The sequence below is a fragment of the Phocoena phocoena genome, chromosome 1, assembly GCF_963924675.1.
Source record: "Phocoena phocoena chromosome 1, mPhoPho1.1, whole genome shotgun sequence".
NCBI lineage: Eukaryota > Metazoa > Chordata > Mammalia > Artiodactyla > Phocoenidae > Phocoena > Phocoena phocoena.
Window position 1 is genome coordinate 34,237,022 of NC_089219.1, and position 72,089 is coordinate 34,309,110.

The window sequence follows — 72,089 nt, forward strand, 5'->3', positions numbered from 1 at the left end:
TTAAAATTCTGTGGTTCGTTCATTAATATACTTCTCAATTCAGCATCTATTGAGTGCCTACTCTGTACCAAGCACTGGAGATACAGGTAAATCAGACCTAGGTAGACACCATCCCTACCTCCGAGAAGCTCTCCATCTGGTTGGGGCAGACAGACAAGCAAACCAAGAACATCTACAAAACATGAGGATCTTGGGACACAGGGGAGCATTTTATGAACTGAATGCCCCTCTGTTGACAGCTCAACTTTCTCTTCTCCAAAATAAATGATTCCTTTGTCTTCTTTTCAAAGTTCCTATTTCCTGATGATCAAAAGCAACCATATAAGAAACATCTGACAAGTTTTAACCCTAATACATCTACCTTCCTTCTGGTTTCAGATGCAAAGCACATTCTCCACGGCACCTCACACCAGACGCAAATCCTGCCTGCTAACACTCCTCTACCCAAAGACAATTTTAATGAGGAGCTCGGTTCAGGCGTCAGCTATAGAACATTAATATTCATGGTTAGTATTTGTAAAAACCTTTATTTCAATCTTTTGTTTCTGTTGAAGGGGGAAGTCTTAAAGTGGCCAGAAATTCCCAATTCCTGTAAATTCTCTCTAGGCCTCTATTTTCAGAGTATTTTCTTTTTGGCTCCCATTATTTCATCAGGGTTGGCAAGGAAAGTTAGTTCTGCTCCTGTCCAAATGTTAAATGGATACTCATGTGTCTCTTTGCCACACTGGTATAATTAATTTTATTGCAAATAGGATTTTTCTTTTTTCCCCTTTGCATGCAAATGTGGTACCCTTTCAGTGTTTGCATAATAGCAGTAATTCTTTCATTTGTACAAAAGGACATGCATTATTTTGGCAGATAGATGGAGCTTTGATGGAGAGATTATTACATTTCCAAAAGCAAAGAGAATAAATCAGAATTTAGCCAGACGCTGACTAAACACCCCCTTCCCCCTAGAGCACTGATCATCTGCCAAGTGTCTAACACACTTACACTTTCCTCCCAGAGAATAAAACTTACGTCCAGGAAGTAGGTCTCCACTCTCTGCCCTGCTCACCTGGGTTTCTCTGCCCTCTGGCTTCTGTTTGGGTTTGGCCAATGGGAGGCAGCAGCGTGAGAATGGAGGGTGGGAACAGAGAGAAGCTGGGGTATTTACTCCCCTTCTTCCCTCCTTGTTTGCCGGGGCTCAGACAGTGGCTGTGCTCTACCTAAGGCCATAGTCCAGCTCTCACTGGACTCTGGTAATCTCCTTCCTTCTTCTTGCTGCTCCATGCTAGACCTGGGAACCTCACTACCGCATGTTGGCTACCCCTGCCCACATCTATCCATATGGCCCTTTATGTTCAACCCCTTTGAGTGAGCCATCTCCTTCCTTTTAGGACACTGAGAAAACTACCACATTTCTAAGATGTCACTTAGCCCACTAGGAAACATACATACACACACACACACACACACACACACACACACACACACACACACACAAATCCATAGCACTGGGAAGTAATAAGAAAGCCCCAAACCACTGAGGTATGGAGGCATCTGTACATCTTCACAGAGTTTTTAGGAATTCCACCAAGCAGAAGAGGCATTTTCCCTAGGTGTGTCTAGCCTCACTGAAGTTATGTAAATGGTCAATATCTGCTGTTTTGCCCGCCTGCCATTTGGTCCCCTTCTTCTGGTCACAGTTCCCTGGTTTTCCTTGAGGAGCCATCTCTTCCCTTCTCTTGGTACGCATGACTGGGGGAGCTGTTGTCACCCTTGGCTCAGAGGAAATACAAGATCCCAGCTTGGCCACTCAGAGTCTCACCTCCCTCAGGTGACAGTATTGGTTCAGGGATGGGCATGTGATCTAAGCCAGGCCAATGAAAACCACTTGGATGAAATTCTGGGAATTTGGCTGGGGCAGCTAGGGAAAAGGTGCTTTCCAGCCTCTGCGGTTGCTGAGGACAGAAACTGAAGTTTTGGTGGCCATCTGCCATGAGGGTCAGAGCCCACCTGAGAAGTGAACAATTGCAGAGCAAGCGAGCTGGAAAGTGAAAAGAGAAAAGCTGGACTCTGATTACATCATTTGAGCCCTGGATCAAGCTTTGCTTTGCCTTTGCAGTTACATGAGCAGAAAGTTCTCTTTTTTTTATTTACTTAGGCTGGGTTTCTTTCACTTGCAGCTAAAAGAATCCTAACTAGTACATTGAAGATAGAAGCTCTTTTTAAACTAGGAACTATTGTGGACTGAGTAAAGGGGAGATGGAGAAGAAAAAAGGATTTCTGGAGCAGCTATTGTGTGCTCTAGATTAAAGCACATATCAATGTAGGTTAATTTATTTAATTCTCAAAATAATTGTTCAGGGCTTCCCTGGTGGCGCAGTGGTTGAGAGTCTGCCTGCCGATGCAGGGGACACGGGTTCGTGCTCCGGTCCGGGAAGATCCCACATGCCGCGGAGCGGCTAGGCCCGTGAGTCATGGCCGCTGAGCCTGCGCGTCCGGAGCCTGTGCTCCGCAACGGGAGAGGCCACAACAGTGAGAGGCCCGCATACTGCAAATAATAATAATAATAATAATTGTTCAGCTAAGTTGAGGAACTTACCAAGCACTACACAATTAGCATATGGCAGGGTTAAGTTCAAACCAAGGACAGTCTGCCTGCAAAGTTATATTTGCTCCACTCTGATGTGCTGCCATCATCACCATGACCTTCCTCATCTTCCTCCTCATTATCATCTCCTTCTTCAGGAAGCTCCCAGAGGATCTGGACCACAGAGTAGGAAGCTGAGTTTCCTGGCCACCAGAAAACATAGACCCTGACATATATATATGAGGGTACAAATAACTGAACATGAAGGAGACAGTAATCAGTACCAGTAAAGAGGAGCAGACATCATGTTGAGAAGGATTATTTCCATCTGAGACAGTGGAAGACCAACATTTAAAAGGTGGTAGAAGGGAATCCAAAGATGAGGAAAGAGTCTGAGCAAAGACGTCAAGGTTAGGAATGCCAGACCATAAAAACAAACTTATGTCGTTCTCTAGTTTTCCAAGGTTCTCTCTTTGGACCCCTTCTTTATTTTCTCTTATTTGATTTTTATTTTTTATTTTGGTAAGAACATTTTTTTTTCTTTTTTTTTTGCCGTTCGTGGGCCTCTAACTGCTGTGGCCTCTCCCGCTGCGGAGCACAGGCTCCGGACGCGCAAGCTCAGCGGCCATGGCTCACAGGCCCAGCTGCTCCCTGGCACGTGGGATCCTCCTGGACGGGGGCACGAACCCGTGTCCCCTGCATCGGCAGGCGGACTCTCAACCACTGCGCCACAAGGGAAGCCCTATTTTGGTAAGAACATTTAACATGAGATCTTAAGAAATTAAATTGTTAATCCTCTTAACAAGTTTTCCAGTGCAAATAGAGTATTGTTTTTCTGTTTGGTTTGGTTTTTAAAGATTTTTTTTGATGTGGACCAATTTTAAAGTCTTTATTGAATTTGTTACAATATTGTTTCTGTTTTGTGTTTTGATTTTTTGGCCACAAGGCATGTGGGATCTCAGCTCCCTGACCAGGGATAGAACCCGCACCCCCTGCACTGAAAGGCGAAGTCTTAACCCCTGGACCGCCAGGGAAGTCCCCAGTGTTATCGACTATAGGTACGATGTACAGCAGATCTCTAGAACTTATTCATCTTGCTTAACTGAAACTTTGTGTCCATTGATTAATAACTCTTCATTTCCCCTTCCCCCCCAGCTCCTGGCAACCACCATTTCACTCCTTGATATGGATATGACTATTGTAGATACCTCATATAGTGGAATCATGTGGTATTTGTCATTTTGTGACTGGTTTATTTCGCTTAGAATAATGTCTTCAAGGCTTATCCATGTTGTTACGTGTTGCAGAATTCCATCTTTTTTAAGGCCAATGGTATTCCATTGTATATATACAACATTTTCTTTATCCATTCATCTGTCAATGGACATTTAGGTTGTTTCCTAAACGTCCTTGGCTATTGTGAATAGAGCTGCAATGAACATGGGAGTGCTAATATCTCTTCAAGATCCTGATTTTACTTCTTTTGGATAAATACCCGGAAGCAGGATTATTGGATCATATTATAGCTTTATTTTTAATTTTTTGAGGAATCCCCATACTGTCTCCATAACAGCTGCACCATTTTGTCTTCCCACCAACAGTGCACAAGTGTGCCAATTTCTCCACATCCTCACCAACACTTGTTGTCTTTTGGTTTTTTATTAATAGCCATCCTGACATATGTGAGGTGGTGTCTCATTGTGGTTTTGATTTGCATTTCCCTGACAATTAGCGATGCTGAGCATTTTTTCCATAAAGGAAACAATCAACAGAGTGAAAAAGCTACTTATAGAATGCGAGAAAATACTTGAAAACCATACATTTGATAAGGGGTTAATCTCCAAAATATATAAGTAACTCCTACAATTCAGCAGCAAAATAACCGGTAACCCGATTTTTTAAATGGACTCAGGACTTGATAGACATTTCTCCAAAAAAGGCATACAAAAGGTCAACATTAAAAAAAAAACAAAAAGAACTCAACATCTCGATTTTTTTCTTGATGTTCTTCCTTTCAATAACAAGACCAGAAGGTTGATAACTCCAGTCTCCCACTTCCCGCAGTGTGTGGTACATTCCCTCCAACCTTCAGCACGAGGAGGGGAGAGCTGTTGAGTCTTCCAATATAAATATACGTTCTCTTCAATGGAGTTCACCTTGGAGGCACAAGGAATAATGAACTGGTAACCATGCTGCCTGGTTTTAAAGGTGAACCTACAAGCCTCTGAACATGTCTTGAAAATCCCAGCATGTTGAGGCTCCTATCAAGTTCCCAAAGAAAGAGTTGTCGTGTGTTCAAACACTGACGCTCATTCCAAATATTGTATGAATTCAGCCCTGGAGACACAGCCTTTTTTCTCTTTAGCAGAAACCCTGCTCTTGACCTCTCCTTTCCCCTACTGTTGTCTCACTCCTCTGTGAACAAGTGACAAGCTCTCACACATGCATCAATGCCTCATTTTATCACACTACCTGCCTACATCAATTAACGAAGGGTGTACTGATGCTAAACCAGGCAGACAGACCAACCCCCCTCAGTCAGTGTGTCTGCCAAGTAAAACACATGAAAATATGGTGCTCTATTTTTAAAAGCAAGTTAAGTAAGGTGCTTTAAAGTTGAGTCTCCTGGGATTGTATTAATTCCCCAGGTTCTTGGTTTTGTGAGCCCAAGAGACAAAGCAGGTTAGCTTTAATTGTTTAACTAGGCCACTTAAGCCACTGAGCCCTTGTCTAATAGGACAATATTTATAGGCATTGCATCATGCATAGTTGAACTCTTGTCAGACTGAGATCGTCCTTCAGTTTGTTGGGATCTTTTTTTTAACTCAGGAGGGAAGAAATGAAGAAGGTCTTTTCATGAATAGAAACTACTGATAAAAACAGAAGAGTAGAAAAAAATGTTGAGATGCTAACTTTTTAGAGGCATAAAAGGTAGATTCTCTCCTGGCAAGGTTTTGCTTCATAGCCATGGAACATTTGAAGGTAATATTTTGACCATTGGAGACTGGGACATATTTGATTAAACTTACTAATCTGGAAAACTCAATTTAGTCCAATTTTCTTCATAAAATACATTACTATTGTTTGATATAACTCTACCGTTCACGTGGAGATCGATGTGGTTTTCACTGCTTGGACTACACATAATCCATTGTAAAAGAGAGTTTATTTTGCTGTTATTTTTTCAGGTGAACTTTCCGGTTATGTCCTAACTTCATGATTTGGTTGTTTTATTTAACAGAATTTATTGACGCATATACTCATGATTTAATCATAATGATAACAATGGTTAACATCTATTGGGCACTTACTATGTGCCAAGCACTGTGTGTAAACACATCAGGTATATTATGTCAGTTGATCCTCAAACAATCCTATTAGTTTCTATTATTACCACACATTGAAGATGAGGAAAATGAGGGTTAAAATGTTGTATAACCTGCCCAAAACATACAACTAGTAATCACTGGCCAGGACTGAGTGATTCCCAGGGATTCCCAAGGCTCTTAGCCCCTACATTAGGCTGACTTCCATCAACAAGTGAGATCATGCACTTTCTCCATGTAGTTCTACAGAAATCATGATTTTCTAGATGGTTTGGTGGGGGGAGGTGCCGTGGTATATGAAGAGCACAGAAATCCCCATCAAAAACAACAGACTTTTAAGTTGCTTTATTTTCATTAAAGCAATGAAAGTGTTCATAAATTTCGGGAACTATTTTTATAATAAATATAAGTAAAATTATTTAATAAAAATGTCATTTTAAGCATGGAGTTATATAGTTATAAGATGTAGCTTTCAGAAACTAAAATTAAATGGATTTCAAACAAAATGAAAAGCTTTACAATGTAGATTGGACTTCCAGCCAAGATGAAGCATCAAAGATGAATGCTTTGATCCACCCCCTTTGCCCCAAACACATTGCAGTGATTGATAAAGTATAAGAAGAGAGGGTGAAACAAGATAAACATCTCCATTGACCAGAGCTGGCAATGAATTACAAAGTGTTGAGTGGGTTTGAAGGCACAGGTCTGCTTTGTTCCAAATCTGCAAACACATGGTGGCAGTTCAAATTGTGGTTCCTACCATGAAATGGGAAGTAAAAGTGCTTCATGCACAATACTGGATCAGAACCAGGCTCACCACTTGAAGCCAGAGGCTGGGATGGGGATCCTCCCTCTACAGAAAGAAGTCTATTAAGAAAAAGCAATTATCAACTCACTTCCTGAGACTACAGTTTCACAGAGGATTCTTGGCTTAGGAAAGCAGGCTGTAGATATAACTTCCTGGGCAGGAAGTGAGCCAGCCACCTGCTGCCCCATGATTGAATCTGTATAGCCCCGATGTCACCCCAGAGAAAATTCCACCTGGTGCTGTACTGAGGACATAGAGGAGGGTCAGATGGAAGGAACTGCAAATCCCCAATACTGCTAGACAAACAGGATGAGAGAAACACACACACACACACACACACTCACATTCAAAATGTGGCTGCCATAACAAGTACAGAAGTCGAATACTAAAGAAGACAGCCTATAAAACCATCAAAATCGTTGATTGAAGTAGGAAATGCCTAGAGTTAAAATTAATTTTATGAAACAGTCTTACAAAGACTTCAAAACAAGTATGTCTGGAATGTTCAAAGGCATAAGCCAAGGTATCATGTCCATTAACAATGAGTAAGAAATTCTGAAACAGAAAAGAGACATATATGAAACAAAACCGGGTGAGTATTAAGAAAACCCAAATATATATTAGAACTAAAAAAAAATGTGGTTACCAAAATAAAAACTCAAAAGACAAGATAAACTCCAGATTAGATCCAAAGAGTAGTGAACTAAGAATTAGTCGTGAGATGGACACACAGAACTTAGAGTTGAGTGACAGATTATTTTTAATATAGTGGTTAACAGACATGGAAGAGGCTCCAACCTATACCTGGTAGATGTTCCAAAAGAAGAGGATGGAGGAAATGATGGAGGAGAAATATTTCGATTCGAGATTAGGGCTGAGAATTTTCATAATTGCAAAAAACATGTGTCCTCTGATGGAAAGCACACTCTGTGGACAGAACTTGACACATTCAGTGAAAGTGAAAATCACCAGCGATAAGAAGAAACTCCTGAAACCTACTAGAGAGAAAAAGTAAAATATACCCAGAAGGAATCATAAGGCTGACAGCAACTTATTTTCAGCAACAATTGTGGCCAAAAGACAATGTAGTAACATATCCTTAACATGCAAAAGGAAAATAGCTGTCAGTCTACAAATTTATATTCAGTTAAATTATTATTTAAGAGTGAGGGCAAAAAAAAAAAAAAAAAAAGACATTTTCAAAAGCACAAAGCCTGAATGGGTCCTCCCACATGCATATCCACATTTACACACTTAGTGAAGTATATATATTCAATAAAAAGAAATGTAAAATTACTAAGGAATAGAAGAAACAATGAAATAATGGTGAGAAAAATAATTAAATGTATTTTTAGGCTTAATTAAATATTAACTGTGAATACACTCTGTTTAGAAGGATAGAAATGCCAAAGAACCGTATGTTTTTTAGAATATTTTAAATTCAAACAAGTTATGTTAAAATTTTAGGAAAATCACTAAAAGAATAGATTAACAGCCAACAAAGAATATAATAAAAGAAGCATTTAAAAAATAATTTGCAAACCTAATAAAAAGCCAAAAGGGGGCTTCCCTGGTGGCGCAGTGGTTGGGAGTCCGCCTGCCGATGCAGGGGACACGGGTTCGTGCCCCGGTCCGGGAGGATCCCACATGCCGTGGAGCGACTGAGCCCGTGAGCCATGGCCGCTGAGCCTGCGCGTCAGGAGCCTGTGCTCCGCAACGGGAGAGGCCACAACAGTGAGAGGCTTGCGTACCGCAAAAAAAAAAAAAAAAAAAAAAAAAAGCCAAAAGGACTGGGATATTAACAAGGACAATGTTAATAAAAAGAAAATATAAAATAAGTTAAAGTATATCAGTAATCAAAATAAATGCAACTGTATTAAATGCATTTATTACAAAACAAAGATTAACATATTGGATTGAATGGACTGAAAGTAAAGAGTTGGAAAAAGATATATCCAAATAAAACTAGTGAGGTGATGTTTAATGCAAAAAGTTAATAGAAATTAAGAGAGGAATTACATAACAATAACAGAAACAATCTACCAGGAAGATATTAAAAATCACGAATTTATATACATCTAAAAGCAAAGCTTCAAAATATATAAAGCAAAATCGAATTACAGGGAAAAGGATAAATTCATAATCAGACTCCAAAAATTTCAAACACTTCTATCAGACAGAATCAGATAAATCAAGCAGGCAAAAAATTAGTAAGGCTATAGTAACTTTGAAGAACCAAATTTTAAATCATGATATAATACAGAATTTCCAAATTTTTTAATGTAGCACTTTTAAGAAATATATTTTATATCAAAACCTAGTATACAAATGCACATGTGTGCACACAGAGAGAGAGAGAAATTTACAAACAATATTCACCTTTAATACAAGTGATGCATTCTGTTACAATTTGTTTCATTCCATTCTATTTCTTTTTTTAAAATGTGAATTGCCCCCAACTAAATTGATTTCACAACCCCAGAATGGATTGTGACCTATAGTTTATGAAACACTGATCTTATAAATATATACAGCTGTGTATCCAACAAGTAACAATTATACATTCTTTTCAACCTGAAGTAAACAGCATATACAATGGTGAAACCACAGAAGCATAAAAGTACAGAGGAGGAAAAAGGAATCAGAGGAATATGAGTTTGAAAGTTTGAGTATAACAAACTACAGCTGATTTATTATCTGCACAGAAGACAAACTTTTAGTAGTAATATGGTCAACAAGATTCTAAACACAAGAATGACAAACATGAATTATTTTTCTAAATACCAGTAATGATCAATTAGAAAATGTGATAGAAAAAAGTTATTCATAGTAACAATAAAAACATTAAAAATCTAGAAGTAAATTCAGCAAAGTTGCATAGCCTTTATGAAGAATATTATAAAACATTTAAAAAGATATAAAGGAAGACCAGAATAAATGGAGAGGCATAACATGTTGAAGGATGATGAAGACTTGATATGAGGAAAGTGGCAGTCCTCTCCAAAATACTCTGATATTGAATAAAATTCCAGTCAAAATCCCAATAGATAAAGGTGATCCTGAAATTCATTTGGAAGAGCAAAGAGACCTGAATAGCTGACATAATTTTGAAAAAGAAGAAGGTAGGGGGACCTGCCTACTAGAAAAGCTAGGTTTAACTGAACCCACGATAACTAAGGCAATGTGAAGTTGCCTTAGAATGAACAAATATATCAATGGAGCAGGACAGAGAGTGCAGAAACAAGCTACCATATGTATGAAAACTTGATATATGACAAAAGCAGCATTACAGTCATTGCAGCAAGTGTGGGTTATTTAATAATTTATGCTGTGACATATTCAAAAGGAAAACTTACAATGCAATCCTTAATGTATTCTTCAAAATAAATTCCTGATAGACAATGTTAATTTTAAAATTAAAATGTTAAAATCTCAAAGAAAATATAGAATATCTGTAAGGTTGTGGAGAAAGGCTTTTTTTTAAAACAAATAAGATTTCTTAAATGAGAAGCAAGAAGTACCAACCATATGAAAGACTGATATTTTTGTCACTAAAATTAAGTTGATATGTCCAACAAAACTTATCATCAACAAAGTTAAAGATGCAAACTGAGAGCAAATATTTATGATGCATATAATTAACAAAGGATTGGTGTCCAAAATTCAGATAGCATGCCTACAGTTTGATAACAAAATGACAAACACTATAATGAAAAAGTGAGGAAGGGGGCTTCCCTGGTGGTGCAGTGGTTGAGAGTCTGCCTGCCGATGTAGGGGACACGGGTTCATGCCCCGGTCCGGGAAGATCCCATGTGCCACAGAGCGGCTGGGCCTGTGAGCCATGGCCGCTGAGCCTGCGCGTCCGGAGCCTGTGCTCCGCAATGGGAGAGGCCACAGCAGTGAGAGGCCCGCGTACCGCAAAAAAAAAAAAAAAAAAAAAATGAGGAAGGGATCTAAACAGACAATTCATAGAATAGCAAACTTGAATAAATCAATAAAAACATATTTGAGCACACTGGAAATCAGAAAGTTAAAGTTATATAACATTTCACCCCATCAGATTGTCAAAATTAAAAATTTTGATAACACCAAGTACTGGGGACTACTTATAGCTACAAGAACTCCGACACATTGTTTAAGGAAGTACAACTTGGTACAACAACCTTGGAGAACAATTTGACCTTATCTTATAAAGATGAGCTACTCTCCAACCCAGCAATTCCACTCCTAGGTATGTACTGCAGACAAACTCTCATACATGTACGTAAACAGAGAAGAATGCTCACTGCAGCGCTGTAACGAAAGCATAAAATGGCAACAACCTAAATGTCCATAAATAGAAGAAAGGGTAAGTAAATTGTGGCGTCTTCCTTCAGTGGACTATTCTATAATGGGTAAGTAGATAAACTAATGTTACATACATCCATGTGGATAAATCTTAATACATGATGCTGAATGCAGAAGTAAGTTGCATGGTGAGATACTCGGGATGATAATATTGGCAACAATAAAATACGATGAAAGATGATGCTAATTTATGGCTACATATAAATGTAGTAATAGTATAACAATATGCATGGGAATGATGAAACCAAACTATTGTTTATCTCTGGGCAAGGAAAAGGGGAAATGGGATAAGAAAGAGGTTGTCAGGGGCTTCAACTCAATCTTTAATGCTTTTATCATATGCCAAAAAGGGAAATATTAGGTTTTGACAGAGCTGGGTTCAAGGTACGCAGGTGTTTGCTGTTACTCCCATACTTTTCTGCGTTTCATCAGATCTCATCATCACAATTAACTCTGTCCACTTCCTCTTTTTATCTGTAGATTGTGATGTTGTTTGTTTAAATCATTTCTGAATTAACAAATTGAAAAACATAAAACAAAATCTACCTCGTATTATCTGTTCTCAAATATTCTTTGTCTGCAAAAAAATGCTGTTGCTATGAAAACCTGTATTGTCACCTCATTTATGTCACTTCAATTCAGATAATTCCCACTGGTTCATAAGGGTAAATTTCTAATCTCATCAGAAATCTATTTTCTTAATTGGTTCTCTCTTTTTAAAAAGTATAGAAGTAATATAACACAATTATAGAAATTTGGGGAAATAGAATTTTTTAATCAACTCAAAATCCTCCTCTCCCCAAAACCCCATATAGGACAATTAGGATTTAACAACAATTAGGATTTAAGTATATCTCTCACTAGCCTTTTATGCCTGTGCATATTTTAATGCAGTTGCAACCAATTTGCACACATAACTTTGTAGCCTGTGTTATCCTCTTAAATCAATATTGCTACATAGTCTTCCTACTCTTCCTAACCTTCCTTTATATTATGTACACAATAGTCCCTCAAATCTTTCTACCATTAACCTTTCTCTTAGTTTTGGACATTTAGATTTCTTTCAATTTCATATTTATGTAAACAAAAGCCCATGACAAAATTTGTTTGTAAAAATATATTTTATGTATGTGTTTTGGATTATGTTAGAACTGGGATTTCCAGGTTACAGAGCATGAGCTTTTCCATAAATTGCTTCCCAAAAGCGACCTTGCTGTTTCCATTACTCCATGACAATGTTTGAAGGCCCTGAGAAGCTGATGGAGCCCTGGACTCAAGTTGGAATTCTGTGGCACCAGATCCTGCTAATTATTTTTTTCCTAAATTGTTAGCCTTAATCTTTGTGTCTATAGCCGGTGGTCAAGCTGACAGGTGCCTCTTTTGACCTATTTATACAATTTTCTAAAAGGTGATCTGGGACAATGGCATCTCAAATGCCATCTATATAATTAGAAATAACTCTTACTTCATGGTCATACCCTTGAAATTGCACATCTTTTTTTTATAGATTTAAAAAAATTTTTTTATTTATTTATTTTTGGCTGCGTTGGGTCTTCGTTGCTGCGTGCGGGCTTTCTCTAGTTGCGGCAAGCGGGGGCTACTCTTCGTTGCGGTGGGAGGGCGTCTCATTGCAGTGGCTTCTCATTGTTGCAGAGCATGGGCTCTAGGCCCATGGGCTTCAGTAGTTGTGGCACACAGGCTCAGTAGTTGTGGTGCACGGGCTTAGTTGCTCCACAGCATGTGGTATCTTCCCAGACCAGGGCTCGAACCCGTGTTCCCTGCATTGGCAGGTGGATTCTTAACCACCGCACCACCAGGGAAGTCCCGAATTTGCCCATCTTAAATTAAAACTATGTTCAAAATTTGCGGGGCAAGAGGGAGAGTTATTTTTTAACCTAAATTATTGTAGATAAACTTCTCGAAGGTTGAGTTTTTAATAACACTGTGCTACGGGTCCCGTATCTTTCCTTGAGTATAGGAGGAACATATTGAGAAATACCAAAATATGAGAAATTAAATATAAGATAATGAAAACCCAATCTGTTTTCAGCCTGATTAAATAAAATTTTATTAAAAAAATCACAGGACATTTTGTTTTTTCTACCAAAGTAGGTTAATTGGGGCATATTTTGGAAGTAATTAAGTGGTAGTAACTCTTGCAGGGACATATGTACAAGGATGTTCTTTGCAGCACTAGAGAGGCAAAAAAAAATAAAATCTCAAAACAGAGTGAAAGGCTATCATTAGGGACTGGTTAAATAAGTGTCACATGCATTCTATGGAATGCAAGCAGCAAATAAAAAATAGGCTGCTTCCCTGCCCACTTTGTTGGAGAGATTTCCACAAGGTACTGCTAAGTGGGAAGCAAGATGTAGAGATTATATAATAAAAACAACAGACAAAAATAGAATGTGTGTATATAATTATAAATAAACAGATCATTACCATGGGTTATCTGTGGGTAGGAGAAGGTTGGAAGGGAGAAGGAAGAAGAAGCAAGAAAAGAGAAAAACTCCATTCTTACAGACAACTTGGGCCAGTGTTTAAGTAAAACGCTATGAATGGGCAGTAAAGGAAGAAAGAAGTTATGCCACCAAACACAGTGGGAGAAGCTCAGTCCAAAACGTCCCCAGAATGACCCCCCAAGTTGCATCACTTAAAGGTCACCAGTATTGGAGACTGGTATCCGATTCCATGTTCTATACTTCATATTTAGTTGTATATAAGATAGTATAGTAGACAGCATTGAGTTCTCCTTTAAAATAAATAAATGAAAACAAAACTTTAGAGGATGAAAGTAGACACTCTAAACAAAGCAGTTGACAAAGGGTTAATCTCCAAAATATACAAGCAGCTCATGCAGCTTAAGATCAGAAAAACAAACAACCTGATCGAAAAATGGGCAGAAGACCTAAAGAGACATTTCTCCAAAGAAGATACACAGATTGCCAACAAACACATGAAAGGATGCTCAACATCACCAATCATTTGAGAAATGCAAATCAAAACTACAATGAGGTATCACCTCACACCAGTCAGAATGCCCATCATCAAAAAATCTACGAATAATATATGCTGGAGAGGGTGTGGAGAAAAGAGAACCCTCTTGCACTGTTGGTGGGAATGTAAATTGATACAGCCACCATGGAGAACAGTATGGAGGTTCCTTAAAAAACTAAAAATAAAACTACCATATGACCCAGCAATCCCACTACTGGGCATATACCTTGAGAAAACCATAATTCAAAAAGAGTCATGTACCACAATGTTCATTGCAGCTCTATTTACAATAGCCCAGAGATGGAAACAACCTAAGTGTCCATCATCGGATGAATGGATAAAGAAGATGTGGCACATATATACAATGGAATATTACTCAGCCATAAAAAGAAATGAAATTGAGTTATTTGTAGTGAGGTGGATGGACGTAGAGTCTGTCATACAGAGTGAAGTAAGTCAGAAAGAGAAAAACAAATACCGTATGCTAACACACATATATGGAATCTAAAAAACAAAAAGGTTCTGATGAATCTAGGGGCAGGACAGGAATAAAGATGCAGACGTAGATAATGGACTTGAGAACGTGGGGGTGGGGGGAAGGGTAAGGTAGGATGAAGTGAGAGAGTAGCATTGACATATATACACTACCAAATGTAAAATAGATAGCTAGTGGGAAGCAGCTGCATAGCACAGGGAGATCAGCTCGGTGCTTTGTGTCCACCTAGAGGGGTGGGATAGGAGGGGTGGGATAGGGAGGGTGGGAGGGAGACGCAAGAGGGAGGAGATATGGGGATATATGTATATGTATAGCTGATTCACTTTGTTATACAGCAGAAACTAACACACCATTGTAAAGCAATTATACTCCAATAAAGATGTTAAATTAAAAAAATATAATAAAATGTTATCTCATTGTAATGTTAAAAAAAAAAGAAAGTAAGGCTTCCCTGGTGGCGCAGTGGTTGGGAGTCCGCCTGCTGATGCAGGGGACACGGGTTCGTGCCCCAGTTCGAGAAGATCCCATATGCCGCTGAACGGCTAGGCCCGTGAGCCATGGCCGCTGAGCCTGCGCGTCCGGAGCCTGGGCTCCGCAACGGGAGAGGCCACAACGGTGAGAGGCCCGCGTACCGCAAAAAAAAAAAAAAAAAAAGAAAGAAAGAAAGTAGACACAGTGTATTGCTCAGAGTTCTCTACAGAAACAGAACCAATAGTATCTATATATCTCTAACTGATATTTATTTATATTTTTATATATTTATATAGAGAGAGAGACAGAGAGAGAGAGAGAAATTTTAAGGAATAGGTTCATGCAGTTATGGAGACTGGCTAGTGGCGAGTCCCAAATTGGCAGGTTAGGCCAACAGGCTGGAGGCCCAAGGACAAATTGGTGATTCAGTTTTGAGTTTGAAAGCTGTCTGCAGACCGAATTCCCTCTTCCTTGCGGGGGGAGTCTTTTTCTCTGAAGGCCTTCAACTGATTGGATGTGGCCCATCCACATTATGGAGGGTCATCTGCTTCACTCAGAATCTACTGATTTAAATGTTCATCTTATCTAAAAAAAAAACAAAAACAAAACAAACAAAAAACCCTTTCTGGCGACACGCAGCCTGGTATTTGCCCAGATATCTGGTTACTGTGGCCTAGCCAAGTTGGCACATAAAATTAACCATTGTACGGAGCAAACAATATCACTTCAAAAATAGCAAGCCCATCTCACTTACCATTTTGAAATGAGCCGGATGAGACGACCACATTTTCTCTTAAGTTATATTAGAAAATACAATCAGAACACTCCACAGCATTCAAGGTTGTTGAAACTCTGGCCTTGATCCCAATTTCCCTCACTGACTTGGCTGAGTAAATGTTAGTGGTCACATATATAAGAACTCGATGGTGTATATATCAGCAAATTTCCTGAGTGTGTTATATGGATTTACCTATATTAAAAGCTCTCTGGGACTTCCCCAGTGGCACAGTGGTTCAGAATCCGCCTGCCAATTCAGGGGACACGGGTTCAAGCACTGGTCCGGGAAGATCTCACATGCCACAGAGCAACTAAGCCCGTGCACCACAACTACTGAAGCCCACGCACCTAGAGCCCAGGCTCAGTGATAAGCCACGGCAACGAGAAGCTGGCGCACCGCAAGGAAGAGTAGCTCCCACTGGCCGCAACTACAGAAAACGCGTGTACAGCAATGAAGACCCAACGCAGCCAAAAGTTTTATTTTATAAAAATAAAAAAATGTTTTAAAAGCTCTCTGCATGTGCCTTTCTGTGGGATTAGTCACCTTTCTCTGACTTACTCTTCCAGCCATTCTCATCTCTCCTCGTAGGTTCAGAAATCCCTGTGCCCGTCAAGGCTCAGCTTAGATATCCTTGCTTCCTAGAAACTCCCCCATAACCTCTACCCTCTCCCATCTCTCCGAGTCCTGCGTTCACCCCAAGTCTGGTGGGGTACTCCTCTTTGGTGTTCCCGTTGTCCCCCTTCCATTCTCCCCCCACATACACACTTCCATCCTAGCACCTGCCACGCTGTATTTTAATTTCCTGTTTATGCATCTGTTTTACCCCCAATAGACTGTGAGTTCCTTGATGGCAGGGTTGATATCTTATCTGTTATTGTATTCCCAGTGCCTCAGCAGTATTTATTAGAAGAATTAATAATTAAATTCTGCATTCATTATAAAGTTTTTCAAAGAATCTTGCCCAGCTTCTCCAGTCCGACATAGCTGAAGGCAATTTCACCTTGCACTTTGAAGGATTAGGATCACTTCCTTTAAAGAGGGTCCAGGCATCTTAAAGGCATAGCTACTACGGATGCTATTTACATATTGTGAATGTTTAGAAAGCAGCATAAGGACTGGGCAGTCTTCTGAGGGAAGAGCCTGCTGTGCTCTTTTGATGAAAGTGAAGATTGATGTCCCCAAGGTAGCCCTTAATGAGGCCTTCAATGCTCTCATAAAATTTCCACCTAAAATAAACACTTTGGGAGTGTTTGGCCCAGCTCCTAATCCCCCATCCCTTTTGTCTTGGAACTGCCTCTGATCCCCCAGGGCAGGCTGCTGGCAGCTATGTTTGTACCATGTGACAGTATAAGATTGGACCAGGGGCGAGCACCTGTCCCTGGGGCAATCCGATTCTCTCTGACCAGCCCAGAGAAACCAGCAAATTAGTCTCAGCCTGTAGCTGAAAGTCAGAGCCATATTCTCTCCTGTGAATGGAAGAAATAGAGAAAGTTCATCTCTGGTGATAAAGACTAAAATGGAGATGAGGGGTGGAGTGAAAAAAGCCCGGACTTTTCAGCGCCTGGTTTCAGTTCTCCCTCAGGTGGCTCTGTGCCTACTCAGGAGGTCCTTCAGACCCTCCTATATTTTTAAAATAAAGTTCCCCTTTCCCAGTTATGCTTACTCAACTGGATTTCTATTGCTCACAACCAAAATGGCACTATTGAATTTTCCAGCCCAGGAAAGGCAAGAGCAGAAAGGTGTCCTGACTTACCTGGGCAAAGGAGCTAGTTACACAACCATCCTCACGCTTTCTCGCATAAGAAATGTACCAGGGAAGGGAGAAGAGGAAATGAATGGAGGAGCACCCTAGATATCCTAGCTTCACTTCATGAACCTGACGTATGTCCCTGTAACTCCATCATGCTTCCATTTTTCCCACCTGTGAGACAAAGACAATGTTTGCTGAACCTTCCCCACATCAGCGATATGAGGCTTAAGTAATAAATGTTTGCTATGTGTGTTGAATTTCTCAGATTAAAAAAAATGACAAATGAGACTCAGTCTGACTTGGAAATTTACCATTCAGGGAAATATATTTTCCAGTGACACCTTCCTTGAGCGCTTGGAATGCTCAGCTACATATTTTACCTAAATATGAACTAAGGATCTGGGCCTATCTGTGTCACCCCTTGACCTACAATTTCCCCACTTGTGAAATCAAGATTTGACACTTGCAGTAACCTCTGAATCACCCACAATCATATCAGAGAGGGGAAAAAACGAATTAGTACAATGTACATATTTTCCAGAGCTTTTGTTTCAGACAGAACCATTGACATCCTCTCGAGTAAATACTAGTTCCAGTCACCCTTCTTCTTCCAGGGAAAGCAGGAAGGGAATAAAAGCCTCTGCTTTAAGAGCATAGAGCCATTTGGGATATAAGGAGCCCACAAGCAAGATATGCCAACAAGAATTCATAGAGTAATGGCCGTCCTGGAGTTTCATCACCTAGGGGTCTAAGAATTCAGGAGAAAACCTGAAAAGACTTGCAATGAGAAAGACAATCAGAAGAAACATAGTTACCATGGAGCTGATGCAACTTAAACTTCATACAGATGGCCAACAAACACATGAAAAAATGCTCAGTATCACTAATTATTAGAGAAATGCAAATCAGAACTACAATGAGGTATCACCTCACACTGGTCAGAATGGCCATCATCAAAAAGTCTACAAACAATAAATGCTGGAGAGGGTGTGGAGAAAAGGGAACAGTCCTATACTGTTGGCGGGAATGTAAATTGGTACAACCAGTATGGAGAACGGTATGGAGCTTCCTTAAAAAACTAAAAATAGAACTATCATATGACCCAGCAATCCCACTTCTGGGCATATATCTGGAGAAAACCAGAATTCGAAAGGATGCATGCACCCCCCATGTTCATTGCAGCACTGTTTACAATAACCAGGACATGGAAGCAAGCTGAATGTCCACTGACAGACAAATGGATAAAGAAGATGTGGTACATATATACAATAGAATATTACTCAGCCATAAAAAGGAACGAAATAGTGCCATTTGCAGAGACGTGGATTGACCTAGAGATTGTCATATAGAGTGAAGTAAGTCAGAAAGAGAAAAACAAATATCGTATAATATTGCTTATATGTGGAATCTAGAAAAATGGTACAGATGAACTTATTTGCAAAGCAGAAATAGAGTCACAGGTGTAGAGAACAAACTTATGGATACCAAGTGGGGAAGGAGGAGTGGGATGAATTGGGAGATTGGGACTAACATATATACACTACTATGTATAAAATAGATAACTAATGAGAACCTACTGTAGAGCACAGGGAGCTCTACTCAGTGTTCTGTGGTGACCTACATGGGAAGGAAATCCATAAAAGGGTAGATATATGTATACTTATAACTGATTCACTTTGCTACACAGCAGAAACTAACACAACTTTGTAAAGCAACTATACTGCAATAAAAGTTAAAAAAAAAAAACTTCAGGGTGCCTCATGTGGGTAAATCCCCATGAGAGCTGGGAGGTGTTGAAGTGGTGGAGGGTTCCAGAAGGGGAGGGGAAGCCAGGTGATAATCAGAAACAATTTAAAGGCATTTCTGGTCAATTACCTAAAGAACTCTTAGAAGAAAGGGACCTAGAGTTCCCGGGCCCAGCAATTTTTTGATTTTTTTTTCCTTCTAAGAAAATACTTAGTATTTTTTAAAGTACTTTTAGTACTTAATTTTGTATTTGTAAGTCCTTTTTCTTAAAGAGGGCACACTAAATGGTATAAATGCAGGCCCCACAAATTCTGGATGTGCATTGATGATTAGAACTCTCCATAAACAAATTGTAAAGTCCTTCTTCCACCCCTTCCGCCTGCTCCCTTCCCATCTATTATCCTGATTTCTAACTGTCCAGACCTTGCCAAGGTCAAGCTCCCTCCCCGCAACCCATCTCTACAGTCACACCCCACAGTTCTTCCCATTTCCCCTCATCAAAACCAACCTGTCCTTTCTAGTTCTCCTAGGACCATGCTGACCCACTCCCAAGTTTCCAAGGTTACAATTAGTTTTGTAATAGACTACAGTGCTTTCTAACTAGGTGACACAGCCTGAAAAATGGGTTGAAATAATGAGTTATACTGAAGATACAGAGTCTTAACCCAAATGAACACACTTCAGTCGAATTAAATTATTTTTTAATTTGTGTTTATTTCATATTACATAAGTGGCAATTTAATTGAGAAAGTTTAGTAAATACAGAGCAGTCCAAAGAAGATTATAAAAAGGTCACCCTGTGAGAAAATAAAAAACAAAACACTAATCTCATTACCCCTTGCTAATCCCCATTAGCATGTTCTTTTGGACAGTTTTTTTTTTTCTAAGCATATATAGATGTATAATGTATGATTTCTGCAAAAATGGAATCAGAGTGCAATAATATTTTGAAACCTGATTTTTGGGGTTAACAATCTACTGTGAACATTTTCCCCTCTCGTTAAATATTTGTTTACAGAATCATTGTAAATGGCTCCTCAACACTCCATTACATCAAGGATCAGCTAAGTTTTGGGATAATCTAGATGAAATGGATAAGTTCCTGCTAAAAAGACACAAACTACCAAAACTGTCTCAAGAAGAAACAGAAGATCTGAATAAACCTATAACAAGTAAAGACATTAAATTAGTAATGAAAAATTTTTTAAAAAGACAACTTCCCACAAAGAAAAGCACAGGCCTAGTTGACATTACTGGCTAAATCCACCAAATGTTTAAAGAGAAATTAATCCCAATCCTCCTCAAACTATTCCCAAAAAAGTGAAGAGGAGGGAACACTTCCTAACTCATTCTGTGAAACCAGCATTACCCAAATACCAAAGCCAGATAAAGACATTACAAAAAGAGAAAATTACAGACCAATATAACTTATATGACTATAGATGCAAAATCCTCAACAAACATTGGCATCCATTTCAACAGCATATTAGAAGTATTATTCACCATGACTAAGTAGGATTTATCCCAGGAATACAAGGGTGGTTCAATGTAAGAAAATCAATCAATGTGATACATCACCTTAATAGAACAAAGGGGGGGAGCACACAATCACCTCAATTGACACAGAAAAGGCACTTGACAAAATCAATACCCTTTCATAATGATAAAAATTCTCAGGACACTAGAGACAGAGGGAAAATTCCACAACATGATAAAAGTTAGTTATAAAAAGTCCACAGCCAAAATCATACTCAATGGTGAAATACTGAAAGCTTTCCACCCAAGGTCAGGAACAAGACAAGGATGCCCACTTTCACTGCTGTTGTTCAACATTGTACTAGGAATTAGATAAGGCAAAGAAATGAAAGATATTCAAATTGGAAAGTTAGAGGTAAAACTATCTCTACTAATAGATGACGTGAGCCTATGAATAGAAAAATCTCAAAGAATTCACAAGAAAATTTCTAGACCTAATGAATAAATTCAGCAAAGTTGCAGAGTACAACATCAACACACAAAAGTTGGTTGTGTTTCTATATACCAACAATGAACAGTCAAATAGGAAACTGAGAAAGCAATTCCATTTACAATAGCATCTAAAGAATTAAATTAAATTATATCTAAAAGCATCTTAGGAATAAATAACAAGGAGGTGAAATACTTGCATGCTGGAAACCATAGAAAATTGCTGAAAGAAAGTACAGAAGACCTAAATAATTGAAAGACATCCCATATTTATGGTTAGGAAGACTTAACATTGTTAAGATGCCAATAATATCCAAAGCTATCTGCAGATTCAACCCTATTCCTATCAAAATTCTAACAGCCTTTTTCACAGAAATGGAAAAACCAATGCTCAAATTCACATGGAATTGCAAAGGGCTCCAAATTGCCAACACAATCTTGAAAAGAAGAATAAAGTTGAAAGGCTCACAGTTCCTGACTTCAAAGCTTACTACAAAACGACAGTAGTTAAAACAGTATGGTACTAGCATAAGGACACACATAAATATATACCAATGGAATTGAATAGAGAGCCCAGAAATAAAATCTCATGTATATTGTCAATAGATTTTTGACAAGGGTGCTAAGACCAGTCAATGGGGAAAGGACAATCTTTTCAACAAATAGTACTAGGTAAATTGGACACTCACATACAAAAGAATGAACGTGGACACTTACCTTACACCTTGTAAAAAATTAACTAAAATAGATCAAAGACTTAAATGTAAAAGCTAAAACAATAAAACTGTTAGAAGAAAACATTGGAGAAAATCTTCATGACATTTGACTTGGCAAGGATTTTATGGATTAAAGCCAAAAGCACAAGCAACAAAAGTAAAAATAGATAAATTGGACTTTATCAAATTAAGAACTTTTGTGCATCAAAGGATACTAAAAAGAAAGCAAAAAGATAACCTGTAGAATGAGAGAAAATATTTGCAAATCATATATCTGATAAGACATTAATAGCCAGAATATATAAAGAACTCCTAAAACTAACAACAAAAACAAACAACCCAATTCAAAAATGAGAAAAGGATTTGAATAGGCATTTCACCTCAGAAGATATACAAATGGTCAATAAGCATATGAACTAATGCTCAACATCATTAGTCATTAGGTAATTGCAAATGAAAACCACAATGATATACTACTTCACACTTACTAGGATGGCTATAACAAAAAAAAGAACCAAAGAAAAGAAAAGAAGGAAGGAAGGAAGGAGGGAAGGGACAGGGAAAGAAGGAAAGGGAGAAAGAAGAGAGAAAGAAAGAAAGAAAGAAAGAAAGAAAGAAAGAAAGAAAGAAAGAAAGAAAGAAAGAAAGAAAGAAAGAAAGAAAAAAGAAAGAAAGAAAGGGGGGAGGGAGGAAGGAAGGAGGGAAGGAGAAAGGAAAGAAGAAAGGAAGGAAAGCATTGGTGAGAATGTGGAGAAATTTGAACCTTCATGCATTGCTAGTGGGAATGTAAAGTAGAGCAACCACCATGGAAAACAATCCAGCAGTTCAAAAAGTTAAATGTAGAGATACCACAGACCTGGCAATTCTACTCCTAGGTATATATCCAAAAGAATTGAAACAGAGACTTAACCAGTTATTCATACACCAATGTTTATAGCAACATCATTCACAATAGCCAAAATGTGGAAACAGCCCATGTCCATCTACAGATTAATGGATAAAAAAAATGTGGTATATATTGATACATACCTTGAAAACATCCTGCTTAGTGACATAAGCCAGATGAATAAGGACAAACATGGTATGATTCTGCTTACATGAAGTGCCTAGAATAGGCAAATTCATAGAGACAGAAAGTGTAATAGAGGTTATCAGGGACTGATGGAAAGGAGAAGGGGGATTCATTGTCTAATGAGTACAAAGTTTTTGTTGGGGATGATGAAAAAGTTTTGGGTATAGTTAGTGGTGATGGTTAGACACAACAATGCAAATGCATGCCACTGAATTAAATATTTACAAAAGGTTAAAGTAATAAATATTATAATATATATATTCTACCAAAAAAAATTTTAATTAGTAACTTTCATTCCTCACAAAACACCATTAAGAGAATGAAAAGGTAAACCGCAGAGTGGGAGAAGATACTTACAGAACATAGAACTGATAAAGAGCTCACATCTGTAGTATCTTAAGAACTCTTACAAACCAATAAGGAAAAAGACAGACAACATAATAAAAAGATGGGCAAGAGACTAGAATAGGCACTTCACAAGACCTAAGCAAATGGCCCCTAATAAACATTTGAAAAGATATTCAACTGCTTTAGTCATCTGAGAAATGCAAATTAAAATCTCAAAGAGATTCTTCTACACCCTCAACAGTGTAGCTAAAATTAAAAGGACTATTACCAAGTATTGGCAGAGATGTGAAAAAACTGAAATCCTCATATACTGGCTGGAGAGAGTGTAAATTAGCATAATCACTTTAGAAAACTATTTAGCAGTATCTAGTAAAGTTGGACATATGCATATGCTAGGACCCAGTAATTCCATTCCTAGGTATACACAATAGAAGCATGTATATATGTGCCTATAGCATTATTATTCATAGCCCCAAACTGGAAAAACAAAATGTCTAGTGATAGAATGAAAAAAATCAACTGTGGTAAAGTCCTACAGCTGTGAAAATGAGCAAATGATACACAACAGCATAGATGAGTCTCACAGACATAATGCTGAACAAAAGAAGCTAGACACCCAAAAAAATACAGATTGCATGATTCCACTTATTTGAATTTCAAAACCAAGCAAAGCATCATCAAAAAGAACACAAAAAATGTTGGTCAGGATGTGGAGAAAAGGGAGCTCTTGCACACTGCTGGTGGGAATGTAAATTGGTGCAGCCACTGTGGAAAACAGTATGGAGGTTTCTCAAAAAACTGAATATAGAATGACCATATGACCCAGCAATTCCACTCCTGGGTATATATCCAAAAAAAACAAAAACACTAATTCGAAAAGATACATGCACCGCAATGTTCATAGCAGCATTATTTATAAGGTATGGAAGAACCTAAATGTCCATCAACAGATGAATGGTTAAAGAAGAAGAATGGATATATATATATATATATATATATATATATATACATATACACAATGACATACTACTCAGCCAAAAAAGAATGAAATTTTGCCATTTGCAGCAACATGGATGGACTTGGAGGGCATTATGCTAAGTGAAATAAGTCAGAGAAGGGCAAATACTGTATGATAATCACTTATATGTGGAACCTAAAAAAATACAACAAACTAGTGAATATAACAAAAAAGAAGCAAACTCACAGATACAAAGAACAAACTAGTGGTTACCAGTGGGGTGGGGGGGAAGAGGCAATATAAGGATAGGGAAGTGGGAGGTACAACCTATTGGGTGTAAGATAGGCTCAAGGCTGTATTGTACATGGGGAATAGAGCCAATATTTTGTAATAACTGTAAATGGAGTATAACCTTTAAAAATTGTATTAAAAATTTTTTTAAACAAGCAAATCTACCTCTGGTGTTAGAATAAGCGGAATAGTAGTTACCTTTGAGGTGAGGGATTAGGGTCTGCCAGGAGACTGGGGGCTGGGGGTGTTCATTATGTTCTGTTTCTTCCCTGCATGGTAGCCACGCAGGAGCATTCCCTTTGGGATGAGTCACTGACCTGTGCCCTTAGGACTTGCGCAGGCATGTAGTATGTTACTCTTCAATGAAAAAGCCTGAAAAACAAAAGTAGATGTATTTGACTACAATAGCATCTTCATCCTAAATCCATCCCAGCGGCGTGGTCCTGGTGTCCACTGACCTGCTTTCTCAGGTCTAGAGAAACCCACTGACCAGCTCCTCAAAACCTACACAGATCCAAATGCACGCTGTGGTCTTTGGCTCATAGCCCCAAGTATACCATTGTCCAGCGTGCCCCAGCGCCTACGTGCAATGGCAGATAAGGCGCTTGATATGTGAGCCTGCCATGTCTTTCCTTTCCTTGGCCCCAGCCCTCCAAATGTATGGCCTCTTGCCTCTCCACACCTGCCTCCTCCAGTCCTAAAATCACACATGATTTTCTCCCAAACCATCTGAACTTTTTGGCCCATGTGCCTGAAAAAGCTTCCCACCTCATTCATAAAGAGAGATTATTGCAGATCCCACACCCCATTTCCTAAGCAGATTCATCGTGTATTTGAATCCCACCTTTGTGATTTACTAGCTGGGGTAGTGGCCTTGAGTGAATCACTTAACCTTTCAGAGGTTGAGGATTAAAAATAATACTTGATTTTCAGGTTTGTTCCAAGGATAAGAGATAGTATGTGTAAATACCAAGCACAGAGATGTGCACTTTGCTCTATAATTTCATTTTTGCTAAAAAGCAATGGCAGAAAAAAAAGAAAAACACATCCTTTCTAGAACTCCCTATTGGCAAGGTGGGGAAGCCATGCCAGAGCTGAGAGACACAAAAATAAGAGGCAGGAAGGAAACACAGGCACCATCTGACCAGTCTTCCAACAAAGTAGGGCCCCTCTGCCAGTTCACTTCAGGGACCACCTGCTTCCATCCTTCCCAGCACAAGAAACTCACCCCTTCACACTGCAGCCTCTCAGCTTTATTAATATTGGGCTGGCCAAAACGTTTGTTCGTTAAAACCGAACGAACGTTTTGGCCAACCCAATATTTATCAGTTCATCCAACAAAAATTTTTTTTCAGCAAATAGTGTTTTTATTTCCCCAACGGTTTCCTTTTTTTAAAAACATATTTATTGGAGTATAATTGCTTTACTTTGTGTTATTTCATTCAACATATCTTCTAATTCACTTAATTCTCATTTTAACATGTCAAATTCTTTTTTTTTTAGCATCTTTATTGGAGTATAATTGCTCAATGTTGTGTTAGTTTCTGCTGTATAATAAAGTGAATCAGCTATACATATACATATATCCCCATATCTCCTCCCTCTTGCGTCTCCCTCCCACCCTCCCTATCCCACCCCTCTAGGTGGACACAAAGCACTGAGCTGATCTCCCTGTGCTATGTGGCTGCTTCCCACTAGCTATCTATTTTACATTTGGTAGTGTATATATATCAATGTTACTCTCTCACTTCGTTCCAGCTTACCCTTCCCCCTCCCCGTGTCCTCAAGTCCGTTCTCTACGTCTGTGTCTTTATTCCTACCCTGCCCCTAGTTTCATCAGAACCTTTTTTTTTAGATTCCATATATATGTGTTAGCATACGGTATTTGTTTTTCTCTTTCTGACTTGTATGACAAGTATGACAGACCCTAGGTCCCATCCACCTCACTACAAATAACTCAATTTCATTTCTTTTCATGGCTGAGTAATATTCCATTGTATATATGTGCCACATCTTCTTTATCCATTCAACTGTCGATGGACACTTTTGAATACGTGACATACACCAGACCCTGCACCTGGTGTTGAAGATGCAGTGATGAGTAAGACAGGGACCAACCCTGCGCTCTAGGCACTTAGGCCCCAGGTAGGTCAAGAGCTCTTACTTTTAGGAAGTTCTTTATGTAACAGTGTGTTGAACAAGCAGGACTTTTGTCCAAAGTAACTGGATTTTTGTTTCCACTGTCCCTTCAGGTTCTGGCCACTCTTGGTGGCCACTCTTGGATAATACAAGGTCCCATCCCCCATCAGTCACTAGGGCTCTGCAGTTAACAACTCTCCCACATCCACTCAGCCTTACCGCTCCTCACTCATCCCTCTGACCAGTTGTAGTGGAAAGCCCCAGCTTCTTTCCTCTTTATCCCTCCCCCACTTGCTAACTGCTAATACTTACTTCTCCCCGCCAGGGTCTGAGGCAGGTGGGAAGGGAGGCAGGTAGGAAGAAAGAGGAAGGTTCTTATTTGAAGAACACTGTGCATGCTGCCTCTGGGCTGTCTGGGACTGGCAGGTGTTTAAAGTCGACCCTTTCTTTCGTGGGTGTTTCTGTGATTCCTCTGGGGATGGAGGGACCCTCACCTGACATTCCATTCGTCCAGCATCCTTGGTGTGTTTGTTCCTTCCGTGGAACTTACCCTGACTCCACCTGCTGCTGCTTGTGCGCGTGGCCCAAAGCCGGTCTCTGCAAAACACTCAGACTTCCTTCACCGTGATGGCAGGGAGTGCGGGGCTCACCTCCTGCATCCGCCTCTTGTCACTCATCCATCTCACCTGAGCAGCCCAGTCCTTCCCTTCCCTAGATTTCCCACTGCCCCTCCTTGTAGTGCAGGGGCATAAACAAAGTTTCTGAATTCCCCTTCTCTCTTGATTTAAGAAAAATGAAGAATTGCTCCCAAGAGCAGCATACTAAGGCTGAGTGTGTGGCGAGGGTAATCCACCACAGCTGCGTCAATAGGCGGTGTAGTGATCGTAGAGAATTTAAAAATCATAATAGAACCAATCAAATGCTGGCCTAATTTTTTATTACCAACAAGCTCTGACAATGCTAACAATATCTGTGATCAACACTTCTCTCTGCTGGGGCTGACCATTCCTGATACACCTCTCGATACACTGCTACCCCTGCCTCTTCCCTTGGTGTTGGGGGACAACTTGGAGCACACGTACAGCTCTCTCTAAAAACCCTCTCCACTGACGGTTACGCAGTCCGGCCTTTGAGAGTCATCAAACCAGTTTTATTATATCGCCTTTGAAAACGAACATCTTGGACTGGCCCTTCACTATGAAACGTATCTTGGTGCGTCACTTTAAACTTCCAATTTAATAGGCCATTGCCCTCACATCAAGCTGGGATACACCCTCCTGTAACTCCTACCCACCCCCTGGAGATGATAATGCCTCTCGGGGGCAAGAACATTCTGAGGATTCAATGAGTTAAGAGGCAAAGCACCTGGTTCAGGGTTTGCCCCACAGCAGGAACGCCCACTCCTCTGCCCCCTGCCTCTAGGGACTTGGCGGAATGATGGAGAAGGGTACCTTTCTCACCTGTGCTTGGGTCTCCCTCAAACAGTCTCACCTGTCCACCCATCTGCCTGCCCCACCCATGGAAGGCCTTTGCATTCTTTCCCACCTATATAAACATCACCTATTCTTTTGTTTTTAGTTTTTTGAATTTTAAAAAAAAAGAGTGTTTTTGTCGAACACATGGAAAATACTGACAAATGTAAAGAAATAAAATTAAAGCACATATCTCACACAGAGAGCTAAACACCGTCAATAACATTTTAGGGTGTGACGTTCTTATATATTTTTGTGCATTTATCTACATAGAGATTATATAGATTATGTGCACACACACACACCTTCTCCTTAGAATCAAATTGTGCATCGAATCTTATATTCCGGTTCTTTTCATGCAATCTCTTTGCTCCTTCTTAAAGCCTCCCTCTACTGCTTTAATACTAGTTGCCCTGCCCTCCCCCCAACTTCCATAGTATTATGAAGTATCCCAAACTCTTAGCAGTTAGTCACATTTCCTGTAATGACATTGAACCATTTAATGCTTCCTCTTTTTCAGGTCAGTTTTCCTCCAAAATCTGCATCTTTTATTACAAAATTGATGCACGCTCATAAAAAAGTCAAACATTACAGATATGTATAAAGCTAAAAGTAGAGACTTCTCAGCCCACCTTCTGCCACTTCTGTGCCCTGGAATTACTCAGTTTCAGTGCAGCCTTTCACATTTCCTATGTATATACAAATATATATGGGAATATATGGAAGCATATACATATATGTTTTTCACAGAAAAATGGAACCTTTCTATGTATACTCTTCTCAAATTTGCTTTTTTTAAAAATACAGCTTGGACATATTCTATATCAATACATATTGATCTACTTTATTATTTTTAATGACTACATAATATTCCATTATATAGATACACCATCATTTTTAAAGTTGCTCCCTCCTGATAGGGAGTCCCGCTCACTGGCCATCACTGACAATGTTTCTGTGAAGATCCTCATAGGTAATTATCAAAGTATGTTGTACAATGCTTCTGTGGGATGAGTTTCTAGCAGTGTGATTGCTGGGCCATACAGGATGCATGTCTTTAGGAATGCTGGGGGCTTCCCTGGTGGTGCAGTGGTTGAGAGTCCGCCTGCTGATGCAGGGGACATGGGTTCGTGCCCCGGTCCGGGAAGATCCCACATGCCGTGGAGCGGCTGGGCCCGTGAGCCATGGCCACTTAGCCTGTGCGTTCGGAGCCTGTGCTCCGCGACGGGAGGGGGGAGGGGCCACAACAGTAAGAGGCCCGTGTACTGCAAAAAAAAAAAAAAAAAAAAAGAATGCTGGATGCTGTCAATTGCCCTCTAAAATGCTTGGGCCAGTTTATACTTCTGCCAGCACTATACGAGGGGCCCATTGCCCCACATACTCACCAATATTGGATGAAATCACTTTAATTTTAGCTACTCTAATTGGTGGTTTTTGTCTAATTTTTGTTGTTGTGAAATTCAGTACAGGGACAGAGACTGCCAGTTCTTCTCCTGAATCCAATCCCCTGAATCCAATCTTCCATCCCAGTACAATTTCTAGCTGGGCATTTGTTCACCCAACTAAAGGGATATTCCTTGGAGTCTCTTGAAGCTGGGTGTGTGGCTGAGATCTGGCCATACATGTGGCCAGATGTAGGCATAAGAGAAGTGTACGATTTCCAAATTACGCTCTTAAAGGAAAGGGACATTCCCTCCCCTTCCGCTTTTGCTAGACTGCTGGACGCGAGATACTGTGCCTGCTGACTATGGATGCAAAGGCAGAAAATGGAGCAGCCATCTTGGACCATAAGATGGAATCTGAATGTTGAGGAGGCAGAGAAACAAGATACCTGATACCTCACATCCCCGACACTCCAGAATCACTGTATACTAGCTCTGGACCATCCACCTATATTTTTACATGAAAAAGGAAAAAAATCTTCCTTTTTTAAGCCACTGTATTTCGAGGTCTCTTTATTACAGCCCCCAAACTTGACTTAAAAAGTAGGAATTGGGAAGACTTTTAAAAATGCACTTACATTGACTTTGTCCCCAGAAGTCCTGTCAGCCTCTTTTCCCAACTGGGTTTGAGTTCCTTGTGAACAGGACCTTATCCCACTGGATATTTAATGATTGATTACAAGTGTTCTGCCAGTTTTCTGGTCACTCACAGTAAGGGGAACCTACCTTTCCACACTTGCTTTACTCCTAGAGATGACCTATTGCCCAGATACTATGCAACGCTGCATCAGGACCAAGGGAGAAATAGAAAACTGTATCTAAAATGTGTGGCACAGCAATCACTGTGCTTTATGCAGTTTAAAAATTCTCATAGAATTTGTGTGATTTCTCAGAGTTACATATTTTTTTAAGTTAGAGATTCAATAGACAGTGAGCACCAATATAATAAAACTCTTAACTGCCTTGTGGACATGCATATGGCCCCTAAACGAAGCAGCCTGGAGTGCCGGGGACATGGACAACAATAACAGCCACGTATGGTGATGTGCTGTCATCCCTGAGATGATTCTGCTAAACTGCGCTAAATTCTCAGCTGCCAGACAGACAAACCAGCTGTGACAGAAGAATCTATGGAATCTGGGAAAAGTACCTTGGAATCTTCTTCTTTTTTTTTTTTAATTTTATTGAAGTGCAGTTGATGTGCAATGTTGTGTTAATTTCTGTACAGCAAAGTGATTCAGTTATACATACATACATTCTTTTTTTAATATTCTTTTCCATTATGGTTTATCATAGGATATTGAATATAGTTCCCTGGGCTATACACACGGCACAAGTAGGACCTTGTTTTTTATCTGGAATCTTCTGAAGCCCAAATAATTCTAAAAGTCACAGCGCATGATGGTAAATGCCAGGAAGGGTTTAAACTGGAATAAGGGTTCAGGGTGAGTTGGGAAAAAAAAAAAAAAGTGTTCTACTAAAGCCTAGGAAAATTAGGGCTAAGTGAGAGCAGTTACAAAGCTGGTGCAAATTGTTGGCGGGTTGATTTCACCTCGCTCCCGTATTTTCAGATGATCTGTGGGCTGCCCTTGTAATGTGGTGAGTTTGCTGGAAGTTTTAAGGAGGAACTGGATGATCATTTTCTAGGAGACCATCAAGTAGCTCACCTCACACTTATGAATGATCAGACCACGTGACTTCCACAGCCCCTGTAATTATAAAATTTCACCTCCCTATGCCTTACCCCAGGGACCCTTACTTTTTTATCGAAGCATAGTTGATTTACAATGTTGTGTTAGTTTCTGGTGTACAGCAAAGTGATTCAGATATGTATATGTATGTTTGTGTGTGTACGTATTCTTTTTCAGTTTTTTCTCTATCATAGATTATTACAAGATAGTGAATATAGTTCTCTGTGCTATACATTAGGACCCTGTTGTTTATTTTATATACAGTAGTTTTATCTGTTAATCCCAAACTCCTAATTTATCCCTCCCCCCACTCCCCTTTGATAACCATAAGTTTGTTTTCCATGTCTTTGAGGTTTCTGTTTTGTGAATATGTTCATTTGTATCATGTTTTCAGATTCCACATAAGTTATATCATATGGTATTTGTCTTTCTCCATCTGATTTACTTCACTTAGTATGATAATCTCTACGTCCATTCCATACATGTTGCTGCAAATGATATTATATCAATCTTTTTTATGGCTAAGTAATATTCCATTGTGTATATATACCACATCTTCTTTATCCTTTCATCTGTATATGGACATTTAGGTTGCTTCCATATCTCAGCTACTGTAAACAGTGCTGCTATGAACATAAGGGTGCACGCATCTTTTTGAATTAGAGTTTTCTCTGGATATATGCCCAAGAGAGGGATTGCTGGATCACATGGTAGCTCTATTCTATTTTTAGTTTTTTGAGGAACCTCCGTACTGTTTTCCATAGTGGCTGTACCAGTTTCTATTCCCACCAGCAGCGTAGGAGGGTTCAGGGACCCTTACTTTCGACTAAAGCCTTATGAAGGTCATAAGAGAGGCCTTTGTATGTCATTTGTATTCTTTTCTAAAATGTCTCTAAACCTCCCACGGCCTCCATGAGCTATCACCCATCATCCACAGGTGCTTCGCTATAAGACATAAAGTCTTTTAAAGTTCATGTGTATTTAGAAGGATGGATGATTAAAAATATCAGTGATGCCTCTTACATCTCTCTTCCCTAAGCAACTTAGAAACTTGTCCCCTAAATTTATCAAGGTAAATACTTTGCCAGCATCTTCACCCCCAAAAGACAGAGTTGTACAATACATTGTGTTGCTTTGGGCTAATAACAGCTTTAACTGGGGTCACTGCATTCCCCACACAATCTAACATAAAGGCAGATTCAGGAAGAAATCCACGATGTGGCAGAGACCATGTGTGGCAGGTATGATCTTTGTAGAATGAGCACCTCTCTTCAAGGTTTAACTGTGGTTAAGTGTTTCGCTTGGAACCTCCCTCACCCCACCTCCACGCCCCAGAAGGAGCAAACATAACTACACTTGAACTTAGACTTTGAATGCACTGAAATACCAGTAAATGTAAAAAGTAAACACTCTTAAGATGGACCCCTGCTCTCAAAGTACAAAATACACTCCCTAGTGACTGACAGTCGAAAACAGAAGTGAACAAATAGCTTCATCAATATGAGGTCTGATTGCCCAAATCCATCAGTTTTTCTCCACTACCTGGAGGCTGCATGGTCTGCCTCCTCCCACCTTGTTCAGTAAAGCCTATCACTGAACCATTAAATTCCACCCATCCATGTGTCACTTGAGGAAAAGAACCAGAGAGTCTAGGTGATTTTCCAGAGCTGCACAGCCCTTAAGTGGTGGAATGAAGCAGGGAGTTGACATCTGCATGCCCGTTCACAGCTTCTCTCATGTCACCAAATAAGTACATTTTCTCTGTTGCCTCCACAGTTTCTTAGTAAAGGGAACTAAAGTCTCCTTCTGCCTTTGTGCTCCCTGAAATTCTAACACGCTTTGGTGAAATGATCCACAGCAAAGTCTTTAGGTCCTATTATGGCAGTTTGAATATCACACACTTCAGTTCTTATTGATTTTACCTTACAAGCCTGCATAAAATAAAGAATGCATGCTAATTAGAAGAAAATCTGGCAAAGAACTGACCATAGATATATTAAGTTTACATAACATCACATCAAACGTGTGGAAGTAAATATATAGATGTTAGGGAGAGACTCTCAGAAATCAGATCACCCAGCGGTGAGCTGGTCAATGTCTTAACAACAGACGCCAGGGTGGGGGTGGGGAGGGGAGCAAAGGAGGTCCGGCTTGTAGCTGTTGCTGATTTCTGTGGTGTAAATGCTGCCACCATGGCTGATTTCAAGCTACTGTGACATCACTGAACGCAGAAATGGGGAAAGATGTGGATAACTGGGTCCACGAGTAAGTATGAAGCAGCTCCAGTACACACCATACACCATAATGAGATTTATGCTACCTTATTATTTACTTATTCTTTCTTTTTTTTTTTTATCACGTGCCTACTCAAAGCCAGACATTGTGCTAGACACAGGAGATTAATAGGAAGGAAAAGGAAACTTGGTCCTCATCCTCTTGGAGCTCACAGTCTAGTAGTAAGATAGACATTCAATCATAAAAGTATGAAAAAATGTAAAATTTTAACTGTGATAAATGTTAAGGAGGGCCAGTATATGGTGTCAAGAGGTCGTGGAGCTGGAGGATGGATGGGGTCAGCTTACCTGAGGGAGTGATCACTGAGTTGAAGCATCATCTTGCAGAGTGGAGAGAGACCTGGTCAGGCCAGAGGCCAGAGCATGAGCAAAGGTCCTGTGGTGAGAGGGAAGTTGCCTGTCACAGGATAACATCACGACGTGATTGCCTTTGTTATTTTCCTTGCCACATCTCCTTACCTGTAAAGGTTTCAAAAATCAGTCAGAAGCATCCTGGGTTGCAGAGATAATTGGGATTTTCGTATCAGGAATGCGAAGATAAATATTTAATGTTCTAGTTTTCAATTTCTTAAAATAGGCTTCTGTGTTGAACCCCATGTCAGAAACGATAGTTTTGAAAGCCAAAGTTTTGAAACTTGCAAGAACTAGGTCTTATTGGGAGAGAACAGGAACATCTCTTGAGACTCCAAAGGGAAATGATGTCAAATTTAAGCCTTATCTGCCAAATGGACAGAGGATAGAAGAGATCAACCGCACCCTTCCCTGGGCACTGAATGGGGATGTTGGATGAAGAATGATCCTCCAGGAAGAAAACTGGTGGGTCCTGGGCAAGGGGAAGAGTGAGGGCAGAAGGAGATAAGAGCACACCTCTCTCCAGCACCAGGAGGCTGTGTGGAAGCCAAGGCAGCGCTCATAGACCATCATCCAGGGAGCTCCAGGGGTCTCCCCAGCTGAGGGGCCACATAAGCAGTGCCATCACTGCTCTCTGAAGAGGACCTTTCATTGACAGTTCCAGCAGATCACTCATGATGAACCAGAAAAGTGACACTCTCCCAGACCCCGTAGTTGTGTTGAGTGTCATTGGAGCTGCCCCACGCTCAGCAGTCCAGGACACACATCAACTCCCAAACACAGGGCGGTGTTCCTGGCTCCCAGAGGGGCTGGGGCAGGTGTAGAAGGCAGAACCCTTAGCTGCACTGGGATGGGAGAGGGAAGTGGTAAAACCAGCCCCTGTGCTCTCAGTTGAGAAACACGAAGGTGGACGGTGTGGCTGGAGAAGTATGCAGGTGGAGGGATGGAGAGATGGAGGCCACACCAGAGGGTCTTGTAGAACCCACTAAGGCACATGTCTTTTGATAAAGCAGCAGCCCCCTGGAGGGTTTTAAGCATGGGAGGGCCAGGAGTTGCAGTGTGAAAAGAAGCTGGAGGAGGAGTGCTTTCTGCAGGGGCTGGATGAAAAGCCAGGTGGCCGGCACATCCCTGCCCTCAGGCTCTCCCTCAGGTGCTCTGCCCAGCACTGCCAGCATCCCTGCTGAGTATCAGGAGACCCAAGCTGATTCCGGAGTCATAATTCTCTTCCCACATTAATACACATTATTGGGGACAGTGTGAGGAAATGGGCTTTGTCTACATGGTGGCAAAAATTAAAATTGTAAAAATGTATAAAAGTAAATTTTCCATATTTTTGAAGTTTATAGACCTGTATCCCAAAGAAAGAACCTAAATGTCCAGCAGTAGGGAATTACATAAATAAAGTATGGTACGCGGTACCTCTGTATATGGAATATTGTGCAACAGTTAGAATGAGGCTGTACCATTTATGGGCATGAAAAGATCCCCAAAAGAGAGTGTGAGTTGTAAATAGCAGGTTACAAAATTGTACATGTAGCGTGACTCGTGTGTGTGGATGTGTGCACACATGTGTGTGTCTAGAGCAAAAAAATATGGAGGATTATTTCAAGCTGATGATGGTGACTCTCTCTAGAGGGGAAATTGGGGGGAACTTTCTCTTTTTGTGGGGGGCATTTCTGGAATATTTGAATCATAATGTATTATTGCATTTGAAGACATGCAAACAGTAAAAAAATTAAGATGAAAGGGAAGCGCTGACAAATGGTCAAGAGGCTCCCAAGGAGGGTGACCACACCTGGGTTTACTCTTTCCTCTGACCCTGGACAAGGCTCTCCATATCTCTGGCCCTCAGTCTCCTTATCTGTAAAAGACTGGAGGCAAGTATAAGTTTGCTGGGAAAAGCTCAGACCTTCATTCAAATCCCGATTCTTCCATTTACTAGAGGAGTGACTTGGGGCAAGTGACCCTGTTTGAACCTCAGTTTTCCCATATGTGAAATGGGACCACCCCACCCCCTCAAGGGTGGTCATGAAGACCAACGCAGCAGCCTTGCCCCATCTTGGAGCAGGGTAGGCATTTACGCAAACTTAGTTCCCTCAACCCTGGTATCCTTAGAGTTTCTCTCCCTCTGAAGTTCAATGATTCCATACCTCTGAGTGGTCTTGCCTGAAAGCATGACCTCAGGCAAACCATCCCCTAAAGCTTTAACTTATCACCGTGCGCTCAAGCTACAAAAATTCTTTATGCTACTTTGTGTCCAGCTTCAGGAATTCAAATGAGATATTAATTTCACCATTCTTCCCTTAAAACAATTTGCAGTCTAATACAGGATTTGAGAACTCCTGTTTCACCAACTTAAAAGACTGTTTCTTTATAGCCATTTTTATCTCACAAAAATGTGATCCTTTTCTATCATATGAGAGGTCTTGTCAAAAAGGAACATTAATTATATCAAACACTAAACACAGATTTTGAAACTCTGAATTTTAACCAACTAATTGAAAATAATTATATTTCAAAGAATTCTTACATTTCACCGAAGCTAATCAAGCCTAGTTAACTTTATTCATTCATTTATTTAATCAATGAGTATTTTAATTTTGAGTACCTACTGTGTGTCTTGGTGTTAGAGATCATTATTTTTAAAACATACAGAGATTTTAAATATTTCAACCTTCGTGAACCTTTTCTTCTAGCAGGGTTGAGAGCTGAGAGACATGGATAATAAACAAATAATGCTGTAAAGGAAAACAAAGCATCAGGAGATGAGAGTTCTGATTTTAAATACCAGAGTCAGGTAAAGCCTCATTGAGACCACAAACCTATAAACCTTGTTCTACATGGGCAAGTCATATGGGAATAGCAAGTGCAAAGGCCCTAAAGTGGTAGTGAGCCTGGCTCCTTGAAGAAATAGTCAAGAAGCAAGTCCATGCAGATGGAGCAGAGACACAAAGACAAGAGCTGGAGACATGAGTCGGAGAGACAATTTCCAAGTTGGAGTATCATCTACCGGGTCAAAAAACGGCAGGGACACCAGAGGCAGCATAGAGGTCCTTTCGAGGAGCTGCCCTACCAGGAAGGATAGATGGCAGCTGGCATCCAGTGCCTTCTCCCAGAGAGAGATATTCATCATCACCAAAGGAAGGAAAAGCAACCCACATCTGCCACTATCCCAGAGGGTCATTGGAGCAGCACTTGTGCTCAGACGTAGGGAATGGTCAGAGAAAAGATGTATCCCTTGATGTTGGAGGCATCTATCAAGCATGAGAGTGTGCTCTAGAGGCATCCTAGCCTTCTGAGAACATCTCTGAGGACCTCTACGTAGAAATATATCCAAGGACCTATGTTGTCACTGTGGATTCAAATGACTTAATCAAAAAGACCCATGTCATAGCAGCTGATTCATGACAAAGCGTGGACTTGGTCCTCCTCATACGATGTTGACCATCATGGCCATTACATCACCTTTTTGTTGAGTAGCAAGAATAAAGCCACAAGCTACCATATGATCCTCTTACAAAAAAAAAAGGCGGGGGGCTTCCCTGGTGGCGCAGCGGTTGAGAGTCCACCTGCCGATGCAGGGGACGCGGGTTCGTGCCCCGGTCTGGGAAGATCCCACATGCCGCGGAGCGGCTGGGCCCGTGAGCCATGGCCGCTGAGCCTGCGCGTCCGGAGCCTGTGCTCTGCAACGGGAGAGGCCACAACAGTGAGAGGCCCACGTACCGCAAAAAAAAAAAACCAAAAACACAGAGTGGGGACAGGACAAGCAGTAGATGCAGTTGGGGCATAACTGAGACCAGCCTGCATAGGGCTACACAGGTCACTGCAAGGACATCGGTTCTCACTCTGCAAGACAGAGGAGCCCTGGAGGGTTTTGAACAAAGGAACAATGAGATCTGAGTGAGCTTTTAACTAGGTCACCCTGGCTTCTGTGCTAGAGAGCAAGAGTGGAAACAGGGAGACCAGGCAAGAGGCCCATGCAAGAATACCCCCGGGAAAGAGTGGAGGTGAGGTCAGAGTGGGAGCTGGGGCGGTGGTGAGAAGCGGTCACATCTGGGTGTATTTTGAAGGTACAGACAACAGGATTTACTGAAGGACTGGATGTGGCGTATAAGCGAAAGTGAAGGGACAAGGGTGACTCCAAAGATTTTGGCCTGAACAATCAAAAGGATGGAGTAAGAATTTACTAAGATAAGAAGGAGCAGGTTTTAGGGGGAAGACCAAGAGTTCATTTGGGACATTTCGCATTTGAGATGTTTAATGGACATCCAAATGGAAACATCTTATAGGAAATTGGACCTACTCTATTGGAGTCCAGGGAAGAGGTCTGAGTGAGGGATAAGTCTTGGGAGCTGGGAGTGTGTAGATGGCATTTTAAATTCCACTGATGAGACCACCAAGCAAGTGAGTGAAGAAAGGAGAAAAGTTCCAAGCTCTGAGCCCTGGAACACTGCAGCATTTAGAGGTTGGGAGATGCAGAGGTACCAGTGAGGGATACTGAGAATGGGAGGCTAGTAGGATGTAAGGAGACTGTGGTGTCCTGGAAGGCAAGTGCCTCAGAAGGGAGAGATGAACAGTGACAAACCCTGCTAAAGGAATTCAACCCTACATCTGTCTGGCTCTGGAGTCCCCACTCCCAATCTCTCCTAAGCTGTTGGAAGTCCCATGAGAAGCTACAGTGTTGATACTCAGCAGAACTTACTGGTAGGATGAGCACCATGTGGACAGAGCTGGGCATGATTATGAAGGCTAAGTGGAAAGAATAAAAGGATACTGTCTATTTAGAAGCCTTGGACCTTCCTGAAGAAATTTTCAATCGATAAATAAAAGTGTTCAGCGTGGTAATTGCACATAACACCATATTGAATTTTCTTAAAGCAAGGCACGTTTATATAGAGAAATATAAAATGTAGAGAGTGAGTGTAGGTAAATTCAAAGAAAGAGACTTGCCCAGGGAGCTTCTGAGAGGAACATGCACTACTCCCTGAACTTTGTTTAATATCCAGGTTATTGATCTTATAATCCTACCAAGGACTTAGCATATTTTAAAACGTTAAAACCATTAGCATGACTCAGTCACACATGATTTATACAAAATACAAATCACAGCTGACGGATTCAACAACTTAGGTTTCCACAAACATGAAAAAACTGATTACTAACTTATTCAATTATTCTTCTGAGTGTTTAGGACCATAGCTCTCTCACCAGATTTTCTTAGATAACTTAAGCACCCCCAAAATATCACAATGTTTAAGATCGGATTATTACTGTTATATTCAATACCATTTAAAAATACTAATACCACAAATTTAAATTTAAATAATTTTCCCTTTTTCTGGGGTTACCTCCTAATATTGTAGTAATTTCACCAGATATGATAGCTATACCTGCTTTGTCCCATATAGTAGCCAGTAGCCTATATGACTATTTAAGTTTAAATTAATTTAAAATTTAGTTCCTGCTCACCACATTTCAAATTCTCAATAGCTACATGTAGCTGGTGGCTACTGTATGGACAGCATAGACATAGAATATTATTGCACTATTGCAGGTGGTTCTTTTGGATAAAGCTGTTCTATACCTTCTTTGGGTTATAGTCATCTTATCTGACTCTAAAGAAGAAACAGATTCTGGGGCTTCCCTGGTGGCACAGTGGTTGAGAGTCTGCCTGCCGATGCAGGGAACACGGGTTCGTGCCCCGGTCCAGGAGGATCCCACATGCCGCGGAGCGCCTAGGCCCGTGAGCCATGGCTGCTGAGCCTGCGTGTCCGGAGCCTGTGCTCCGCAACAGGAGAGGCCACAACAGTGAGAGGCCCCCTTACCACAAAAAAAATAGAAGAAAGAAAAGAAACAGATTCTGCCTCGGAGAAGCTAAATATGCAAAGTTCAGTATATCAACCATATATATATATTAGCCCCTGGTTGAGACACAGGACCTGGTTGCACAGTCCAAGAAGATTCAAGCCCCAATCATTGGCCTGAGCTTCTTTTAGAATAAAATTTCACTCATTACATCACTGGGATTTCTTTCACATAAGATTCAGGTTTTTGACATTTCATCTCTTTCCCAGATATGTTGCCCTGTTTAAGTTTCACCACTCAGAATGACCTGACTCAAGGATTATTATTGTGATCTATTGACCTATTCTGTTAGTATCATTGAAATTTTAAATTTATTTTTTTTTCATTTTAACATCTTTAGTGGAGTATAATTGCTTTACAATGGTATGTTAGTTTCAGCTTTCAGTTTCATATATATATATGTTCCCATATCTCTTCCCGCTTGCATCTCCCTCCCTCCCACCCTCCCTATCCCACCCCTCCAGGCAGTCACAAAGCACCGAGCTGATCTCCCTGTGCTATGCGGCTGCTTCCCACTAGCTATCTACCTTACGTTTGGTGGTGTATATATGTCCACGCCTCTCTCTCGCTTTGTCACAGTTTACCCTTCCCCCTCTCCATAGCCTCAAGTCCATTCTCTAGTAAGTCTGTGTCTTTATTCCTGTTTCACCCTTAGGTTTTTCATGACATTTTTTTTTCTTAAATTCCATATATATGTGTTAGCATACGGTATTTGTCTCTCTCTTTCTGACTTACTTCACTCTGTATGACAGACTCTAGGTCTATCCACCTCATTACAAAAAGCTCAATTTCGTTTCTTTTTATGGCTGAGTAATATTCCATTGTATATATGTGCCACATCTTCTTTATCCATTCATCCGATGATGGACATTTAGGTTGTTTCCACCTCTGGGCTATTGTAAATAGAGCTGCAATGAACATTTTGGTACATGACTCTTTTTGAATTATGGTTTTCTCAGGGTATACGCCCAGTAGTGGGATTGCTGGGTCATATGGTAGTTCTATTTGTAGTTTTTTAAGGAACCTCCATACTGTTCTCCACAGTGGCTGTATCAATTTACATTCCCACCAACAGTGCAAGAGGGTTACCTTTTCTCCACACCCTCTCCAGCATTTATTGTTTGTAGATTTTTTGATGATGGCTATTCTGACCAGTGTGAGATGATATCTCATTGTAGTTTTGGTTTGCATTTCTCTAATGATTAGTGATGTTGAGCATTCTTTCATGTGTTTGTTGGCAGTCTGTATATCTTCTTTGGAGAAATGTCTATTTAGGTCTTCTGCCCATTTTTGGATTGGGTTGTTTGTTTTTTTGTTATTAAGCTGCTTATAAATTTTGGAGATTAATCCTTTGTCAGTTGCTTCATTTGCAAATATTTTCTCCCTTTCTGAGCGTTGTCTTTTGGTCTTGTTTATGGTTTCCTTTGCTGCACAAAAGCTTTTAAGTTTCATTAGGTCCCATTTGTTTATTTTTATTTCCATTTCTCTAGGAGGTGGGTCAAAAAGGACCTTGCTGTGATTTATGTCATAGAGTGTCCTGCCTATCTTTTCCTCTAAGAGTTTGATAGTTTCTGGCCTTAAATTTAGGTCTTTAATCCATTTTGAGCTTATTTTTGTGTATGGTGTTAGGGAGTGATCTAATCTCATACTTTTACATGTAGCTGTCCAGTTTTCCTAGCACCACTTATTGAAGAGGCTGTCCTTTCTCCACTGTACATTCCTGCTTCCTTTATCAAAGATAAGGTGACCATATGTGCGTGGGTTTATCTCTGGGCTTTCTATCCTGTTCCATTGATCTATATTTCTGTTTTTGTGCCAGTACCATATTGTCTTGATTACTGTAGCTTTGTAGTATAGTCTGAAGTCAGGAAGCCTGATTCCTCCAGCTCCGTTTTTCGTTCTCAAGATTGCTTTGGCTATTCAGGGTCTTTTGTGTTTCCATACAAATTGTGAAATTTTTTGTTCTACTTCTGTGAAAAATGCCAGTGGTAGTTTGATAGGGATTGCATTGAATCTGTAGATTGCTTTGGGTAGTAGAGTCATTTTCACAATGTTGATTCTTCCAATCCAAGAACATGGTATATCTCTCCATCTATTTGTATCATCTTTAATTTCTTTCATCAGTGTCTTATAATTTTCTGCATACAGGTCTTTTGTCTTCTTAGGTAGTTTATTCCTAGATATTTTATTCTTTTTGTTGCAATGGTAAATGGGAGTGTTTTCTTGATTTCACTTTCAGATTTTTCATCATTAGTGTATAGGAATGCCAGAGATTTCTGTGCATTAATTTTGTATCCTGCAACTTTACCAAATTCATTGATTAGCTCTAGTAGTTTTCTGGTAGCATCTTTAGGATTCTCTATGTATAGTATCATGTCATCTGCAAAGAGTGACAGCTTTGCTTCTTCTTTTCCAATTTGGATTCCTTTTATTTCCTTTTCTTCTCTGACTGCTGTGGCTAAAACTTCCAAAACTATGTTGAATAAGAGTGGTGAGAGTGGGCAACCTTGTCTTGTTCCTGATCTTAGTAGAAATGCTTTCAGTTTTTCACCATTGAGGACGATGTTGGCTGTGGGTTTGTCATATATGGCCTTTATTATGTTGAGGAAAGTTCCCTCTATGCCTACTTTCTGCAGGGTTTTTATCATAAATGGGTGTTGAATTTTGTCAAAAGCTTTCTCTGCATCTATTGAGATGATCATATGGTTTTTCTCCTTCAATTTGTTAATATGGTTTATCACGTTGATTGATTTGCGTATATTGAAGATTCCTTGCATTCCTGGAATAAACCCCACTTGATCATGGTGTATGATCCGTTTAATGTGCTGTTGGATTCTGTTTGCTAGTATTTTGTTGAGGATTTTTGCATCTATGTTCATCAGTGATATTGGCCTGTAGTTTTCTTTCTTTGTGACATCCTTGTCTGGTTTTGGCATCAGGGTGATGGTGGCCTCGTAGAATGAGTTGGGGAGTGTTCCTCCCTCTGCTATATTTTGGAAGAGTTTGAGAAGGATAGGTGATAGCTCTTCTCTAAATGTTTGATAGAATTCGCCTGTGCAGCCATCTGGTCCTGGGCTTTTGCTTGTTGGAAGATTTTTAATCACAGTTTCAATTTCAGTGCTTGTGATTGGTCTGTTCATATTTTCTATTTCTTGCTGATTCAGTCTTGGCAGGTTGTGCCTTTCTAAGAATTTGTCCATTTCTTCCAGGTTGTCCATTTTATTGGCATAGAGTTGCTTGTAGTAATCTCTCATGATCTTTTGTATTTCTGCAGTGTCAGTTGTTACTTCTCCTTTTTCATTTCTAATTCTATTGAGTCTTCTCCCTTTTTTTCTTGATGAGTCTGGCTAATGGTTTATCAATTTTGTTTATCCTTTCAAAGAACCAGCTTTCATTTTTATTGATCTTTGCTATCATTTCCTTCATTTCTTTTTCATTTATTTCTGATCTGATTTTTATAATTTCTTTCCTTCTGCTAACTTTGGGGTTTTTTTGTTCTTCTTTCTCTAATTGCTTTAGGTGCAAGGTTAGGTTGTTTATTCGAGATGTTTCCTGTTTCCTAAGGTAGGGTTGTATTGCTATAAACATCCCTCTTAGAACTGCTTTTGCTGCATCCCATAGATTTTGAGTCGTAGTGTCTCCATTGTCATTTGTTTCTAGGTATTTTTTGATTTCCTCTTTGATTTCTTCAGTGATCACTTCGTTATTAAGTAGTGTATTGTTTAGCCTCCATGTGTTTGTGTTTTTTACAGATCTTTTCCTGTAATTGATATCTAGTCTCATAGCGTTGTGGGCGAAAAAGATACTTGATACAATTTCAATTTTCTTAAATTTACCAAGGCTTGATTTGTGACCCAAGATATGATCTATCCTGGAGAATGTGCCATGAGCACTTGAGAAAAATGTGTATTCTGTTGTTTTTGGATGTAATGTCCTATAAATATCAATTAAGTCCATCTTGTTTAATGTATCATTTAAAGCTTGTGTTTCCTTATTTATTTTCATTTTGGATGATCTATCCATTGGTGAAAGTGGGGTGTTAAAGTCCCCTACTAAGAATGTGTTACTGTCGATTTCCCCTTTTATGGCTGTTAGTATTTGCCTTAGGTACTGAGGTGCTCCTATGTTGGGTGCACAGGTACAATTGTTATATCTTCTTCTTGGATCGATCCCTTGATCATTATGTAGTGTCCTTCTTTGTCTCTTCTAATAGTCTTTATTTTAAAGTCTATTTTGTCTGATATGAGAATTGCTACTCCAGCTTTCTTTTGGTTTCCATTTGCATGAAATACCTTTTTCCATCCCCTTACTTTCAGTCTGTATGTGTCTCTAGGTCTGAAGTGGGTCTCCTGTAGACAGCAAATATATGCGTCTTGTTTTTGTATCCATTCAGCTAATCTGTGTCTTTTGGTGGGAGCATTTAGTCCATTTACATTTAAGGTAATTATTGATATGTGTGTTCCCATTCCCATTTTCTTAATTGTTTTGGGTTCATTATTGTAGGTCTTTTCCTTCTTTTGTGTTTCTTGCCTAGAGAAGTTCCTTTAGCAGTTGCTGTAGAGCTGGTTTGGTGGTGCTGAACTCTCTCAGCTTTTGCTTGTCTGTAAAGGTTTTAATTTCTCCATCAAATCTGAATGAGATCCTTGCTGGGTAGAGTAATCTTGGTTGCAGGTTTTTCTCCTTCATCACTTTAAATATGTCCTGCCAGTCCCTTCTGGCTTGCAGAGTTTCTGCTGAAAGTTCAGCTGTTAACCTTATGGGGATTCCCTTGTGTGTTATTTGTTGTTTTTCCCTTGCTGCTTTTAATATGCTTTCTTTGTATTTAATTTTTGACAGTTTGATTAATATGTGTCTTGGCGTATTTCTCCTTGGATTTATCCTGTATGGGGCTCTCTGTGCTTCCTGGACTTGATTTACTATTTCCTTTCCCATATTAGGGAAGTTTTCAACTATAATCTCTTCAAATATTTTCTCAGTCCCTTTCTTTTTCTCTTCTTATTCTGGAACCCCTATAATTCGAATGTTGGTGCGTTTAATGTTGTCCCAGAGGTCTCTGAGACTGTCCTCAGTTCTTTTCATTCTTTTTTCTTTATTCTGCTCTGCATTAGTTATTTCCACTATTTTATCTTCCAGGTCACTTATCCGTTCTTCTGCCTCAGTTATTCTGCTATTGATCCCATCTAGAGTATTTTTCATTTCGTTTATTGTGTTGTTCATCATTGTTTGCTCCATCTTTAGTTCTTCTAGGTCCTTGTTAACTGTTTCTTGCATTTTGTCTATTCTATTTCCAAGATTTTGGATCATCTTTACTATCATTATTCTGAATTCTTTTTCAGGTAGACTGCCTATTTCCTCTTCATTTGTTAGGTCTGGTGGGTTTTTACCTTGCTCCTTCATCTGCTGTGTGTTTCTCTGTCGTCTCATTTTGCTTAACTTACTGTGTTTGGGGTCTCCTTTTTGCAGGCTGCTGATTTGTAGTTCCCATTGTTTTTGGTGTCAGCCTCCAGTGGGTAATGTTGGTTCAGTGGGTTGTGTAGGCTTCTTGGTGGAGGGTACTAGTGCCTGTGTTCTGGTGGATGAGGCTGGATCTTGTCTTTCTGGTGGGCAGGTCCACGTCTGGTGGTGTGTTTCGGGGTGTCTGTAGACTTATTATGATTTGGGGCAGCCTCTCTGCTAATGGGTGGGGTTGTGTTCCTGTCTTGCTAGTTGTTTGGCATAGGATGTCCAGCACTGTAGCTTGCTGGTCGTTGAGTGAAGCTGGGTGCTGGCGTTGAGATGGAGATCTCTGGGAGATTTTCGCCGTTTGATATTATGTGCAGCTGGGAGGCCTCTTGTGGACCAGTGTCCTGAAGTTGGCTCTCCCACCTCAGAGGCACAGCACTGACTCCTGGCTGCAGCACCAAGAGCCTTTCATCCACACGGCTCCTTAATTTGGGATGAGTCGTTGTCTATTCATGTATTCCACAGATGCAGGGTACATCAAGTTGATTGTGGAGCTTTAATCCACTGCTTCTGAGGCTGCTGGGAGAGATTTCTTCTCTTCTTTGTTCTCACAGCTCCCAGGGGCTCAGCTTTGGATTTGGCCCCGCCTGTGCGTGTAGGTCGCCGGAGGGCGTCTGTTCTTTGCTGAGACAGGATGGGGTTAAAGGAGCCGCTGATTCGGAGGCTCTGGCTCACTCAGGCCGGGGGTAGGGAGGGTCACGGAGTGCAGGGCGGGCCTGCGGCGGCAGAGGCCAGTGTGACGTTGCCAGCCTGAGGCACGCCGTGCGTTCTCCCGAGGGAGTTGTCCCTGGATCCCGGGACCCTGGCAGTGGCGGGCTTCACAGGCTCCCCAGAAGGGGGGTGTGGATAGTGACCTGTGTTCGCACACAGGCTTCTTGGTGGCGGCAGCAGCAGCCTTAGCGTCTCATGCCCGTCTCTGGAGTCCGCGCTTTTAGCCGCGGCTCGCACACGTCTCTGGAGCTCCCTTAAGCAGCGCTCTGAATCCCCTCTCCTCGCGCACCAGGAAACAAAGAGGGAAGAAAAAGTCTCTTGCCTCTTCGGCAGGTCCAGACTTTTCCCGGGACTCCCTCCCAGCTAGCCGCGGTGCACTAACGCCCTGCAGGCTGTGTTCACGCCGCCAACCCCAGTCCTCTCCCTGCGCTCCGACCGAAGCCCGAGCCTCAGCTCCCAGCCCCGCCCGCCCCGGCCGGTGAGCAGACAAGCCTCTCGGCTGGTGAGTGCTGGTCGGGCCCGATCCTCTGTGCGGGAATCTCTCCGCTTTGCCCTCCGCACCCCTGCTGCTGCGCTCTCCTCCGCGGCTCCGAAGCTCCCCCACTCCGCCACCCGCACTCTCCGCCCGCGAAGGGGCTTCCTAGTGTGTGGACACTTTTCCTCCTTCACGGCTCCCTCCTGCTGGTGCAGGACCCGTCCCTATCCTTCTGTCTCTGTTTATTTTTTTCTTTTGCCCTAACCAAGTACATGGGGGGGTTCCTTGCCTTTTGGGAGGTCTGAGGTCTTCTGCCAGCGTTCAGCAGGTGCTCCGTAGGAGTTGTTCCACGCGTAGATGTATTTCTGGTGTATCTGTGGGGAGGAAGGTGATCTCCGCGCCCATTGAAATTTTAGGAGAGCCTTGTAAGAATCTCACTATAATTAGAGAGAATTTCTAAATGAGAGAATCTGTGCATTCTCCTCTTCGACAGACTGGATAATTCATCATCTCAGAACTCACTTTGCTCCTACTGCAGGTGACCGCTGATGCAGAACAACTGCCGACCCCTGTTGACCTGGTTCTCTCAATTGGCCCATGGTTTCCAACAGGCTTTCTTGTTCTTGGGACCATTCTGATTTTTTCCAGGATTCTTGCCTCATTGGCTTGTTTGTATTTGTTCTTTCTTGCTTAAATAGGTTAAAACACCCTTGAGTACCATGAGTAAAATCAGCAGACACCACAGACAATGGAACAATAATAATAATTGTCCAGAACTGATAAACAATACCAAACCACGTATTCACGGAGCCAAACAAAAGCCACACGGCACAAATAAAAATAAACACACAGCTAGACGCATCATAATGAAACTGCCAAAGACAAAGAAAACTAAACCTTAAAAGTAACCAGAGAAAAAAAGACTTACTACTTAAAAAAAAAAAACCTCATCTAGACTGAGAGCTGACTTCTAAACAGAAACAGCGAAAACCAAAAAGCAGCAAAAGCATATCTTAATGGCCTGAAACAAAGAAATGCCAAACTAGAATTACAGAGCCAATGACAATGTCTTTCAAAAATTAGGGCAAAATAAAAACATTTTTCAAATAAACAAAAACAGAGAATCCACACTAAGGGAAATTCTACAAGTTGTACTTATTTTTTTATAAAGTTTTTTTAAAGAAATTTATTTATTTAGGCCACACCACGTGGCATGCGGGATCCTAATTTGATCGAACCCATGCCCCCTGCAGTGGAAACACAGAGTCTTAACTACTGGACCGCCATGGAAGTCCCTACAGGTTGTAGTTAAAGCAAAAAGAAAGTGATCCTAGATGAATAATCTGAAACGCAAGGAAAAAAAGTGAAGAAATTGACAATACCAAGTGTTGGCAAAGACATGGAGCAAGTGGAACTCTCATACATGGCGGGTGGGACTGAAAAATGATACAACTGCTTTGGAAAACAGTCTGTTACTGTACTATAAAATTAGATATATACTTACCTTACAAACCAGTTATTGTACTCATTATTTACCCTAGATAAATGTAAATATATAACATATATAACCAAATATTATAGCAGCTTTATTCATAACCGCAGGAAACTAGAAACCCAACTCAAATGTCCATCATTTGGAGAATGTATAAACAACTGAGGCATATCCATACAATATAACACTACTCAGGAATAAAAGGTAATGAGCTACTGATACAGGCAACAACATGAATGAATCTCAAAATCATTGTACTGAGTAAAAGAATCCAAGCACAAAAGAGTATATGCTGCATTATTCCATTTCTAAGAAATTCCAAAAGGCAAAACTAACCTATAGGAATGAAAAGCAGGTTAGTTACTGCCTGAGGCCGGGTTTGACTGCAAAGGACATGAGGAATATTTGTGGATGGTGAAAATGTTCTTCATTCTAATTGTGGTGGTAGTCACACATTTTTTAAAACTCATCAAACGGTACAATTAAAATGGGTGCATTTCACTCTATTTATATTTCACTAAAATAAAGTTCTTTGAAAAAGAAAAACGATAACACAATAGCATCAAAAAAATCTGATACCTAGAAATAAATCCAACAAACAGATGCAAGACCTCTATACTGAAAACTATAAATGAGAAAACTTAAAGACTTAAATATAAGAATGAATTGGGATAGTAAATATTCCACAAATTCTTTACAGCTCTTTCCATTAAGAGGTAGACTCTATTTTTCCCACTCTTTGAATTTGAGTGGCCCTGTGACTTTCTTTGCCCAACAGGATGTAATGGAAATGATATTGTGAGAGTTTCAGAGTGTAGGCCTCTTGGAGCACCATCCTGAGGCTGCCATGTTAAAAAACATAACAAAACAAAAAAACTGCTGGCATACTAGAGGGTAAGAGGCCCGTGGGGGAGAAGCAAGGCACCCCAGCTGACGCCTGCACCAACTGTCAGATGCATGAGTGAGGCCGTCCTGGACCTCCCAGCCCAGCCAACCCACAGAATCAGGAACAATAATAAATTATTACTATTTTAAGCCACTAAGTTTTAGGGTGGTTTGTTAAAGAGAAATAGATAATTAATGGAAGTGACATACTATGGGCATGGATTGAAGACTAGATATTTTAAAGACATCAATTATCACCACACTGATCTTTAGATTCAATACAATTCCAATAAAAATACCTGTGGGTTAGTTTTGTGACAAGTTAATTCTAAAAATCATTTGGAAATGTCAAGAGCCAAAAGTATCTATGTCACTTGTAAAGAAGAACAAGGTGTGAAATTTTATTCTATGAGATTTCAGGGTTTATTACGACCCTCTGGTAACGAAGAGAGTGTGGTATTAGTACAGGATTAGATAAACCAATGGAAAAGATGAGAGAGCTCAGAAATACACACGCACACAAAAATGCACATACACACAAGTGATTGACGACAATTACAGAGAAAATGATACTGAAGAGAATTGGAGAAAGAATAAGTTTTTTAAAATAAATGGTACTCAGTTAACTGGATATTCATATAAAAAAAAAGGTCATACTTGATCCCTACCTCATATTGTATACATAACATGAATTACAAGTGGATTATGGATCTAAATGCAAAAGACAACAGTAGCACTTTTAGAAGATAATACAGGAGGTCTTCACAATATTAGGGTGGAGAAAAGCTTAAGAAATAGGACATAAAAAGGACAAACTATAAAGAAAAGATTTATAATTTGACTACATTTATTTAAGGGCACCTCTTCCTTGTTGGAGAGGAAGAAATTTTCCTCTACCTTTCTAGGTTCTTCTGCTTGATCTAAGTAGTAAATTGACAAGAGACAGATCAACAGGAGAAAATCAAACAAAAGTTTAGGTTAGAAACATGTATACATGGGAGAGAGCCAGAAAAGCTGAGTAACTTGCCAAAATGACCAAGGCCCTCACCTTAAATGCCATCTTCAGCTAAAGACAAAAGAGGATGTTGGAGGTAGTGGTTTAGGACGTCAAAAGGGAGGAAAGCAATTCACAGGAAGATGGAAAAGTAAATGTTTGGTAAATAAATGTTTGCTGGGCCATGCAGAGACAATGGGACACAGAGTGGACTCTGATCTCTAAAAATTTCCCCCACCACCCCTAGCCCATATTCCTTGCAGATATCTCTGGTGATAACTCTATTCCAGGGACAGGCCCACTACCTAAATTCTTCTAGGCAGTTGGGGGAAGGTCCAAGTTTCTTCCCGAGTCTTTTGGGTCTTGATTGTTTTTAGCTCAAAATAATCTGCATGCCAAAGAGACATTTTGGGGTAGCAAGTTTTGCTCCCCTACATCCTCAAAAGACACCATTAAGAAAGTGAAAAATTCAAACCATAAGAAGGGAGAGATTATTTGCAACAATATAGGTGACAAAATGGCTTGCATCCAGAACGTCTACAAATTAATAAGAAAAAACTAGAATTGAAGAATGGGCCCTGGGACTTCCCTGGTGGTGCAGTGGTTAAGAATCTGCCTGCCAAGGCAAGGGACATGTGTTCAAGCCCTGATCCAGGAAGATCTCACATGCTGCGAAGCAACTAAGCCCATGAGCCACAACTACTGAGCCCGTGCCCTCCAGAGCCTGTGTGCCACAACTGCTGAAGCCTGCGTGCCTAGAGTCCATGCTCTGCAACAAGAGAAGCCACCACAATGAGAAGCCTGCACACTGCAACGAAGAGTAACCCCCGTTCGCCACAACTAGAGAAAGCCCGCATGCAGCAACGAAGACCCAATGCAGCCAAAAATAAAATAAATAAATAAATTTATTAAAAAGAAGAAAGACGGGCCCCCCAAAATTGAACAGGTACATCACAAAAGGGGGAAAAATGAGCAATAGCATGTGAAACAGTGTTGAACATCATTGATAATTAGGAAAATGCAAATTAAAATTACAATGAGACTACATGCCCTATGACCCAATAATTTTACTCTGCCTAGATATACCCAACAGAAAATATGTACGGGTGCACCATTGTTTTTGGCTGCTTTACCTGTAATGACCCCAAGCTGGAAACTACCTAAATGTCCACCAAAAATAGAATGGATAAATGCATTTGTTGTATATTCAAACAATGCAGTATTACACAGTATTGAAAAATGAAAAAATTACAGCTACATACACGATAGATAATCACATGAACATAATGTCAAGTGAAAGAAACTATGGCTCAAAGAACACATTCTTTTCTTTCGTACATTTAAGTTTTCAAATTAGGCAAAACTAAACTACAGGATTTAGGGATACGAGTTTAAGTGGTAAAGTTATAAAGAAAAACAAAGACATAATTACCATAAAAGTCAAGATAATTGTTACCTTTGGGGGAAGGGAAGGAATAGTAACTGGCAAGAGGGTTGGTGGGGGTGGCCAGTGGCTGGGGATACTAGAGATGTTTTATTTTCTTGACAAAGCCAGTAGTTACACAAGTGTTTGATTTGTGATAAATCACTGAGTTCTGTATTTTTCTGTACTTTTTTTGCATGTGCATTATATTCTATAATAAAGAATGTTGAGTAAAATAAAAAGAGTAGCATTAAACTTTCTACCAGGGTAGAAGGGGTTTGTCATTACCGGAAAATCTGGACGGTAGAATATAACAGAGCAATGCCTTCAAAAGTCTAAGAGATAATTATTTTCAATGTAGATTATTCATTATTATAATCAGACAAGTTATTTATCAAATATATGGGTATTATAAAAATATTTTCACACATATATGAATGAAAATAAATTTACCTTCTGCACCCCTTTCCAAGGAAGTTTCTTGAAGATATGCTTCAGCAAGATAGGAGTAAAAGAAGAAGAAACATTTGTTTCTAGAAATAGCAATGTAACCCATGAATACAATGAAGAGAAGTTCCACAATAATATCAGAACAACCACTCTAGATTGGAGTAGGGGGACTGAGGTCCCAGAAGGGAATTCTCCTGGGAAACATTTTCCTCAGTAGTATGTCTGATAATTACTAATAGTTTCAAAAGATAGAATAACAGGGTAAAAAAGCAATTTTTAAAATTTAAATTCAGGTGAGAAAATTAAAATCATAATACATCACTTGGTTTTGCAGGGAATGAGGTCTTTGTCATAATAATATAAAGTCTTGATATGTAAAGAATTTGTTGATCTTTAGCTTCTAGAATCAACCTAGAGCTAAAGCGTGAATATTATAATTATAGAACTTACCATAAACATCAGTGATTTTGGCAATATAAACATGAAAGTATATAAATGACAGAACTTGGGGTACAGAATAAGGAAAGGAGGTGAAGAGAAGAGTACAGACACTGACAAAGAGGGGAATCAAAAGGTACTGCCTCTATTTGATAGAACAAGAAATAAAGACATGTACCTCCATGATCTAGTCCCTGTCTACTTCCTTAATCTAGTCTTACACCCTTTTGCATTGCCTCCTGACTTCCTTCATCACCTCAGGTGTCTTCACTGTCTCTGCTCAAGTGTGAGTCATGGACAACTGGCACTATGTCTTCCTCTTTGCTCACTTAACAATCTTCATCCTCCAGATCTCACTTCAAGCATCACTTTCTTAGGGAAGCCTTCCTATACTCTCCAGATTAGATCAGATTCTCCTATTAAATATTCATCTAGTTCACTGCACCTTCCAAAGATGCAAAAATGTTCAAAAGGAGGTGAAAAATAATTGCTCTGATCATAGTTATTCATATGTGTATCAGTCACCCTTGCCACATAATGCTGCATAACAACCACCACTAAATGTAAGTGGTACACCACAATAAATGTTTTTTCTCTGGGGCAGTTCAACTAATGTGTGGTGGGACTCACTCATGCATATGTGGTCAGCTGCAGGTCAGGTAGGCAGGTTTGCTGATCTTGGCTGGACTCTGTCAAGTCTGGAGCCTTGGCTGGGACAGTCTTTCTCCAAAAGGATAGCCCAAAATTATTCTTAGTGTCAGCATTCCAAGAGAATGAGCAGATAGGCACAGGACCTCTGGAGATCTGGGCTCAGGACTGGCACAGCATCACTTTTGTCTCAGTCTATTGGCTGAAGCAAATGCAAGGCTAACTAAGATTTGAGAAGTGAGAAGTAGACTTCATCAGTTGTTGGAATGGCTGCAAAGTCACATTACAAAGGGTTGGATACAGAGAAGGGTGGGAACTGAGCCCTGTTTTTTAATTTTTTAGTTTTGATAAAATGCCCATAACATAAAAATTACCATTTAACCATTTAAAAATATATAGTTCAGTGGTTTTAAGTAAAGTCATATTATTGTGTAGCCACCACCAAAATCCATCCCCGATGGATCCTTTCATCTTATAAAACTAAAACTCAATGCCTATTAAACAATAGCTTCCCCTTCTCCCCTCCCCCCAGCCCCTGGTAATTACCATTATATGTTCTTTCTTTAAGATTTTGACTAAATATCTCATGTAAGTGGAATCATACAGTGGGTTGTGTGTGTGTGTGTGACTGGCTTGTTTTATTTAGCCTAATGTCCTCAAGATTCATCCATGTTGTGGCATATTGCAGAACTTCCTTCATGTTTAAGGCTGGAAAATATTCCTTTAGATGTATATAGCATATTTTGCTTATCTATTCATCTGTCAGTGGACACTTGGGTAGCTATTGTGAATAATGCTGCTATGAACAAGAGTGTACAAATATCTCTTTGAGACCCTGCTTTCAGTTTTTTTGACCATATACCCAGAAGTGGAATTGCTGGGTCATGTGGTATTTCTATTTTGAATTTTTTTAGGAGGCTCCATACTGTTTTCCACAACAACTGTACAATTTCACATTTGGAACTGGGCTCATTTTTGCAATCAATCTACCACAGGGTGATTTATTTGATTAATGTCTGTCTCCCTCATGAAATTATAAAGCACTATAAAGCCAGGAATTATGTTTTGTGTGTTCACTATTTTATCCTCAATGCCAAGTACAAGTGCCTGACATGTTAATAGTTACTCAATAACTATGTTAAATCTGCGTCTGATAATTTTACTATCTGAGCTTCTGTGTTTTTATTTTCTGTTCTTTTTATTTTCTAATGAATGTCAGTCATATTATCAAGTTCACTCTGATGCCTGGTTTACTTTGATGTCTAATGTTGCATTAGAAAAATTGTTTATAGGCATAATGCAAGGTCTAAGATGGCAATAACTTCCACTAAGAAGATTTATGTTTGCTTTCACCAGGTGCAAGGGGAAAAGGATGAAGTGCACCAGGAATCCAGGACCATCTTAACCCAGTTGCAGGAACTGAGATTTTCAGGGCCTTGGAGATGGGCTGCTGAGCCTGGGCAAGAGCAGGTTTAGACATTCACAGAAAGATAGAAAAAATGAAAATGAAGAGAGCTATGTACCAGATGAAGGAAAAAGATAAAACCACAGAAAAACAACTAAATGAAGTGGAGATAGGAAAACTTGCAGAAAAAGGATTCAGAATAATGATAGTGAAGATGATCCAGAACCTTGGAAAAAGAATGGAAGCAAAGATTGAGAAGATACAAGAAATGTTTAACAAAGACTAGAAGAATTAAAGAACAAGCACCTAGAAGAATTAAAGAACAAACAAACAGAGATGAACAATACAATAAATAAAATGAAAAATACACTAGAAGGAATCAATAGCAGAATAACTGAGGCAGAAGAACAGATAAGTGACGTGGAAGACAGAATGGTGGAATTCACTGCCATGGAACAGAATAAAGAAAAAAGAATGAAAAGATATGAAGACAGCCTAAGAGACCTCTGGGACAACATTAAACACACCAACAGTCACATTATAGGGGTCCCAGAGGAGAAGAGAGAGAGAAAAGACCCAAGAAAATATTTGAAGAGATTATAGTCGAAAACTTCCCTAACATGGGAAAGGAAAGAGCCACCCAACTCCTGAAAGCACAGTGGGTCCCACACAGGATATACCCAAGGAGAAACATGCCAAGACACATAGTAATCAAACTGACAAAAATTAAAGACAAAGAAAAATTATTAAAAGCAACAAGGAAAATATGACAAATAACATACAAGGGAACTCCCATAAAGTTAACAGTTGATTTCTCAGCAGAAACTCTACAAGACAAAAGGGAGTGGCATGATATAGTTAAAGTGATGAAAGGGAAGAACCTACAACCAAGATTACTCTACCCGACAAGGATCTCATTCAGATTCGAGGGAAAAATCAAAACCTTTACAGACAAGCAAAAACTAAGAGAATTCAGCAGCACCAAACAAGCTCTACAACAAATGCTAAAGGAACTTCTCTAAGTGGGAAACACAAGAGAAGAAAAGGACCTACAAAAACAAACCCAAAACAATTAAGAAAATGGTAATAGGAACATACATATCAATACTTACCTTAAATGTGAATGGATTAAATGCTCCAACCAAAAGACACAGGCTTGCTGAATGGATACAAGGATAAGACCCATATATATGCTGTCTACAAGAGACCCACTTCAGACCTAGGGACACGTACAGACTGAGAGTGAGGGGATGGAAAAAGATATTCCATGCAAATGGAAATCAAAAGAAAGCTGGAGTAGCAATACTCATATCAGATAAAATAGACTTTAAAATAAAGAATGTTGCAAGAGACAAGGAAGGACACTACATAATGATCAAGGGATCAATCCAAGAAGAAGATATAACAATTGTAAACATTTATGCACCCAACATAGGAGCTCCTGCTAACAGCTATAAAAGAGGAAATTGACAGTAACACAATAATAGTGGGGAACTTTAACACCTCACTTACACCAATGGACAGGTCATCCAGACAGAAAATTATAAGGAAAAACAAGCTTTAAATGACACAATAGACCACATAGATTTAACTGATATTTATAGGACATTCCATCTGAAAACAGCAGATTACACTTTCTTCTCAAGTGCAAACAGAACATTCTCTAGGATAGATCACATCTTGGGTCACAAATCAAACCTCAGTGAATTTAAGAAAATTGAAATCATATCAAGCATCTTTTCTGACCACAATGCTATGAGATTAGAAATCAATTACAGGGGAAAAAATGTAAAAAACACAAACACATGGAGGCTAAAAATTCATTACTACATAACAAGAGGTCACTGAAGAAATCAAAGAGGAAATCAAAAAACACCTAGAGACAAATGACAATGAAAGCATGGCAATCCAAAACCAATGGGATGCAGCAAAAGCAGTTCTAAGAGGGAATTTTATAGCAATACAATCCTACCTCAAGAAACAAGAAAAATCTCAAATAAACAATCTAACCTTACACTTAAACCTAAAGGAACTAGAGAAAGAAGAACAAAGAAAACCCAAAGTTAGTAGAAGGAAAGAAATCATAAATATCAGAGCAGAAATGAATGAAATAGAAACAAAGAAAACAAGAGCAAAGACCAATAAAACTAAAAGCTGATTCTTGGAGAAGATAAATAAAATTGATAAACTTTTAACCAGACTCATCAAGAAAAAGAGGGAGAGGACTCAAATCCATAAAATGAAAAAGGAGAAGTAACAATGGACACCGCAGAAGTACAAAGCATACTAAGAGAATACTACAAGCAACTCTATGTCACTAAAATGGACAACCTGGAAGAAATGGACAACTTCTTAGAAAGGTACAACCTTCCAAGACTGAACCAGGAAGAAATAGAAAATATGAAGAGACCAATCACAAGTGATGAAATTGAAACTGTGATTAAAAATCTTCTGACAAACAAAAGTCCAGGACCAGATGGCTTCACAGGTGAATTCTAACAAACATTTAGAGAAGAGCTAACACCCATCCTTCTCAAACTCTTCCAAAAAACTGCAGAGGAAGGAACACCCCCAAACTCATTCTATGAGGTCACCATCACCCTGATACCAAAACCAGACAAAGATACTACAAAAAAAGAAAATTACAGACCAATATCACTGATGGATATAGATGCAAAAATCCTCAACAAGATACTAGCAAACAGAATCCAACAACACATTAAAAGGATCATACACCATGATCAAGTGGGTTTTATCCCAGGGATGCAAGGATTCTTCAATATACGCAAATCAATCAATGTGATACACCATATTAACCAATTGAAGAATAAAAACCATTTGATCATCTCATAGACACAGAAAAAGCTTTTGACAAAATTCAGCAGTCATTTATGATAAAAAGCTCTCTAGAAAGTGGGCATAGAAGGAAACTACCTCAACATAATAATGGCCATATACAACAAACCTACAGCAAACATCATTCTCAATGGTGAAAAACTGAAAGCATTACCTCTAAGATCAGGAACAAGACAAGGATGTCCACTCTCGCCACTATTATTCAACACAGTTTTGGAAGTCCTAGCTATGGCAATCAGAGAAGAAAAAGAACTAAAAGGAATCCAAATTGGGAAAGAAGTAAAACTGTCACTGTTTGCAGATGACATGATACTATACATAGAGAATCCTAAAGATGCCACCAGAAAACTACTAGAGCTAATCAATGAATTTGGTAAAGTTTCAGGATACAAAATTAATGCATGGAAATCTCTTGCATTCCTATACACTAACAACAAAAGATCAGAAAGAGAAATTAAGGAAACAATTCCATTCACCATTGCAACAAAAAGAATAAAATACGTAGGAATAAACCTACCTAAGGAGGTTGAAGACCTATACTCAGAAAACTATAAGACTCTGATGAAAGAAATCAAAGATGACACAAACAGATGGTGAGATACACCGTGTTCTCGGATGGAAGAAAAATATTGTGGAAATGACTATACTACCCAAAGCTATCTACAGATTCAGTGCAATTCCTATCAAATTACCAATGGCATTTTTTACAGAACTAGAACAAAAAGTCTTAAAATTTGTATGGAGACACAAAAGACCCCTAATAGCCAAAGCAATCTTGAGGGGGAAAAAAATATGGAGCTATAGGAATCGGACTCTCTGACTTCAGACTATACTACAAAGCTACAGTAATCTAGACGATATTGTACCGGCACAATACCAGAAATACAGATCAATGGATCAGGATAGAAAGCCCAGAGATAAACCCACACACCTATGGTCAACTAACCTATGACAAAGGAGGCAAGGATATACACTGGAGAAAAGACAGTCTCTTCAATAAGTGGTGCTTGGAAAACTGGACAGCCACATGTAAAATAATGGAATTAGAACACTCCCTAACACCATACACAAAAATAAACTCAAAATGGATTAAAGACCTAAATGTAAGACCAGACATTATAAACCTCTTAGAGGAAAACACAGGAAGAACACTCTTTGACATAAATCACAGCAAGATGTGTTTTGATCCACCTCCTAGAGAAATGGAAATAAAAATAAACAAGTGGGACCTAATGAAACTTAAAAGCTTTTGCACAGCAAAGGAAACCATAAACAAGATGAAAAGACAGCCCTCAGAATGGGAGAGAATATTTGCAAACGAATCAATGGACAAAGGATTGATCTCCAAAATATATAAACAGCTCATGCAGCTCAATATTAAAAAAACAAACAACCCAATCAAAAAATGGGCAGAAGACCTAAATAGACATCTCTTCAAAGAAGACATACAGATGGCCAAGAAGCACATGAAAAGCTGCTCAACATCACTAGTTATTAGAGAAATGCAAATCAAAACTACAGTGAGGGGCTTCCCTGGTGGTGCAGTGGTTGAGAGTCCGCCTGCTGATGCAGGGGACATGGGTTCGTGCTCCAGTCTGGGAAGATCCCACATGCCGCGTAGCGGCTGGGCCCGTGAGCCATGGCCGCTGAGCCTGCGCGTCCGGAGCCTGTGCTCCGCAACGGGAGAGGCCACAGCAGTGAGAGGCCCGCGTACCGCAAAAAAAAAAAAAAAACCTACAGTGAGGTATCACTTCACACTGCTTAGATTGGGCATCATTAGAAAATCCACAAACAACAAATGCTGGAGAGGGGGTAGAGAAAAGAGAACTCTCTTGCACTGTTGGTGGGAATGTAAATTGATACAGCCACTATGGAGAACAGTATGGAGGTTCCTTAAAAAACTAAAAATGGAATTATCATATGACCCAGCAAATCCCACTACTGGACATATACCCAGAGAAAACCATAATTCAAAAAGACACATGTACCCCAATGTTCATTGCAGCACTATTTACAATAGCCAGGACATGGAAGTAACCTAAATGCCCATCGAGAGATGAATGGATAAAGAAGATGTGGTACGTATATACAATGGAATATTACTGAGCCATAAAAAGGAACGAAATTGGGTCATTTGTAGAGATGTGGATGGATCTAGAGACTGTCATACAGAGTGAAGTCAGAAAGAGAAAAACAAATATCGTATATTAACACATATATGTGGAACCTAGAAAACGGTACAGATGAACCAGTTTGCAAGGCAGAAATAGAGACACAGATGTAGAGACCAAACATATGGACACCACCGGGGGGAAAGGCGGTGGGCGGGGTTGGTGGTGGGATGAATTTGGAGATTGGGATTGACATATATACACTAATACATACAAAATAGATAACTGATAATAACCTGCTGTACAAAAATAAATTAATTAATTAAAATTTTAAAAAAAGAGCTGGTTTAGCTCTCAGATACAACAGACTAATTTTAATATGTCCAGCTTTTCTCTCTGTCTTTAGCAAGGGAATTGACCTTCTATTACCAAAGGGGGACACTCTCCCTCAATAAATATTTGTTCAATGAGACGCTGGATAGATTTTATGGTCTTCATTCTTGGCCTTTTTGCAATATTTAAATATTACGGGAGGAATGAAAACGCTGCAAGTTTCAGAGGTGCTGCAGCTGTTTCTGCATTCTAGTGGTGGCAGCAAAATTCATCTTTGGGAGAGACTGTTCTTTTGTTTGGGAAAATGCTTTAATGAGCCTCTTGAGGATGCAAAGGTGAGGCCCAGAAATTAGCCTGGAAGGAGAGGTTAAGACACTGAAGAGATAACTGCACTGCCAGCAAACATAAAATATTCCTGGGGTGCAGAATTTACAATGAGGCAAACTAAATGTTTCCTTTCTTGGGTGGGAATAAACAGGAATCTGGGGCCCCAAAACTTGGAGAAGGAGGATTCTGGGTTTAGCAGACTCTGAAGTAGGAAGAGCTTTAGACCCCCTATGAGAGGACACGGCCAGTCCTGTGCTGTAATTCCTCTGTGCTACATTCACATCTCCGCTTCTTTGTTATTTCTGCAGCCTGGTGTCTGCGGCACTGAAGGGAACTGACTGGTCCACAACTGGGACAGCCTGGGGTGTAACAGCATCTCAATGGAGGAACATACCTCCATATTCCACAAACCCAGAGCAGCAGTTCAGAGCTTGCAGTTGCAAATGGTGCCTAAGTTATAAGCCTCAGTCATTGACAACTCCTGTCACCACCACGCCATATGCAATTGCTCTTCTAATCCTGTTCACATTACTCCTTAAGTAGCTCTTAAATCTCACCCCTCCTTTCCAGCCCATGGCTCCTGCCCTTAAGGCCTCACCCATCTGACCTGGGCAATTGCAGTAGCCTTAGGCCAACCTCTAGGTCTTTCTGCCCTAGTTCACCATCACAGCTGCTAAGGTGATTTTTTCCAAAGTACACGTCCGGTTGCAAACTCTCCTATGCAGAATCCTCTGCTATAGGGTAAGGTCTCAGCTCTGGCACTGGGCAGACAAAGCTTTCCACCATCCAGCCCCAACATATGTGCCAATCTCGTCTACATGGCTTCCCTCCACCTCTGTGTCGTGTGCTCAGGCTACATGGTGACACAGTGTGGTGGTGAAGAGTACAAACTCACAGCCAGCCTGCCAGGGTTTGAATCCCAGCTCTGCCACTAACAAACACTGATCATGGCTAAGTGACCCAGTCTCATCTGTACCTAAGGTTGTTGTGGGGATTAAGTGAGCCAGTAAACCTAAAATCTAAGAACAGTCTGAAGATGTGGCTACATAAGTGTTTGCTAGTGTTATCATCTTTACTATTATCCCCAAACTCTCCTGCTCTATGCTGTCCCAGCCACCTGACCCCAATGTCCTTCCCATCTCATGTGCCTGACAGATTCCTATTTATTTTCAGGGCTTCTGTCACCTCCTCCATGAGGCTATTTCTAATCCTTCCTGTCCCTGGCATTCACTTCGCATTTGAGATCACAATTCTCTGTTCACGTGTCTGTCTTCCCATCAAGTTATGGGCTACGAGTGAATAGGCCCCTCCCCCATCTTATTGTCTCTATTTCCATAATGCCTGGCACATAGTAGATGTGCAATAAGTATTTCTCAAGTTAATGTCCATCTCCCATCCGAAACTAGGATGCTCAACATGGGACCATGTTTCAGTCATCTTTATATTCCTCAGTTCTTAACCCGGCACATTGGATTTTATCTTCCATAACTACCAACACTCTTCAGCCAACCCTGTGAGATCCCCAGATCTCCAGCCAGTCTCTGAATAATTCTGATCTTAAGCACTGGTTGTTGCCTGGTGAATGCCAGAATAGGTCACTGTTTGACCTGTCATCCACTCTTGCTATGGGCCAACGCTATGCTCCTTTGCCAGTAGCTTGCAGCCATAGGCAGAGAATTCAGAGAGTGTTTCGAGGATTGACACAAGAGGAAAATGGACAGCTTTTGTTGTGACCCCAGTTCCCATAGAATGCCAATATACATATATTTATTCACATTGGGTCTGAGTTAGCAAGAGTCTAGAGAATTCAATAGGGGCATGGAAACAGAGCCAAATACTCACTGGCCACAGAACACTTCATTGCAAAGGAAAACATCCACTTAAGTAAAAGATAAAACAAAGCAGCATGCCAACTTTATGACCTTGAATATTTCTTATTTCATTATACACTGGAGTTAAAACACTGTGCATGATCTCAAAAGGATGGTCAAGGATATCCATTTCCGACACATATTCTTGGTCTTATTGGAACAGAGGAAAGAGATAAGTTCAGCAGACACTGAAAATAATAATTGCTTTGTCCTGCCAAATGGCCTGACGGTAACGTAAATCAACCCCCATCAGTGAGTTTGTGGAATGCACACAAGCCCACTCAATCCTAAAAGATGGCTTATTGCTGGTGAGTAGAATCCATCTGTATTTTCTATCACATAAGATTCAGAGGACTGATTACCCTGGCTTTTTTTCCCCTTTTTCCGGTTTTTACTTTATTTTTTTTAATTGAGGTAACATTGGTTTATAACATTACATAAATTTCATGTGTACAACATTATATTTCTATTTCTATGTACCCCACAGTGTGCTCACCACCAAAACTTTAGTTTCCATCCATCACCATACAGTCGATCCCCTTTACCCATTTTACCCTCCCCCTGCCCCTTCCCCCTCTGGTAACCACTACACTGTTCTCTGTATTTACCTGAGTGGGGTTTTTTTGGAGTTTGTTCATTTATTTTGTTTGTTTTTTATATTCCACATATGAGTGAAATCATATAGTATTTGTCTGACTTATTTCACTTAGCATAATATCCTCAAGGTCCATCCATGTTGTCACAAATGACAAGATTTCGCCTCTTTTATGGCTGAGTAGTATTCCATTGTATGTATATGTCACATCTTCTTTATTCATTCATTTCTTGACGGGCACTTAGGTTGCTTCCATATCTTGGCTGTTGTAGACAATGCCTCAGTGAACCCAGGGGTACATGTATCTTTTCAAATCAGTGTTTTCATAGTCTGGATAAATTCCCAGAAGCAGAATAGCTGGATTGTATAGTAGCTCTATTCTTAATTTTTTAAGGAATTTCCATACTGCCCTCCACAGTGGCAGCACCAATTTACATTCCCACCAACAGTGCATGAGACTTCCCTTTTCTCCACATCCTCTCCAACACTTGTTATTTCTTGCCTTTTTGATAATAGCCATTCTAACAGGCTTGAGGTGATCTCTCATTGTGATTTTGATTTACATTTCCCTAATAATTAGTGATGTTGAACATCTTTGCATGTACCTGTTGGCCATCTGTACGTCTTCTTTGGAAAAATGTTTATTCAGCTCCTCTGCCCATTTTTTAATCAGGTTGATTTTTGTTGTTGTCGTTGAGTTGTATGTGTTCTTTATATATTTTGGATATTAACCTCTTATGGGATGTATCATTTACAAATACCTTCTCCAATTTAGTAAGTTGTCTTTCTGTCTTGTTGGTGGTTTCCTTTGCTGTGCAGAAGCTTTTTAGTTTGATATAGTCCCGTTTGTTTATTTTTACTTTTGTTTCCCTTACCTGAGGAGTCATATCTAGAAAGATATTGCTAAGACTGATGTCAAAGAGCATACTGCCTCTGTTTTCTTATAATAATTTTATGATTTCAGGTCTTACATTTAAGTCTTTACTCCCTTTTGAGTTAATTTTTGTGTATGGTGTGAGATAGTGGTCTAGTTTTATTTTTTCCATATGACTGTCCAATTTTCTCAAAATCATTTATTGAAGAGACTATCCTTTCTCCATTGTATGTTCTCTGCTCCATTATTGAATATTAGTCATCCATATATGTGTGAGTTTATTTCTGGGATCGCAATTCTGTTCTGTTGATCTATATATCAGTTTTTCTGCCAATACCATGCTGTTTTGATTACTATGGCTTTGTAATATAGTTTGAAATCAGGGAGAGTGACACCTCCAGCTTTGTTCTTTTTTCTCAAGATTGCTTTGACTATTTAGGGTCTTTTGTGGTTCCCTATAAATTTTAGAATTGTTTGTTCCATTTCTGTGAAAAATGTCCTTGGGATTTTGATAGGGATTTCATTGAATCTGTAGATTGCTTTAGGTAATATGGACATTTTAACAATGTTATTTCTTCTAATCCATGAGCCCAGAATATCTTTCCATTCATGTTTATCTTCTTCCATTTTTTTCATCAGTGCCCTATGGTTTTCAAGGTACAGGTCCTGAACCTCCTTTGTTACATTTATTCCTAGATATTTTATTCTTTTTGTTGTGATTGTAAATGGGATTGTTTTCTTAATTTCTCTTTCTGATAGCTCACTGTTAGCCTATAGAAACACAACAGATTTTTATATGTTAATTTTGTACTTTGCAACTTTACTATTTCATTTATTATTTCTAATAGTTTTTGGTGGAGTCTTTAGAGTTTTCTATATATAAAATCATGCCATCCACAAAGAGTGACCGTTTTACTTCTTCCTTTCCAATCTGGATGCCTTTTATTTCTTTTTCTTGCCTAATTGCTCTGGCCAGGACTACCCTGGCTTTTCTTAAAACCAATAGCTCAATATTTCAGATGTCTCTTACCTGAATAAAAACTGGATAACAGAGAACTCCAGTGTTTTAGAAAGTCATTTGTTGAAGAGAAATAAGCACTGAGAGAGGAGAACTGGCTGCTCACAGGAGCTTAGAGGACACAGTGGTTTAGAGTGGTCACTCCATTCCTCGGTCTTCTCCCCATTTGAGGACACTCTTGCCTGAGCACCAGCTCCAAGGTGGACACTCAGTAAACCAAATCACAAGAACCCAGAATGTGGCCTAGAACACCAATCTATTTGTTTCCTGAGAGTTAGGGTGTGGGTTGTAAATGACACCTATTGTCGAAAAATATCTTGGGGTAAGTAATCAAAAAAGACTTGAAAACAAGGCAGTCATTGGCCTGGCTTCCCAGAGGTTCTGGAATGCAGGCTTCATGGAAAGAAGGTGGCTCATGGAAAGGTGGTTCAGTCCAAACTGGGGAAATATTTAAGGATCACCACACACCCTAGCAGCACAGTTGTAGGAGCCTCAGGGTAAGTCCCCCCATATTTCTTTATCTATTAAGGATGGCCACCCCGTGATATCTGCACTCCCTTTGTCTTAGAATCTTCTCCACCGCACACATGAAAAATAAGGAACTCCAAGAAGGAAAATTGGGGAACAGGGTGGGAGGGGCACCTTTGTATTGTAAGCCTTTTTTTAACTACTTGAACTTTGTGCCATGTGAATATATAGCATATTCAAAGAAAAAAAAATACGATTATAAAAAGAATACCCACACCCTTGGCCTGGGGATCGTTTCTGGGAAAGGCACATGCCCCAAACTGAGCACTGTCCCAACGTTTCCTGGAGCCCAGGAGAGAGGCATGCCAACCCTCTCAGGATGGCCAGTCACAAGGGCCATCCCTGCAAGCATGCGCCTGCTATGCAGAGTCCTGCCAGAGAAAGAAGCTGACGCTGGGGGTGTCTTCAAGACAATGTTGGAGCACCTCAGTCCATCCTCTCTTGCACTTTTCAGTACACAAACATTTTATGCTTGAAAAATAAATCAATAAAAAGAATGTGTCTGTCTTACAAAGTACTGAACTCCTGAGCTGGTGTAGAGCACTGTCTGTCCAACCTTTTGGGAGGAATCAACATGAAGAAAATGCATGGCCGAGTGGTTAGGAGTTTGGGGGTCAGAGATAGCTGGAACCGAATCTTGGCCCGATCAATTCCTAGATACAGGATTTGGGCAAATTACTGGACCTTCCAAAACCTCAGCTTTTAAAACTACAAGTTGGAGCTAATAGTGATCCATATCCATTGGAATGTAAGCCCTGTGAGGGCAGGGACCCATCTTTCTTGTTATTGCTGTATCTCAGGGCCTGGGCAATGCCTGGCACAAGGAGGTGCCCAGTACGTAGTTTTGCAATGAATGAAGAATGACGAATACCTCCTAGGGTTGTTGTCAGGATTAAACAGGAAAAAGCATGTCAAGTGCTTAGCCCTTGTTGAACACAAAGCAAATGTTGCCTTTTATTATTATTAATTTGGGAAGCAAATTGTCAAAACTATTTTCTTTTCCTTTTTTTCATTTTTTTACTTGTTATTGAAACCTAACATATATACATAAAAGCACAACATTATTTGAATTATTTGGCCGCATCCCCACCCCACTTCTCTTTGGCTAAAGATACTTCTGCCACATGATCCACCCTGCAACATACTGCTTCTGAACATCTGTGCAGTGGTTACACCTTAAGCTAATTGGTTCAGTTAAACGGTGGCCAGCTGGTTTCACTTCTCCAACCTAGAAGCTGAAGTAGAAAAATCTTTGTTCCCTGCAGGTACCTGCAACAGCCTGTTGGAGCATCCAGGAATGGGTATATGTCAGTGTAGACACTTCGTCAAGAGCACATCTTAGCTCTGAGGTCTTCTGTGGTTTCTGAGTGCTACATGCAAGTGCAGCCACAAAGTTAATGGTTTTCTCATCTCCTCTCTTAAATGGAGATCCTGCCTTTCTCAATGATGGTGCCAAGAGCAACTAGACAATAAAACACAAAGGAGACAGGGATAAGCTAGGGAGTGGTCTTTAGAGTTACTTGCTCATTCATTCATTGCTCACCACTTCACTCAGTGTTATCATTGAGTTACATGATGACGATAAAACCATCAATAGTTACGGTCCCTTCCTTGTAGAATTAATGGTCAGGTCAGCTAAGTAGATACTGGATGAATAATTACAGATATAATGAATGTTCTGAAAAGGGGAAGTCTGGAGTTCTTTGTAAGTATATAAAGCGGGGAGCTAACTTCACGCAATCGGGCAAGGCCTTCCTGAAATGTCATAGTTGTCCAAGCAGAGACTAGAGTTTGTGGGAGACCAGGTGAGGCACCTGGTCTCAGGCACCTTTCTAAGGGGTCCTTCAGCCACCTTGATTTGCTGTCACTGAACCACATTGGAGCCGCATCATGAAAATACAAGGCTTTTCTGGATGCCTTGGAGTTCCCCAAGCTCTGCCCTTGGGCAGTTGGAAGTTCTGACCTTAAAGGGAAGCCAGGACAGTCACATCTAAAGCCCATCCTGCCTTGCCTGCCTCAGCATGAGAGGGACGTTCCCTAGTCCTGTGTGGCCAACACTTCCCTCATGATAGACCCTTGTCCTTCCTACTTTGTGGTAAGTTTCCAAGCTTTGGATCTTGAGATGAAAAATTCAGCTTCAGAAGTTCCAAGAAAATGCCTCCTCTCTCCAAAGTCTGCCTTTCTAGACTAGGGTTGAGAAACTTTTTTCTATAAAGGACCAGATGGTAAACATTTCAGACTTCACGGGCCATATAGTTCTGATCACAACTACTCAGCTCTGCTGTTATAGTGCCAACGCAGCCATAGACAATTTATACACAAACGAGCATGGCTGTGCTCCAATAAAGCTTCACCGAAACAGCCACCAGATTTGGTCCAAATGCCGTAGTCTGCCGACTCCTATCCTAGACTATTGTCTGTCTGTGGATTTAGAAAGTCTAGTTTGAAATTTATGGCTGGCGATGATTTCTTTGTTCTAGGTTGTATCCTCCCTCCTCTCTCCTGGGACAATGAGCTTGGTCTCCTGGCCCAGCTTTAAGGACAGCAAGGGAGCAAAAAGTAAATTACTAAGAAGGGGAAATATGTCAAGAGGTTCTTCAAAGCATTTTCCTACAACATATTAATGCAAAAAAAAAAGTCTTTATAGCAAATAGAATGAAATCCTATCTGACTTTATTCATGTTATACAAGCTTGGACAGCTTGGAACTAATCTCCTCCCTTCTATTCTTGCCTCCTTTCAACCTATTCTCTACTGTCCTGCCAGAGTGTCTTTTAAAAACAAAAATCTGATCATGTCGACCCCTTACTTAAAGCCCTACAATGGCTCCCCATTGCTCTTATGATAAAGGCCCTGCAGGACAACAGACTTCCTACCCAGCAGCGGCCCACTTCTTCCTCGACACCAAGCCCAGTGTGCCTGGCCCCAGGGCGTGAATCATGGCTGGTCAAAACCAATCACGGCAACCCTACACCATGACTGGTCTGGGGGTGGACTCATGACACAGTTCTGGCCAACAAGACACAAGAAGAGGTATGCTGGGGACTCTGGGGAAAGTTCTTCTGTGATGAGAGAGCATGTAAAAGAGAACTATGTTTTCCTCTGCTCTCAGAACACTTCTGATACCAAATGTGTGGAATTTTCCACACCAAGCAATTCTCCATTTCTCATTGGGCACTGACAGTCAGTGCCTGGGTGCCCTGCAACTGAACTTGATTCTGACCCTAAATGCCAGGGGTTAGTACGGACCCCAGGGTTAAGGGCTCAGTCCCACAAGACAGCCCCCAACTTCTGACTCTGTTTCAAATTCCAGGTGGTCCCCTGTACTTCTGAACCACCAGCTACAAATGGGGAGTTCCCACTACCCCCTCCTTCAGGGTCAGTAATTTGCTAGAACATCTCACAGAACTTAGAGAAACATTGACTTATGTTTACTGTTTATTATAAAGGATATTGCAGAGGATGTATTGTCCTATGGACATCTTCATCTGAGCAGCCAGATGAAGACGTCCATAGGACAATACATGGGGAAGGGGAGTCGAACTCCCATGCCATCTCTGGGCACAGCACCAACCCAGCACCTCCATGTGTTCACCAACCCGGAAACTCTCCAAACTCCATAGTTTAGGGATGTTTATGGAAGCTTCATCATGTAGGCATAATCAATGACTAGCTCAACCTCCAGTCCCCCACCCTCCCCAGGGGTTGGGAGGTGGGGCCGAAAGTCCCAAGTTTCTCATCATGGCTTGGTCTTTCTGGTGACTTCTGAAGCTATCTAGGGGCCCTCAGTCACAAGTCATCACCTTAGCATTCAAAAAGACATTCATCACTCTGGAGATTCCAAGGGTATTAGAAGGTCTTATGTCAAGAACTAGGGTCAAAGACCAAATATTAGAATAAAAGACGTTCCTAACCTCCCATCACTCAGGAAATTACCAGGGTGTTAAGGAGCTCTATACCAGGAACCAGAGACAAACACAAATATATCTCTTACTACACCAGAGCAAGCAAGGAGAAGGTTTGTCCATAGCCCCTTCCTTTCTGCTTGGGAAACTGTCATATGGGGATGTGATGCCTGGAGCTGCAGGAACATACTGGATCATACCACTCCCAGGCTCTACCTTAGAGAGAATGAAGTTGATCCAGAATCCCCTGAGAGCCCTGAAGCATCAAGTGCCCAAGCTTTAACCCAGGGTGAGCTAAGTTTCTAAGAAAGCTGGACCAAATTCAGCTCTTGACTGTGTAGGGAACAGGAAGACGGATGGACGGGCCCCAGTCTCCCTGGGTTGTGGCTGACAGGAGCCTCTCTTCCTTTCCTCAGTGTGCGCATCAAGCACACTCTCCTCCCTGGGGACAAACTCAATGGATAGCCACCAAAGCTGTCCACTGATGGCAGGTCAGGCCCATGGCCGAGCACTGTTAAGAAACTTCAGGTTGAATTAACTTGCAGAGCTGCAGAAGCACTTGGTTTTATTTACCCAGCTCAGTACCCAGATGGATTTTCAAGACTTTGAGCTCTTCTGTATACATGTCACGCCGCCAAAGTTGCTATAAACCCTTGGGCAATTTGCAACATACCCTAGATCAGTCTTGGCTCCCGGGGGTCACCCTTCGAGGAGGTGCTGCTGAGTTCTTGGAATGTGGTCAGAGAACTCAACAATCAAGGCCTTTTCCAAATATGTGCATAAAGTTGTGAAAGCTGTACCTTCTCCCCGCCTTGGCCCAGCAGCTGGGGCTCTCCAGCAGTCAGGAGCCAAGGGAAGCTCATTTTTCTTTTCCTTCCTGCTGGGATAGCACCTTTTTCTCAGACTGACTTTAAAAGGAAGCAACAGTGGGAGAAACTGTAAGGGATCCTGCTGTTGGAGAGAAGTTGAAATCACGGTCCTGAGTGGCGTTCTCTTCCTGTGTCCCTCGACTGCCGCTCAACTCCTTCCTTTGTGGTCTCTGGGCCTCCATGTGTCAGAAACCAGGAACGGAAGGCAAAAATTCTAACTGAGCTGGGATTTCCTCCTAGGAGAGGAAAAAGGCTCGAGGGAAAGAGAAACATAAAAATACAAGGCATACTTGTACATGCACCCAGAATGAGGAAAGCCAAGATTTCTAAGATGGAGTCTTCCCTGCTCAGGAAGTTAATATTGAAAAACACCGAGTGGTTACTATGTGTCCAGCCCTGTTCTATCACGGTCTTCACGTGATAACTTATTTAATCATCACAACAACCCTATAAAGTAAATGCTATTATTATCATCAACCCATGTCCGGGATGTGGAAACTGAGGCCCTGAGAGTTTGAGTTCCTTGCCCACGACTACTGAGTTAGTGAGTGACAGAGCTCTGATCCGGACCCAGCAGTCCCATTCCAGAGCCCTCTGTGACTTCTTAGGGATGGAGATAAAACATCAAAGACAGGGCTTCCCTGGTGGCGCAGTGGTTGAGAGTCCGCCTGCTGATGCAGGGGACACGGGTTCGTGCCCCGGTCTGGGAAGATCCCACATGCCGCGGAGCGGCTGGGCCCATGAGCCATGGACGCTGAGCCTGCGCGTCCGGAGCCGCAAAAAAAAAAAAAAAAAAAAAAAAAACACATCAAAGACAGAGTGAGCTCTTTAAAAAACAAATCAGATGGCATGACCGCACTGCTTAAAATCCCTTCCGTGGCTTCCCACTGCCTTTAGGATGGAGACCAGCTCCTCACCCAGCCCACAGAGCCCTGTGTGGCCCAGCCCTGCACTCCTCCATGCTGGCTGCTAGCTGTGTCTGCTAGCAGGGCTCACTCCCCCTACAGTGCCTTGGCACTAGCTGATTCCTCTGCATGGATTACTTTTCCTCCTCCCTTTCCCCCTCCTCCTCTTCCCGCAGATCTTCTCTCTATCATCACTGCCTTAGGGGAGCCCTCCCTGACCCCTAAGCATCCCCTAGTCCATGCCTTCATCTGCCACATCACTTTCCTCATGAGTGTACCCTCTCACCAACTGAGTGATTCTTTGATTAATGTTTGTCCCTTCTCTACACCAACACCATCTAATAGAAGTGGTTGAGGCACATGGGTCATTTCAGAGTTTCTCATAGCCACATTTTAAAAAGTAAAAAGGAACTAGTGAAATTAATTTTAATAATATATTTTATTTAGTTCACTGCGTCCAAAATATTATCATATGAATATGTAAGCAACATGAATATTATTAGTGAGATATGTTACCTCATTTTTATCCTACTAAGTCTTCAAAATCCAGCCTGTATTTCACACGCACAGCACATCTCAATTCAGACTAGCCACGCTGCAAGTGTTCAGGCCACATGTGACTCGTGGCCCCTGCATTGGACAGTGCAAGTCTAGTCCAGTCTCCTCCCCTCCAGGAGGTCAAGTATGACCATTTCACAGGTGATGCAACTGAGATCCAAAGTGGCTAGTCCCGTGGCTCTTGGCCAGAGGTGATTTCTCCCCAGGGAACAGCTGGGGGCAGTTTTGACTGTCATGACTTTCCTGGGGTGGGAGGTTAGGGTGGAGGCCAAGGGTGCTGCCAAAGATCCTACAAGGCACAGGAAAGCCCTTCACAATAAAGAAGGTGTCAGTAGTGCCCAAGGCTAGGTGTGTGCTCTAGGACGTGTGCATGCGTTCACTGGTCGTCCCCTCTTTTCCCTCCCGCTTCCGGAACCTGTTCCTTCTGTTGTCTGCACTGACAACTGTGCCTCGTTTTTTTTGTGTGTGTGTGGTACGCGGGCCTCTCACTGTTGTGGCCTCTCCCGTTGCAGAGCACAGGCTCCAGACGCGCAGGCTCAGCGGCCATGGCTTACGGGTCCAGCCGCTCCGCGGCATGTGGGATCTTCCCGGACAGGGGCACGAACCCATGTCCCCTGCATCGGCAGGCGGACTCTCAACAACTGCGCCACCAGGGAAGCCCAACCGTGCCTCTTTGAGACTCAGCCTCAGCTCCTGCTGAGCCAGCCTTTATCCATCAGTCCAGCAGGTCCTTCCCAACAGACTGCCAAGCCAGTTGCCTTGGGTTTGTATCCTACACACACACACACACACACACACACACACACACACACACACACACCAAGACTCTGGGGATGGGATCCAGGGGCGATTTCCATTGCAAACCATTTCTGAGCATCCTTTAAAATCTTCACTTGAGTTTGTGAAAGGAGGGCGAGAGCACCAGACCATGAACAGAAGCACTGTCTCCGCCTTTCCTGGTCCGTCAGCCTCCTCAGGAGAGGAGCGGGGGAATATGCATGAGACAGCCCTACAGC